We start from the raw sequence: 71861 nt of genomic DNA, 5'->3' as shown, positions 1-71861 counted from the left end.
GGCTCCTCTCTCCTGGCATGAACAGTGATGCAGCTACCACCCGGGGATGCACAGAACTTTATGGACAGGAGCATCTCTGCAGCGGGCTAGAGCAGAGAAAAGGGTTAACAAGAACATTCGGTTGCACTTAAGCACACCTGCATAGGAGCACAGACGGGAAGTTTAAATCATATTGCTATTGTGCTATCACGTGCTCTTACAGTTCCCACAGGACTGTACAACAGATACCAGGAGTTGTGCATCAAGGAACACCTGACTGAAGTTTTCTGCACTCTGGAAGTAACAAGCATGGGAAGGTTCCAAAACAGACCTCAAATTCCATTCATCAGCAGAAAAGAGACAAGCGTCAATTTACTGCAGAGTCCAAACAAGTGAAATCTGTTTCAGAGCATAATTTAAAATCAAGTTCAATCACACTCAAACTATTTCTCACCTAGACTTAAGAGTTTATTGTATTAGATGTAAACCAGGCCTGCAGGAGAGGGCATTTAAGAAACGTTTTTGCTGGATTTTATAGTCAGATTGTCCATAAGCACCAATTACAACAATGCTCACCCCTGGAACTACCAACCTGTCAGTTTCCTCAGTTCAGCTCTTAAGTGCAACATTTAATCTCAGCCCTCACTTCAAATCCTGTAATTAAAATATTTATTAGCATGTAAGCATGTAATTTATACATCCACTCATCACCTACTCCTGAACTGCTGTTTAACTACCCTGCTGGAAAACAAAGCACTGTTCTGGGCGTTTTCAGCACAGTGACCAGTTCCAGATTAATGTGCAGTGCTGTCAGATCAAACCACCTACACACTTAAAAACCTGGGTCATGAAATGATAGCATTATACAACCTAAGTTCTCTTGACATTTCCCAGGCAATTAAAACACCAGTTTCTCCATGATTCGCAGTAGCTTAAGGGGCAGGATTAAACATGTTCTCAATACAAGAACAGCAATATCAATTGCAAAACCTAGACTTCAGGATACAACAATTCACCACTTTCCAATCGTCTCACAAATCTCATTTCCCCATTACTACACCTTCAGTGTTAGTGCCAATTCCGGCCAAGGACAAGCTCCTACAAGGCACACGAGGAAAGGAAAGTTGGCAAAACCTTACCTAGAAAGTGAAGTAAAAAAACACAAACCAAAAGAAAAGACACATGGAAAACGCATTCCGCTCTACATTTTCTGTTTTACTCCCCACACTAAGATGTTATTATTGAAATGGACTAGGAGACTGATTTACTGCAAAGATACCCCTCTAGCACAGCCATGACATCACAATCTGGCCAGCTGTATCCACAAACTGCCTCTTAGTTCAGAAACTCAGGGGGTCACAGCACCCCCAACCACAAAGGCTTCAATTAATCGCACTCAGCATTTGTATTCCAAATATGGTATCAAAAATGACAGGAAGTACCAACTCAAAAGGGAAACCAAAGGCTATACACTGCTTAGTACTTTGTTCACCTTGTAAAAGACCTAAGTAAAGAGTAGGTTTGATCATCTTATTCACATTTCCAACACTGTTCCAAAGGACATGTCATGTTTATCATTGGGTACATGCAGGCTTTGGGTCACCTGTTGAGAGCTCATGACTTTCACTGGGAGGGCATTCTTCCTGGAGCTATCAAGAAAGCCTTACACATGCCTGGAGAAATTCCTCATCTTCCAAGAAAAGCAACTTCTTGTTTCAATGAAAGCAATTGCTTCAAGTCTCTCAACCACATTATGACAACAAACAACAAAATAGTAATGCCACTTAAATCCACATGTAAACTCAGGATGCAAGAAAAAATGTTTCTTGTGTAAAACTAAAACCGCAAAACTGTACATCAGTAATAGGCACAAGAATGACTACTACCAGAAATGGAGACAAACAAGAACACGACTGTGAAATGCTGTGGATGGTATCAAGTATAACTCCTTGCCGGTACTCCTCAATCCATGTTCGGATGAGACGTGCCACTTACAAAGGACTGAAACTCTGAATGGAAATCAAGACCCACGAAGGCATGATCAATTAAGTAAGGCTGTTTATGGCTTTAAATGGAATGTGTACCAAGAGACTCTGTGGGACCAGGAGTGAAAATGCTGATGTAAAACCAATCAGTACAGTTATTTAGTCAAGTTATTAAATGACTTAACATATTCCCCATCTGAAAAAAAAAAAGAACATTACCCTGGATTGCTTACACCAGCCACTGAATTATTCAGAGAACAACCAAAACTTTTCAATCCAACATTTAAACTGCAGGTTAAAGTATTTTGTAGAGGTGGGATGATGCCACATCACATTTAAAAAAAACATCATAACACACAAGGGCCTATCACCACCATTTAATATTGCCAAAGTAAACAGTAAGCCTGTACAAATTCAAATTGACAGAATGAGTCAAATCAAAAGGAATGCACTTGGAACAAAAAGGTGGAACATGCTACAGTTAACAATGGCACTGGTTATTGAGGAATTGTACAAGATCAAGGCATGCTGTTGGCCCAGAAACCATTACAATGTAAAATTCATACAAAATTGTTAAAAAAAACATCATGATTACTCAGTATATTCCAAGCTGAAATTCATTTTAAGTTAAAACACTCCACTGCGACACTACTGCACAGCACTCCATAATACAGCATTTTAGGTTTACTCCCCCATTTTTAAAATACGATTCTTAAAATTTGTTACAGTTTATGGAGATGTATTTTAACATGGTGTTCTATTAAATTGAAGGCAGCACATCTATGATACTGGAGTGAAAGTTTTACAAATATGCAGTCCTCACATTGCTAGGAAATACAAAGTTGAAAATTAAACAGTGGGAAGTATTGATTTCAATGCCCTGGAAAATGGTAAAAAAAGGTTTAAAATATCAAACAGTGAATACTAAGTAATCCATGCAATTTTAATAAGGCAGAAGAGAAGCCTCATGACAGAGCTGCAACATTTCTTAATGCATACGGTTAAGTTGTAATGTAGAAATCAGTCCAAACCATTTTTAAAATCTCATGAGCACTTAAAACTTTGCCTGAAAATGCAACTCTAATGAAATGTGGACAAGACTCAAAAACATAAAAACAGTTAGTAGCAAGTGGTCCCTTTTGGCAGAGTAAAACTATCTCACCATCAGTGTTCGTTCTCAACATCAGAATCAATTAATGTTTTTTCCTCAACAGTCCGAAATTAACAACGCTGCCTAGGTGAACGGTGTGCTTATTCTCATTATAAACTACTTCCCACACATTAAGTGGACAGAAACATGCAAAGAGCATCCAGAACATCCAAAGTTGCTCCAAGGAGGTTTAAACAAGATTATTCATTACCCACAAATACACTGTGCTGCTACAGAAGAGCTTCCAATACTTTACAGGGGACTTATGGCACAAAATGATCTAATTCATTTGGTGAATCAATGGCACAAGATGCCAAAGGGATGATCACATTTCTTAAGTGAGCAGATGAACAGTGATGAAAGTGCACAGACACTGGAATGGACTTGATAAATGAACTAATCATGTAGTGTTAACAGTGCAAGAGGACATGGCATCTAGAAGGAACAGTTGAAATTATGAACAAGTGAAGGCTAATTGGAACAGTGGTCTGAATATATATATATATAAAACCTAGCGAATGCTGTTTAAAAAATTATTTTCTAACAGTCTACAATATGGTTTGAACCAAATCTCACAGGAGAAAATCCATTTTGGTCACTGTGCATAGGAAAGTGGTTCTCTCTGGCTCAACACTGCAAGTTTAAATGGGCAAAATAAGCCATTTGAACGGAGATTTCTACAACTCCGCTCAAAGGATAGACTTCTTTAAATACTCTCCATCCCTTTGCTAACTACACAGCTAAACTCCTTAGGAAATGTGTCACTTTTTATCCTCGTGTTTTGAAGGAGAAAAAAAACTGTGTGGAATGGTGAAGTCCCGAAGTTCAGAGGAAGATAACATTTTATTTACAGTTTATTCCAATCTGCTTTAACCTCAAATGTTAAGAGTTAAAATAAATCCAAAATGCAGAATTTGGCATTTAAGAATACAAGGATTCTGCATGCAGCATGTCAGTTTCCATTTGGTCCTTCTGTGAGCCTGCAGCTGTCCTTTGCAGATAAAAACAGTGATCATTCTTCAATTTACATGCTTCACTCTGAAGAAACTGTAAATAAAAACAAAAGACAGTTCAATTACAGAGAAAAGGGCAGATAGTCAATAATGCATACTTTGTATTAGCAGTGAAAACAGAATTCCTTTTACACTCTAAATGGAACATTTAAGTTTCAGGTGAGAGCTTTATCATCTTTAAAGGAAAAGGGCAAAACAGGGGAATTTCAAATAGTCCTGTTCGGAACAGCTGTGTGGGAATTGCTAACCATATTTTCGTATCTTGACTTAATCAGATCCTCAACCCAAAATGACTGGGGAACAACTGCACAATTCCATCTTAAGGCTCCGCTGCAAATGCATTTTCAGGCCTGAGCTTTCCAAGTTTCGGGAAGACGGACTGCAGTTTCTGAACTCTTATAATTAGATAATCAGACTTCTTGTCCTTGGTTTCAGATAAGGGTATTTCCGTGTATAAGTGTGTATTAATGAACAGCATGCTTAAGCAGCCAACAAATTCCAACCTGTAAGATGTGTCGGCAGTCTCAGTAGAGACCACACTCTTTCAGGTTGTTTTTGATGATGACATCCGTCACTGCGTCAAACACAAACTGCACATTTTTCGTATCCGTGGCGCAGGTGAAGTGTGTGTAAATCTCCTTGGTGTCCTTCCGTCTGTTGAGATCTTCAAACTGGCACTGAATGTACGCTGCAGCTTCTTCGTACGTGTTGGAACCTGAAAAGAAGTGGAAAGTAAGGTGAGGCAACCGCCACACCTGAAAACACGACAACTGACACCACGTACACACACACAAACACAAGATTCTTCACTCCCCAGCCGTCTGAGCTTCACATTTTCACTGTTCTGGAAGGTTACTTTAAAATTACAGATACTAGGTGCTTTTTCTCTATACTTTTGTACTTCAAATTTAAATATATTATGCAGGATTTGTCTTCCTTTGATTATTCATCTTTTCTGGAAGCCTTTTTCTCATCTGGAAACAGAACAGAAATAAGTCCAGGAAGGATTAACACAAGTACTTTTGCAGTCTAAATATAACTAAGATGGGAGGCTTGGCACAGAACCACCAGCTTCCTATATCAGCATGGTAGGAAAGACTGAAGATTCTCATCTCAGAGTCAGAAAGCACATCATTTAAATGCAGCTCTGAATAAACGCCTCAGGGTATGGAAGATTATACAAAACAGACTGTGCCATTAACCGCATAGTATGTTTTTTAGGATGATCAACAGCTCATAGAACCAAAATAAAATTAGCAGTAAAATAAGTCAAGAGCAGGATGCAATTTAATGAGTTTAAAGATGAACGCTGTTGAGAATCGCACTGTCCTGCCTTCTGAAATCAAATGAACATTCCTGCACTCAGTAAGAGACTGCCTACATTTGCTAACTGTGGCACATAGTGGAGAACTAAGACTGTAGATTTTTTACATAAAGAGTGCATTATATATGTGTACAACAGCACATTATTACGAAGGATCACGTGGTAAATATTAGTGCTAGACGCATTACAGCATTGAAACAACTGATAAACCAGAACGCAATACCAGGCAGGAAGACGACTGGTAATTAACCAAAGCAAATTGAACTTCAACATTCTACACACTGCTCAAAAATAGTAATGAGGCAGCAAAGAATAAGTCATTCACCCTTTAGAACAGAAAATGACTACAGCTTTATGTAATTCAAAATCCCAGGAAAACAGAACATCTCAATTTAGCGTACATGATGCTTTCAGGCTCACAAATACAACAAGCTCATTAGAATTTAATTTCCACACCTGAATGACAAAAGCTTTTATAACCTTTCCACTTAAGCTTTCCCATTATATAATCATTTTTTGTTTTCACTGTGAAATTTGACCACTCCGACAACTGCTCATGTAATTAAACTAATAACCCCCAGAGACCACACGCTATGATCGGTGCAGCTCAGGGCTTGTGTTGTCCCCTCACTTCACAGGCATGCTGATTTATCCCTGCAAGATATAGCCTCGACGGAGCAGCAGTCCGGCCAACCTGGAAACAGTCAATATTGACTTGACAATGAATGGACGTGCAGAAGAGTGAGGTTTATACCCTGGGCATAGAAGCGCTGTAGTGAAATTGCACAATTCCACCAGTTTAGAATTCACTCATTTCTATGTAACAACCCGCAGATAATTAATGATGTAATGAATTAACGTTAATGATCACGGGACTTAATCACACCCACCTGAATACTCAGGGTAACAGATGGTGAGGGGGCTCCTCTTGATCTTCTCCTCAAACAGGTCTTTCTTGTTGAGGAACAGGATAATAGATGTGTCCGTGAACCACTTATTGTTGCAAATACTGTCAAACAGCTTCATGCTCTCATGCATGCGGTTCTGAAAGAAGCACAAATCACAATAAGGCACTACAAAAAAGAAGGAATATTCAAGATAGGCATGTCCACAGGTTACAAATAAGGAAAAATAAAGCCTACTTAATCAGTTCCTTACCGACTATCTTCATTGAATTAAAATCTCCATACTGGTAAACGATTTAAAGAGCCTTCACATTCACAAGATTTCACCTGGTTTTGATTTGCTAGATTGTTGAACATCAAGCAACAAACAAATCAACCTATGGACTTCTACTTTCAAGACAGCTTTCAGAAAGCAATGTTAAAAATCTGAAAACAAATGCAGAGCTGTTGAACTGTGTAGTTAAATATTGGAAGTATAGAAGAAGCTACCCAGCCATATTGTTGAAACTAGTTTCCTTCAAGAAACAGCTTGATGTCTTCTTGGTGTAAATAAGCTATTAACCACAAAAAGGGACAGAAGGGTTACAGGAGTCTTCTCTTGTTTGTAAGCTTTCATATGAGAACCCCTTTTCACATTTTTGCAATCCTTCTCACCATCTCTTCATCCTCTGCGAGAACGAGGTCATAGTCGCTGAGCGCCACACAAAATATTATGGCTGTAACACCTTCAAAGCAGTGAATCCACTTCTTTCGCTCTGATCGCTGACCACCCACATCAAACATCCTGAGAAAAGAACAAGACACCATTCCACTAAATGCTGCACGTGTATCTAATAAAAAGAACCTGAACAGGCATTAAAGGGGTGGGCATTAAATAAGATGCATTTGTAATTAAAAAAGCACCAAAAGAACAAAACTATTTTACTTCATTCTTATACAACTTGTCTTTTCCAAACTATTACCTTAAAATGTCAGATTTTTCTAAGTCACAGGCAAGCTCAAGCTCAGAGCTTTAGCAGTTATTACCTCTGACATGTATGCACAATTTTTTAAGATCATAATGCCAAAAGTGTTTCACTTAAATCAACACTGAGGAAAGCATAACAGCATAAGAACGTGCAGTGGAAAGCGATTTTAAACTAATACCAAGATATTCAGTTCTAGCCTAACAACCACATACATTCTGCCTTAAATCCTAGGGAATGTCCTCAAGGCACTGCTTTCGTCTGTTTAAACTCATGTCCTAGACCAATTCTAAATATTTACTTTAAACACAAAACAAACCCATTTTGTTTATCCTTTTGAGAGATGCATGCTTCACACCTATTCCATCCACTACGGAACACAGAACACTAGCAGAAACCCTGGGCTGGTAATCAAGGCATATTGGGGGAACCATGGGGACAAAGTAAAAGGTTTTTCACAACTTATTTGCTCTTCAATATTCAGATCTGCTGTAGTGTGACGCTTCCTGTCGCTAACATTCCTTTACAAACGACACTGTGGCTTTCTCTTTAAGATCAGGGCATTCGAGAGGTTAGCTGTGCTGGATGCACAAGAACACAAGGCATTAATCAAGGCACTGCCAAGGTTCTGTGGACGGCATGTTCTGTTTTTAACTCCTTAACTGAAGACGTTTTCTTAGCGTTTGTTCTACTATGTGCCTGCTGGTGTCGCACCAAAGCTGGGACAGTTGTTGCCATCACAGCATTTTTCAGCCCTGGTTTAGTCAGGAGAAAAATTGCATGAACATTTAATCAAGGCATTAAATTCCTTTCTCTCCTCGGTGTCCTAAGGCTTAATCCATAATAACCTCTACTCACCTCAAAGAGAATTCATTCTGAAAATACCTATTACAGGGCATCAGGATCAGTCCTTTCAATTTACAAAGACTAAAAGGCCCCGATATTTTGAATATTTCATTACCCTCATACAAAATATGACTCAATTACTCACTTGAAATAGAGGTCCTTGAAGGTGAAGTGAGTCTCCACTATGCCGGTGGTCTTCACCCGGGTACGGAGCACATCTTGCTGTGTTGGGATGTAGTTTGGCTGCGATATCCTGTCCAGGTCATTGAGGTAACTGCAAGTGTGGCCAACATGACTGGGTAAGACTTGAACCCTTGATTCTTTCATGAGATAAAAACTGCCCCAGTGTAAATTACAAGCCAAGAAAGGTCCAGCTCAAATGTTATTACACCAAGGGACATGAAAATGAAAGCACTTTTGCAAAATCATTAATGAACACAATCTAGTTAACGTAATAACATAATATAATGAATTTCATGAACAGGTGAAGAGATATTGGAAAGCCTGAGCTAGATTAAGCATCTCAGTGATAAAACCGGGAAACCTTTAGTAAGTGAAAGGGAAATAACTGTTGTATTAAAATTTTACCCATGCGCTCATTACAAGCCCTGGGTCAGCAAGAAAGATGTAAATTGCATTACATAGCAGCACAGAAGAGGAACTAAATCACTTAAAACTGCTAAGGCCAAACAGGAATTCATCAATTATACTTAAAAGAAACAAAAATCCTTTATGTAGATATTTTACAAAATTCTTCCAGCAAGTACTCAAGTCCAGGATTGTACCTGCTTACAGAAGCTTTCTAGCCATATTGCTAAAAGGTACACCCAGGCTTCCTTTAAGAAGTGGTTGGCTTGAAACTTGAAATACTTCCTAGCAACTAAATGGCCATATCTCATTTCTGTTACTAAGAAAAGCCAGTGGTGTACATTAAGGAGAAAAATTGCTGAGGTCAAGTTTACATACATCAGATAAGTACTATTTTTCTGAAATCTCCAATTTTCTGGTAAGGCTAACCACACTGAACTTGCACACTTCTGATTCAATTTTCCTGACTTAAAAAAAAAGAAATACCCTTTGACAGCAATATATGAGAAATAAAGGAACAAAAGGGCAGTTCAGTTCACAGTCTTAAACAATAAGGATAAATATGAACTAGAAGCTCTATAAAGGAAGGTGTTTTTATCCTTTAACTTTAAAGTTCCCTTTGGACACAAGGTCCTAAAGCATGTTTCAAAAACTCTAGATTTTTGCAAGTGTCCCACTGTTCATTGTGAATACATTTTTGCAAGCAGTAGGGCAGCATTAGTTCCAAACATTTTGCTGTATAGGAGGGAGAGCTTGTAATCAATTTAAAAAAATTAAAGCTAAAAAAGTTCTGTGCAACCTAAATTTAGAAATTATGCCAAAATTATACATCACAAACCAGCACAAAAAACATTGGAACTTCTACAATTTCACACTCAGCATTTTGCCCACATGGCAGAGAAGAACCAGATGCTTACTGCCTCACCCTGATATGCCACATGGAGAGCATCCCCTGCAAGCGCCAAGCTCTGAGCCTCAAAACTGCACCGTTTAGAACAGGCTATACAGGACACTGCTCTCAACTTGCCAGCTGCCAAGGTCAAATATTAACTGCAAGCTGCTTAGAGACGATCACTGCCTGAACAAGTCAAGACTGAGGAAGCAGTGGTTCAGCAACTATGATGTGAGAAACTCCCCTCCTACCCCCTGTCACATACTTCGCCAATAGGGACAATACCGCTCGGAGAGAACGGTGTAAATTAACAATGTTAATGAAGCCCACGGACAAAGGAGAGGATCTCTTACTATGAGGCAGAGTCATTGAGCTGATATTCTCTGGATCTGCTGAAACAGGTCTGGACACCACCATCCTTCCATAGTCTCCTGATCACACCAGCCAGCTCCGCAGTCATTATCCCCTCCTCCGCTGTTCCTGCCAGCACAAACAACTGACGGGCATCGTCCTGAAATAAACATACAATGTTTACATACAAAGCTTCTCTCCTTGTCCGTGTGTCTGTGTGCCTCATGGAGAGCAAGTTTCTTCCTAATGCAAGAAATTGTATATGGCTTATGTGCTTCAGCCACAGATAACAGGGGTTAACTGTGCGTTAGAAAAGGAACAAGTAATAGGTTTATTCCATGCTGAAAAAAACAAAAGAGAAAACAACGTTTCAGCTGTGGAGCCTTCTTCAGGTGTCGCACCACACCTGAAGAAGGCTCCACGGCCGAAACGTGTTTTCTCTCTTCTTTTTTTCAGCATGGAGTAAACCTATCACTTGTTCCTTTGCAGCCTACGCATGCTGACGCAGCTACCCACCTGAACTATTAGAAAAGGAAAAGCAGTAACCTCCCCAGAGAATTCACAAAAATATGCATTTACAGTAAAAACATGTAAGCAAAGAAACCTCACCTAAATAAACCAAAACATCTTAGCATGGGTTTAATGTATGACCAGAACACAGCACACTCCACTAGATCAAACACCAAGAAGCCAAAGCCTACAGCAGTTCAATAAAAGGGAGTGCTGAAAGCCCAAACTGAGCAGCAGGTCAAGAGTAGAAAAAGGTCCTGATGGCACGTCCCTGTGCCTCCTCAAAACAGAAGTTAAGAAAAACAAAAAAGCTTTGCTTTCAAATTTATTCTTTAGAAAACAGTGAAGACCTGGTCACATTAGTTCTAAGTCTGGGCTCTTTTAGACTAAAAACCGCCGATTCTGAAAACAAAAATCAGCATTTGTTCAGAAACGTATACAAAACCATGAAAACAGTCTAATTCTACAATGGAAAGTGCTGAAAACCTCACTTTCAGATAAATAGCTGCATCTGGTGCGATTCTAATTAAGAATTCAAAAGCTCTGCTGTCAACACAAAATAAGAATAAACTCATACTTCCATGCATTTAAATGGCTACTCAGTCTTCCGAAAACAAGCCCGGTACACTAAAAACAGTTTTGTACAGAATCAGAAATACAAAAGATTAGATTGTACCCAGTGAATGTAAAGCCATTCAACAATACTGCATAGCTAATTGGACGCAATATTTTCAGAACACAATACTAGCACTTGGATGAAAACTACACAACCTACATGGCCCAAGAGATTTTTCTCTGTTCCCTGCAAGGAAAGAAAGGCTCATAAGCATGCATATCACAATTTGAGATGAATAAAATATCACACTGCAGCCTGACCCAGATCAAAGGGGCTGAAAAGGCAGCTTTTCAGAGTTTCTCTTTATTCACTGATCTGAAGAAAGTGCCTCTGCTCAGCAGGCATAGTGTATAGAAAGGATAGCACAAACTGGCAGACCTGTCCAGCTTTCATTCAAGTAAGCCTTCCAGTGGCAAAATGTAAACAAAGCCTGCTGGTCCCCACGGACTCCTTCCTCATCTGATTGTAAGGCCCACATCTGCAAAGGCTGTGCAGAGTGAGGAAGAGCTGGACTAGTACCAGTTCAGATTCCCAGAGTACATATGCAGAACACACCAGGCCTTTGAAAAGTACATATTAAACTAAGATGTATCCCAGCTAGAAAACAAGGCATGTGGCAACGACTAGGAACATCTAATTTTTTTTATCAAATGGCTCAGAAACTACTATTAGGCACCATTAAATGTATTATTTATATTTTGAACCTGAAAATTACCAGGTGCATAAATTGACCCCCCCTCCCCTTGTAGCCCAAGCTCCAGGAGCAAGTGTCTCTTCAAGCACTTCCCCCCTCACTCTACTAGAAGTCATCTACTTCCGTTACTGCAATGACCAATGCCTTCTGAGCTAGAAAATCCCCTGGGATTTTCCCCTCTGTTTTTAGTTCTTCTGCCTACCATGGCAGGAATGCTTGAGATTTCATATCCACCAGTTTGTAACATGTAAACGCATTAAGATCTAACTGAGCAGAAGCAATCCTAACATTTCTCTTTTCATATGCAATTCACTTTGTGTGTGTTAATTTGTGAACCATGGGAAGATTTTAAATATCTTCCCTTCCATTTTAAATCACTCTACTACTCATTACCAGAAATATCTGCCCCTTTGCCATCATGACATACAGGCCATGAATGTTGTTGTACAGTACAACCTGCACTGATATGCTCAACACATCAACCACCAAACTGCAATTAGTTACGTCATGCTGAGTCTTATTAACTCATTAAGATGGAATAGTCCTCATCACCACACTTACCGCTCTAGCAGGGTCTCCGAAGTCGATCTTTAGCCTCCCCATGGCTCTGATTATGGCAATGATAGACTGGATGGTGTTGCTGTACACAACCACTTTGTATTGCTTGCACTCCTCCTCCGAATAACCATCCTCGTGAATAATTCTGAGGAACAGAGTTATGATGAGCAAGCCACATTGTCACAACATTATATCTTTATTACTGTCTTCCCTGAGGAAACTGGGAGATGTGCGGACATGTTCTTTAAGAACACTTAACTCACCCAGGTCTTTTTAAAACAGTGACACTACCACAGGATGTTTAGCTTTTAAGAATTTTTTAGGAGAGGCAGAATACTTTAACAAGACTGTGTTTGGACAGTTTTACAGTGCATTCAAACTATATGCATATTTACACAATATAAAGCTTTTAGTTAATTAACTTACTTCATCTGCTTTACTATTGTGCTTTTCCCAGACTCTCCAGCTCCTGTAAACAAGAAAAAAAAGTCAATCTTGGAAGAAACAGGTTTTAATGGAAATACAACAGTCACATGAAAAGTGTTTGAGTTGCCATTCTGTCTTTTATACCAAATACACCAATAGTCACATCCTGAAGAACCACACCAATCCAAGAAGGGACCTGGATGCTGCCAAGGAACGTTTTGAACTCAAGCAGCACCAACATCCATATTCTCTTCAAATTAAGCGAAGGTTATGCTGAAGAACAGCAGCAAAAAAAAGTCGTTTCTAGACATGTTTGTCCAAGTGCCTCATTATCAACCTGCCTCATGCCAGTACAACCATACTCAGATCAGCACTTTAAGGTCACAGGCTCACTTTTGGCAAGTTCACCTAAAGGTGCCACATTGCCTAAAAGCTAAATAAACACTGAACAAAAATAGAGGTTTTATTTCAAAACAAACCAAACTGCTCAACTTCATTTTCTTTTTTTTCTCTTAAAAGGAAAAATCTTTTTGCAGCAAGGAAAAAAGTGGACATCCTACTGTAAATATACCGTAAAACTCAAATGTTTATTTGAAAGTTTGCTTCATTCTATCAAGATGACTTTTTTCTAAAGTAAAAAAAACAGATGGCAGCACATCCAGGTCAGCATATAGACTTGACAGATGTGCGCCATTAGAGTTTTTCCAAAGCTGAAGTGTTTTTTGGGTGGGTGAGGGATTGGGTCTGCACTCCGTCAGCAGATTGTGCCTCAGCTGTCCCTCTTTCAAGAGCATATTTCATCATGCGCACCCAAGGACATGAAAACAAATCGGAAAATAGACCTATGGCTCAATCTTAGAACGTGCTGCAGTAAATGTAAAAAAACATAACCATTGAAAAAATACAGACTGCAAGGTGATGGCTGTACCTTTGGCATCAAGGGACTTTACAATAAAACAAAAGAGGGGTATATACAAATAAAGTAAATTAAACAAATCTTCTCGTCAGCTTATACTTTAAAAAGTAATACAGACTGGGAGATCATTCCATTCATTGTCAAAACAGTGTAAAACCTGAAGCAGACAAGTCACAGCATTTACTTTGCTATACTGTACATTTCAATTTGATTTTAAAAGCATATACACCTGTACCGTTGATATTAAAATCAGTTTTCCATTCTCATGGAATAGACTACTGCACACATAGGTCTGCGGTGAGATGCCCAGAAAAGTCCCCTGACATCCCCAGCAAGATGCTTCAGGTCTGACTGCACTACGGCAGCAAAGTACCAAACCCTCAGGTGAGCTTCTGACAGCAGAGGGACAGATTCATCCCACTACCTTGCCAAGGATCAATTAGTCCCCCCGTTTCCAAAACAAATCCAATTGTCAATGTTATCAGTGTTACACACTTCAATCAACAAATCAATACTCTGTGTTAAACCAATTAAGTTGTGCTTGCCTTTATACTTTTGGTGGATATTCCGTGATACTTTAGGCATAAATGTTGCTTTCTTGCCCAGAGCCCTAGTACAAAATACTTTAAAGAGCAGAATTTGTTAGAAATAATGGCTCAAAGATGCTGCCAAGATGACTGATCAATGTTATTGAAGATGCAAGAGGACACCCCAGGGCAGCTCATGCAGGCCCTGATGCCATGAACTATGAATGTCTATACAAAGCGGAACGAATAACAAAAGGAACTTTTTAGCATTTACTGACAGTATGTGTGTTAGTGCTTCTGAGGTACCTGATTTATGTACTGAGCCACTGTCACAGATCCAGTACAGCAACAGTCCAGTTCAAAAATGACAAAGCCAAAAAGAAATGCAACATTTTCTGGAATGAGAATACTATAGTTATAGCTTATGTACTTTCACAAAAAGTTGTAAATTTGTTTTAAGCCCTCTGACCAGCAATACAGCTTGAGCAGTGAGGCATTGCAACTTGCCAATCACACAAAAGCTCGTGAGATCCACTTTTACCCAATGAGGTCTAGGTGGAACAATGCCTGATCAGGTCCTTTAAAAAGGCCTTAATTCAAAGCTTATGGCACTGCAAGAAAAAGGCCACATTTAGTCAGTTGTCTGTGCATTCTATAATGCCTGGAATGCCACCAGGAGCAAAGGAGAGAGCACTCTATTTTTCCTAGATCTATCACAAAAGACTCCCAGAGTCAAACATTCATGGCCACAAAAATGATTTCAACATTCTGTACAATTTGAAGGCAAATGCTACAATTCACAAACCACATACGGCTTAAGCAAACTGAAAATATGCAAATACAGTAAAACCTTGCTTAACACAGGGGATGTATTCCAGAGAAACTTGCTGTGTGGAATCAATGCTAGCAGAGGCAATTACAGCATTGGTTCAATGGTGAGGTTCCCAGGAGTGCCATTTCTAGCATTTGAGCAAAGTAGGAAGGCTTCACTGGGTTATTGTTAGCTGCAGTGCTGATATTTTGACCACAGAATGTAATTAACAATCCATTTTAGATAGGAGGAAATTTATTTCTGAATAGTTACAGTAGAAATACATCAAATTTGGCTTTGGCTCTGATTAAACATTCAGTCAAAGCTTATGTAGATTAACACAAGCTCTGACAAAGTCCGCCTTCACTTCAACTTCACTACAGTGGGAGACTGATGGGGGGGACCTACATCTGCCAGAATGTGCCAGGTTTTGGCTCACAGGAATATTAACAGGCAAGATCACAATAGACGTCTGCATGTAGAGAAGCAGGAGATGGATTAGAGGAGGCTCAGGCTGCACTGTAAACATACACATCCTGCCACTCTCGCTGGTTGACTATACCTCCCAGTGCATACGCTCAGCCTGGCATGGCCTGTCTCAATATTAGACATTCTGCTTTTTTACAGGTATATTTGGTGTAAATTAAGTGCCAGGACAAAGTACTAGAGCAAGCCAGCGCTAAATGAATTATTATAGTACCACAAGACACTTACACACAGCGATACCACACATGGGACTCAGATTCTTCTTCACTTGGATAGGAAGCTTTCACAGAACCCCAAACAGGCAGAGAGAGGAAAAGACAGCTGAGAAACACGAGGTTTAAACGTGGGTACAGGTAGAGTACTACCCAAATGAAATAAAAATGAGAAAATAACGAGATGAGGTCCTAATTTGGTCTATAGAGTATGGTCAAGTTCATGTCATCCACCTCCCAGACCTATGCAGATTAGGGTTGACTGGCTGTTCTAAACTATTCCTTTACCATGTGGGAAGGGAGGGATTTTTCCACAGTACAGCCTATGACTGCCGAACAACGGAAACCAAACTGCGAGCTGGATGGGGTGAAAGGCCTCCTTTTATCTTATTGTTCCAATGTGTTTAATTAGCCATTACCACACTCTCCATGCCAAAAGGCTGATACAGTGGGAGCACCACCGCAGTGGATTCTCTAAGTGATAGAAACAGGAGGACAATAAAGTTCAAGCACAAAAGCAAAGCTGTTATGGCAATTTAAGACCAAAAAGGCTGAGGGGCACTGCTGCTTCAAGTGACACAACAAGATCAAACATGAAAGCCATTACTGCAGCAGGGGCCTGGAAATTCACCAGCTGGTTCAAACACTTGAAGTGTTTCACACCGGTTGTCCCAGAGCAGAGTGTACCAAAGAAGGTTCTTGTTCTGCCACTTCCTAACCAGAAATGAAAAACGTAATGAGAAAATGCCTAGAAACCACTATTTTAAATGTGCAAGCTTATGTTATCAGTTTATAGAATAAAGTATCTATATTTCCACATTAAAACACCATGATCCTTACCACGAATACTTGCTTTGGAAGAAAAATGCACAATCAGGAACATAGGATTAACCACAAACACTACAGCTTTTGTTCTACTGTTTCCCACACACTCCCTTCAATCAGGGAGAGAAAAAGATCAAGGTCTACTTCAAGAGCTTTCTACCGCAAAGGCTGTGAAGGAAGGAAAAGAGTCAATAAGGATAAATAAGCTCTTCTTCTAAGAGTTGGAGCTGACATTCCGTCTTAAAAAAACTGCTCACATAAGTATTAAAACAATTCTAAGACGTGAAAGACACAAACATCATGCTACTCAGATTTACAGCACATCGCTTGCTGATAAGACTGACAATCTGGGAGTCTCGAAAAAAGATCAAATACAATGACCACCCCTTCTTTCTTCAGAAACCCTGAAGCAGTATGTGAAGGGGTTATTATTAGAGCCAGCTGTTTGGAACAGCACAGCCACAATAATGGAATCAGCGACCATGCACATATTAATGCTGATGGAGCTGGCTGTCTCAAGGGTCTAGTGCTAGCCCTTTGTGGCTTGGCTAACAGTTGAATTCATTCGAAAAACAAAACTAAATCCCCAATAGACTAGGGGCATAAGCGGCAAGTGGCTAAACTCGGAGGTTCTATAGATGTGGTCTTCTGTAGTTTTATTATGGAAAATGTACGGGGATCAATCTTTTAGAAATGTCAAGTATATTTCTTTTTTGAGGAATATAAAATTACATTCGCATCCACTCGTGTAGAATAATCCTTTTGGTATTTGATCACCCCCCTAGCTCACTTAATTGTATGTGCCATGCATGTGATGGCATGAATGGAAAAGTACCACCTCATTCTGTCAGCTCAGTTTAACTAATAATTCCTGTTTTTTACACTACTCTTACTTTATACAGTAAGTGGGAGAACAAACATCCTTTCAAGCAAAACTGAATTTTTTATTTTATTCCCAAATGGCTACCTCAGAATCCCCTGTAGCGCTGAAAGACAGTGGCCCCATGGCTCAGAAAAGCAGCGCTCCAAAGAACACAATGGGCAGAACAGTGCAGCTGCTCCAGTGTGAGAACTGCTGTCGTCAGGGGCGGATTAGAGAACACAAAGAGAGGAACCAGGCATCCAGGATTGTAGGAGACATGGAGACAATACAATTAGTCTACTGACAAAAAATCTAAATAGGAAACTTGTAACCAAGAAAAACAGATGATGGGTTCAAGCCTTTTGGAATCAAGTCCCTCACCAGTTTGAACTGTACTAGGGTTTTGCCAAGAGTATTTTGCTGTTAACAACTGAATAAATCCTTTGGCATGTATGAGAAACCCAAGATTACATATACGTTTCAGTCATGACTTCCCAAATCTATTTTAGGTAAAACAAAACAGCAAGTACTGAGGTTTCCAGCTATGCAAAGTTTTGTGGCTTGCAAGATCTGCTTTTTTATCTAAATGAAACCCCATCCTATGGCTGACACTAACCCATAGTGTAGCAGCATCTGGAGCTCAGGTTCTCAGCCAGCTGCTTTCAGAATACTGCCAGCAGGGCAAGTAGATGCTAGAGGTTTTAAAGCATGCAGCATCTCTACAACAGGGCATGCCCAAATCAAAGACATCACGTAATTAACCTTTTTGGAACCTCCATCATTCAAGTTTAAAACGCTCATCAGAATAAACCTTCTTTGGAAATGGTGTTTTTTATTGGAATGGTCTATTTCAACTTCTTCCCCACAATTCCTGACAGAAGACCTTCACTCTTCCAGTCTTTAATATTCAAAATATAGTTCAGTGACTCAAATTCAGTATTCTCTGCAATCAGAAGAAGGCAGATGAAGTTCAATGAGCACTACCTAGCACAAAGTGGTGTTTTAGATTGGGAGAGCATTGATGCTGTCTCATCTGCAAACTTGCCTACAGAGTTTATGTAACTTGAATTAATGCCCATCACCTTCACTTTATTTGTGCTTATAATACTTTCTTCCTGAAATAAAACCCAAGGGGGGTTTAATGATGCAATACAATTGTGTTGTAATAAAAGGTTCACTCTGAGGTTCAATATTTAAGACTTGCATGCCTGTAAGCTTTATACGAGGCATGGACATTATGAGGTTTTCCAAAGCTCCAAATTGTGACATACTGGCTATTTAAGCACAGTACTCAGGAAAGGAAACAGATCAGACAATGCACTGCTTGAAACATTAACACTTGCACTCAAAAGAAAAATGTTTGCATACTGGATGATTTGTGCAGACTAATGCTGCACTAAAACTAACACCATTTTAGCTTCCAGCAGACTTCTACTGAAATTGACATTTCTGTTCTACTACACAGATCACTATCACCGTTTCACCAGAAAGGTCCCTGTGAACTATCTTCAAAATCACAGCAAAGCAAAATTCAGTCAGCACATACCTGTATCTATAAAAGTAAATCCAAGGATTACATCAGGTATGGGTTTTTATACACAAACGATGGCAAGGAAGGGTCAACATCACTGGGTTTCCCCAAAAGGAACCTTTACAACAGCCCTATAGCAAGCCATAAGTTCATGAATCCTCTAAATCTCACCTGCCACATCTTCTGTATTCCCAATTACAATTTACTTTGTTGTTAGAAAAAAAGAATTCTACCAAGACTGCACCCAGGACTGAGCAATCTCCTGCACAATGTCATCCCTTTGGCCCCGTTTGTAGACTTGATAGAGTCCGATATGTACATACACAGCAACCACATTTCTCTTTGGCAGTCTGAAGACTCATATAGGACAGGACTTTTGTTACCCAGCATTTCTTTGCTCTATAGCGCTTGGTTTAACTATAAATTTTAAAATGGCTTCTTTTTCATTCCTTGAGTTGCATTAAACTACTATGGGATCCACCACTTGTCATTAATGGCCACACTGTAGAGAGAGTGGACTCCCAAGTTTCTTATCATAAGAAAGAAGTTTTCTTATCATACCACTCACTGAAGCAGGAAGTTACCACCAGCCTCATCATGAAGAAAGCCCATCAAAAGTTGTACTCCCTCTGAGTCCATCAGGAAGCAATAACACTTCTATAGAACTGTGATTTCGAGTGTGGTCACCTTCTCGATAACAGTGTGGTACAACAATACAACTGTCCAGGAGAGGAAAAGCTGGAAAGAGTCATGCACACAGCCTCCAAGATCACTGAACGCGATTTTCCCTCTGCTGCCTCTATTTACGACAGCCGCATCAAACGGAAAGCTTAGAAGATGCCCACAGACCCCTTCCATCCTGCCAACTCCTTTTGTAAACTTCTCCCTTCGGGGAGAATACGTTCCAAAGCATCAAATGTAATAGTGCTCGCTTCTGAAATAGCACCTATTTAGACGTAAGGTACCTTAATATATTGTATGTATAAGTGTGTTTTTTTTTTTGCTTTTACCCAACCTTCACTAGAGAAAAATACAATCAGCTTTGCTGACATGGCAATAAAGTACTGAATTGAAGAAAGACTGGATGGGACACAACAGCATACGCTACTGAAAGACTGCAAACCGCTACTTTCTCATCTGTCCTCTTGTACTGGTAACAGGAAAAGTACAGTCTCTTGCACCACAAGCATGGTAAAAGCCCAGAGAGCAATCAGGAAAGGACCACCAGAAGCTTGCAGCAACAGCCTGCTGAGAGCGGAGAGTGCCAGACAGGCAGCTCATGCATGATGCAGAGGGAACAAGTCTCCAGCTCCAGCAGATCTTTCATGACCATTAGGAAGAAAGCCACCAAGCGCTTTCAAAAGTACAGGGATTAAGCAATTTAAAACTAATTAAGTCTCTTACATTAGCTTTCGCTGATCTTTGTAGGTAATGTGCTAGAAAGGCCTAACTTGATAAAATACCAAAAAGCAATGAAAGGAGGGGAAATAGTTATCTTAATTTATTTCCCCCCCTCTTTTCTATATAATAACTACTGTAAGGCTGCAGAACAGAGGTCTAGACATGTTTTGTTACACTTCGACAACATATCTAGAGTGCCTTATACTCCTATAAGCCCAGGTACAGTACACTAGGGAGAAAGTATTATGAATCAGAATGTATTTTTACTGCAGAGGACTGTTTCCAAAGACTACACACTTCAGTGTCTACAGGCGTTCTGTATTGCAGGTCTCCGAGTGTCAAAATTCAAAGTTTTCCATAAAGCTTTGATCTAATCTGAGAAGCTGCCAATGCCACAGGTTCTCCCGATACAGCAGCCATGCAAATGCAGTATACTGTATCTGTTTGCACTGGCACCAGGCCTGAAATAAAACAAATTAGAGCACACTGAAAGACGCTCTATCAGCTAGCATGACCACAAAGTGGAATGTTAATGACATCATAGGACACAGAGACCACTGGTGGTTCGACAATTCCCCTCAGCTTGACACTCACGTAACAGTAATAATGGTTGAATGTTTTCCAAGGCTTTATCAGAAAGCTGCTCCTTCTGGGAGTCTGACAGCTCTGCAGAACAGCATCAGGGGAACAACACAAGAGCTGAGTCCACTTTAAAGAGCTTGAGTGAAATGCTCAACTACCAGGACAGCCATATCCCCCTAAGCCTGCATTTTAATAATTAACAGAAGCGGATTGGGTGATCTAGTAACTTCATTTTATCTTTTAATCCAGAAGAGGTTCTGAAGCCTATTAAAGTCACACTACTGTTGCTTTATAGTGCCTGTCAAGCTGTGGGCAGTTGGGTGTCCTAAAAAAAACTGGGTTTCGCTTCCCAACAGCTGTACAAACGCCGGGTAAAGTGCTTACAGAGCGAAGGCAAATTGATTTACTGTCAACAACGCCGGCTGTGTGAACTGAATATAAAAGCATGGCTCTCCCATCTACTGTAGTTTCACTCCATCTTTTTTTCTAAGTCTCAGTTTTCTGTTTGTGTTATTTCGTTGTGTGGGGCAGTAAAGAAACGTATGGTCAATAAGCAGCACCAGAGACTTGGACCTCTTCCCCGTGCCGAGGAATGTTTTAAAGCCCAGTTCGCTATGAAGACGGAAGGCTTTCATTACCGTCCTGAGTTCACATTCCACCACACCACGAGTCTCACAGACCTGGAACTGCCTCTGAAACTCGCTGAGGGGATAACTCGCTAGACTGTCTTACCGTGATCAAAAGTTCAAACAATGACCGAGCAAACACGTTCTGATTTGAAATCACATACAAGACAGAGCATCTTAAATGACCAGCTATTGCGCATTACGCTCTCCGGGCAGTTAAAAACAAGCCTCGTTTTATAAAATATGGAAAATCAGTTTCTATATTTTCTGGATGCTAGTGACATTCAAAGGACAGTCTGAACAGAGTTTGGCAAGAAGACATTTAAATGTCACGACAGAGGAGGCAGGGTGGACCGCAGGGGTCAGCGCGGACACGGTCACTCGGCAGACCTGTGCCGCCCGTGAAACATTTTCTCCAACTTTTCTCTAACCCTCCGTTCCCAGCGCTGCTCCGCGGAAGCAGATGAGAGACAACGGAGCACTCTTCCACAAGCACAAGTTCAGATAACAGCCCCGAGATCGGCAACGGAGACCGAGCGGGGACGCGATCTGTCCGAGACAGAGACGAGCGATCACGGCCACCGATTCCCCCTGCCCGGGTTTCCAAGACCGGTCATTCGGAGACGGGCTTACCCAGCAGGAGCAACTTCACCTCCCGGGCGGCCTTCTCCCCGTCCTCCCGCAAGTTGCGGTCGATCATCTTGCTCCTCTCCACCGCGGCTTTGTCCTCGGCGCTGAGCGTGCACCCCATCTCCGTAGCCCCAGATTCCCAAGACCCCAAAAAATTAGCGAGTGACGGGGGAGGGGGGTGGGAAAACACTCTCTCCCAAGACAACGGCTGAGGGATTGCCGGGCTTGGACAGAAAAAAGATTAATGAAGAGCAGTCGGAGGGTGGGGTGGGGGGTAAAAAGGCGTTGGTCACCGACTCTCTCACATGGGAAAGCAAGCAGCGAATGTTACAAAACCGAGATGAAAACAGACGAACACCCTAATGACGGTAACTCGAGTCCCGAAATAAAATAACGGGCAAAATTAAAGGCCTGATCCCGTGATGTCCTCGCATACCTTCAGTGTTTCGCCGAGAAGCAGGCGTTGCCCTCTCCAATGCTTTCACACGCTGAGCATTGGCTAAAAAGAAAAAAAACTCAAAAACAAAATCGGAAAATAAAATGCAGCCCTCCCGATAACACGAGAAACTAACAGCGTTATAGTATCTTCCTTCTGATTAAAAAACAGTAATCCATCGGTGTCTCACACTTTTCTCCCTTATTAAATTAATGTTTTAAATTACTGGTGTGGCTGTCTCGCGCCGTTTCCGTTGCTCGTCGGGGAGAGAGAGAGAGGAAAAAAAATCAAATTGTATGCAAATGAGGGCAGTCACTGCACGGGAAGCGGAAATGAGCGAGCGGGGCGCAGGGGTGATGGGAAATGTAGTTTGTAGGGATATGCCAATAGTCGCTGAAAACCGCACAATATTCTAAAAAAAAAAAATGTACATTCCTCGGAAAACGTCTTAATCTTAATTAAGAAAGTCATTCAAAAATTTTAGATTAAAAAAATCACAAAGCTGCCTCATACCAATTAAGTTAATCTTCAATCGTTTGCCTAATTTAGGTATTGCAGTGAATTTATAAAGAAGTGTTGCAAAAGCAGGGTTAGCACAACACCAGTAGACGATTTGGAAAGTATACTGCGGTAGAAAATTACTCTTATCATATACCTAGTCTTTTAATACACTACGGATTTCTGATATTAACTTTTTATGAAATACCTTCTTTTACTGCGCCACCGTTTAAAAGCAAGACATTTCCTTCCCATTTCAGAGGAAATCTTAAAATGCTGGACAAAAATTTAAAAAAATCCTTTATTTCTTCTGTATTTCTTTTGTCTGGTTTCTGATTTCCTATAATTCTCCTTGGGGCGATGCTAAAATGCTTAACGCACGTTGAAAATGACATGGTTGGATTTGTCTCTGCTTTCTTTAAATCATTTTCATCTTAATTTTTCCCCCCCCACTTTTAACACAATACTCTGCTCCTATGATTACTACTGCCGCCAACACTAATACCATAATAGTGTTAGTCGATTCTACATTTGTTTAAACGTATCAATGAACACTTTTCGTCTTCTTGTTCCTGCGACTCTGTATTCTGCCAGAATCCCTCGGTGCGAATTCGTCTGAAGTACTGGAGCGCCGTCTTGTGGACCGACGGAGAAAGCGCAGAGGAGCTCTCGGGCCAGTGATTAAATATAGCATGAGTGTACTGATCAGATACACTCATACACACACACAAAACCATTCTGACCGTATATTATCAGCTTGTTGTTAACAGTTACTCTTAACGTGCCTATACCCGTTTATCTACTGTTAATATTTTTAACTTCCTGCATTTTACCTAGTTTTCCCTCTATGCGCGTCATGAATGTTCTGCAGAAGATCGTGGGATACTTTAATAAACGTATACTCTTTGGTGTGCTCTTTCCTCTTCCTGATCAAACACCCCGCACTGCCCTATGTCAATCTGGACCTGTGCTTCCTCTGAACCGCATCCCTCCGCACATATCCAATGAAACCACGCCACTCCTCCCGCCTTGCAGTTTTTATAGGTGCGTCTTAATGAGCATTCAGTTAAGTCTCGTAGCCGGGGGCAGCGGAATAGTTAGTGACCAATTAAAGCAATGCATTAAGAAATTGAATGGTCTGGAATGTAATCCCAGAGTCCCCTTTGTTACTGCACTAACGACATATACTCCTTGTTTTAGAACAAGGGTCTCACAGTCATTTCCTGGAGGGTCTTCTGGATTACAGAGTTGGTCCAATTAATTAATTAGCCGCGTAATTGTCATACCTTTAACCAAGGTCCGAGGTGAAATATAGCTAACTGTACCTTTAATGAAGAGAATGTCTTGTGCAATCACCTGTTAAAAGACCCACAGAATATATGACATATGTCAGATTTAGAAAATAATTGGGTAATGGTTTAATTGGGTGTTCGGGTTAGATCAACAACCAGAAGAAAAGAGGCCCTCCACGATCTGGATCGGAGAGCCCGCTCTAGAGTATTGCCTCTGTAGTTTTCTTTTCAAAGAGGTTGAAACATATCAGTTGCACGCGTGCTTTGTTATTTCAATCTGTTTATGAATCCAGAGAGAGGTTTGACGCGTGGGGTCCTTCCTCTTTCTCAATGATGTCCCATCATTTAAAAATCGGTCAGGGGGGAGCGGAAACGACACGAAAATGTCCTTTGTGTGTCGTTTACCTACAGTGTGTGAATTAGGTACGCTGGTGAAAACTCTAGCCTCCGGCAAAACTACAGCGCAGATGGGGCAGTTAAAGACACGGGCTGAGGCCGGCCGGTGTGAAGGGCGCGTTCAAGGCGCCGGGATGGAAGATGAGGCTGCGCCCACAACCGGATCAAAACCCACGGCGTGAGTCAAGCGGAACGGTTCAAGGAGGAGGCCCGGAACGTCCTTAAACGCTGCCGAGCTAAACTGGAGAGGTGGGAGTGGCTGGAGGTACAGTAGCTGTCTTTTAACACAGAGCTCCTCCTTCAACTAGCTCCCGCTCCCCCCCCCCTTCTTCTCCTGAAAATAAAAATGTCATTGAGGACGGGTTGTCATGGAAACCGCGGATCGCAGAGAACCCGAAGGCATGTGGAATGGTGCCGCTGCGTTTCCGAGAAGGGGGTCGACCTCCACACACAGCATGGATGGAGAACACACGAGGAAAAGTGTTCGGCACCCCAGCGCCACAGTAACACATCGAGAGGCGTGCAAGAGGTCGAACAGGGAGCTCTGGGCTGAATGTGTTAATTAACCTGCTCAGGTGCTGGAATCCAAAGACATGCAATAGAATGTATAAAGTCACGCCACCTTCTCCACTTGCTTATAGTGATTTTTGTGATTCTTGTGAGTTTTGTGAGCTCGCAGAAAAGACATTTCCTTGCCAGCAACTACTGCTGCATGCTGTATTGTTGTGTATTTGATAAATAAACTTTGATTTGATTTGATTTATAGAATGTCTCAGCACAACTAGGACTCATCAAAAATAAAGTGCAGTACGCAACAACACTCACTATAATGTCCACCTGTGATCAACAGGACCTAGCTAATAGACCCGTAGAGAAGTGTGAGTGATTACTGGAAAAGGCTGTAAAGATTTGATGAGCATTTTCACCCTCTGCAGCTGCTGTGCAAGCCATCAGCCTAGCTACACACTACAGGGTAAAGCACACAGGGGCTGAAAGAACCAGTCGTCACCTGGTCCTGCAGCTGGATTGCGCTGACTAGAACTTGAAGAACCGGAACGTGTATCCCAGTCACAGCTGCTGCTGCCCACTCGGCACATTAGCAATAGCACTGCTGTGCATTTAGCCCTGCTTAAAGCCCCTTCTCTGCCCCCCCCAGGAGAATCAGCCCATTAATGCACTGTGAGTGAGAGTGACCCCATCTTCAGTTCACCTCGGGGTATTCCCATTCCCTCTTATCTCTCCGGAGACTTCCAGCGCTCGCTTTGGAGCGTTTGAATGTCGTTGTGGTGGTAATGGGGCCCTGGGCCCTGGGAGAGCGCAGGTCCACAGCAGTCAGGAGGGAGAGCTGAGCGGCAGGAGGAAGGATGAGATCTTCTCCCTTTGGCAGATGTTAATGTAAAACATCTGGAGAGCCAATTACAGATCCCTCTATTCCTTTCAATAAGGTATTTATTCAGAAGAACACTCTGTTTTCACACTACCCTTGCTCTCTGGGATCACTTAAGGCTTAGCAGTGTTTTGACCCCATTTTGCCTGAATTTATCTTCTTCCTTCCTATGGCAATTTCCCTGTTTTTAGTGTGGTTAATTACAATGTAGCTATGGAAAAGCTGGGAACTGCCAGCTCATCACAGTGCATTCGTGTACATATACTGCACATATCGTGATATACTGTGTATCCTTCACAAATTCTGTTACTGGGCGCATGCGGACATCCTGCATGATTCTGGGACCAGTCTTCTTAAGAACACAAGAGCAGGTTCAATCATGACCAGGCTTTTGGGCCCATCCGGTCCGTTTGCTACTTAGTAGTTGATTGTTCCAAGCTTCTCATCCAGCTGTTTCTTGAAATAAGTCAGGGTATTGGCTTCAACAACATTGCTAAGTAGCTTGTTCCACACTCCCACCACCCTTTGTGGAAAGAAGTGCCTCCTGTCCTCTTTAAAATTCACTTCCATGTAGTTTCCACTTGTTTCCTCTTTTTCACGTTTCATTGCTTAATCTGGAGAAATACACTGAGATTGCTTTGTCAGTACCTTTGAATGGTTAGTGTTCTCGGTTCAAGACTAAAAACTTTCAGCTCTTTCTGCCTGCCACTATTGGTATTTCCTTTAAGTCCCAAATATTAGCATGTGATGCAATTAGAACATAGGATCCATCCACCCATTTTCTAACTGCTTCATCCAGTTCAGGGTCACAGAGGAGCCAGAGCCTATCCTGGCAAGCAAAGGGCACCCTAGTTTTAAATTCTCCACTTTTAACTCTATATCCTTGTAGGTTTGCACAGGGATCACAAATGCTTTATTAATTGATTTCAATGACACTTTTTACCCTAGAGTAAAATGATCACAACTGTACATTACAAGAGCAATAACTAGAGTCACTAACCTATGGAGATACCTCACAGTCTATAGAAATATGAAATCCCTCTGAAAGCAAGAACACAAAACATGAGCAAGGGCAGGTTCAGAGCAAGAGCACAGAGCACAGAACACACAAGGGCATGCACCGATCAAGAAGCTCTGGCGGAATGAAAGAGAAATGAATCATATTCATGGTCACTTAACAATTCACATGGAATTACAGCAGGACGGTTCTTTGTTAGCACAGATCAGGTGTGGCAGCAGTGACTGACTGCTGATCGCTGGATTGTAGACCATCATGCTTCTGCTGAAAGGATCCCCTCTGTCTGTAGCATCATTGAAGGGAAGTCCTGCACAATATTTGTAAGGGACCCTAACGAATTCTGGCCTCCAAATTCCACACACTGTCTCTATTCTACCTGAAAAGCACCAGCCTAATTACAGAAACCTATTTTTTCAGTGAACAGAGCTGCCATTTCCTTTGGCCCTCGACTCCCCACCCACCACCCATCGCCGACTTGAACGCCTGCATCCCGCTGTATTTGTGAAGTTGAAACGCAGCAGAAAGGTCAGGCTTCTGAAGTCGCCGCTGCCTCCCCTTCTTCCCAGAGCCCCAGGGTGCCTCTTTGTAACGGGGGACATCAAAGCGGTGAGTCAGAGAGCAGACGCCAGCCTTCCTGCGCTGGAGCGAGAGAGGGGCTGGGAGAAGTGCAACCCAGTGGATGATCAGGGGAATTATCTGCATCTACACCTGGGTGGCCATTAAGTCTTGTTATGCAAGCAGAGCAAGCGGGCATGTAAAAGTCAAATTGGAACAAAAACAATTCAATATTTCTTAAACCCAAGGTTACTCACAGTCCTGTGCCATGGCATGATCTTTAGATTTTCATACCGTTAGCTTATTAGGTTCTTTGTCTGCAATAAGGTTCGTGCATGTTTCACACGCAAGGTGCAGTCAAGTGCTGCAGTGTGAAAGATGCTAGACAGGTGTAAATTGTATTATAAGATCAGGTCTAAATATACACTCTAACCCTGTTTTATTGCACTTAAACACGTTTGGATTCTTGACAGTGCAGGTGCTCCACTGCTTTTTGATTTTTCATTTATGCAACCGCTGTCAGAAAGCCAATCAGTCGTTATAAGAGCCACAGGAAACTGGAGCTTCTCCGAGAAGCACTGGGCACAAGGTAGGCATGCACCCTGGTTACACCATCCCTGGGGGGTGGGAGAAAAACTGAGGACCTGCAGGAAGCCCAAGTGAACATGGAGTGACCGTGCAAATTCCTCACACAGATGTGCTTTAGCCTGAAACTGAACCCAGGACCCAAGAGCAGTGAAGCTCCAGTGCTAACAGCCACACTACTGTACCACCCCTCAACATGATTTGAATTTAATCAGACCCAATTTCTTTTTCAAATACTGTTTTAGATTGCTGCAGTGCAGATCCTGACCCCCATTTTCTTCCCCCATAAAATCTGCTCCCGTTACAAAAATACTCACAAGAAACTGTAGCTCTCACCTCTCGTTGTTTATGGCCCAGGTGGTATCCTCTTAAGAAAGCCATCCTCACGGTGGTTTACAAAAACAGGGCGAATACTTGCATGGTGTGTGAAACTGTAAACAAGCCAACAGCAAGCAGAAAAACAGCCCACAGAAAACAGCAAATTTTCAGCAGGAGCTGGTCACTTTGACCAGGGAATGGGATACTGGGCAGCACCTGTGCCTGATGAATCAGTGTCCAGTGCTCTGAATCCAGCAACATTAATGGCAGCCACCTAGCTGAGTCATCCCTAGAGTTCTCTTAGAAATAGATTCCTGACACAAAAAAATCATTCTTGGGAACAAGCCACTTTAGGACAGCGAATCCTCCCAGAGGCACTGCAGGGTTTTGGTATGAGTGAGTCCAGTCTGTAAAATAACAGATTAAACCCAATAATAGACAGAAATTTCTTAAATTTCTTTAAGCCTGTTCAAGTAATTAAGGAAGAAATTGTGATAATGCCTAGATTTCTGCAGAGAAACCAATGGTTTCCAGTCACATACAGGACTGGACTTTTACAGTTTCCAACTAACGCTCCTAATCATGTCAGAAATAATTTTTTTTCATTGTGATTGAGAAGCTCTGCTCTTCTGTGCTTTCCCCATCCAACAGATCTTGTCCTGGAGAGAATGCAGGGCCTCCAAGCTTCCTAGGGGCCTCCCTGCAAGGCTAAAGAGCACATTAGTGTTGACCAATTAAGCCCCCGATCAGTCCAATTATGTCAGCGAAAGCTGTGTCTAACCGAAAAGCAGAAGATTCTGCAGGCCTGGGATTTGACTCTCGTCTCTGTGAAGCTAAGCAGCTGGAAAACAGCTTTTGAATATAGAGCCTTTTGATCCCAGAAACCCAGCAGGAGCTGAATTTTTTATGGTAGAACATAAAAATGTAACAGTTACAAATGGGAAGAAGCTATTTGGCCCATTTGGTAGTTAGTAGCTTATTGATACAAAGATCTCATTCAGCTGATCTCTGAAAGAAGGATATCAGTTTCATCAGCATGCCTGGGTAGCTTGTTCGGGACTCCCACAATCCTTTGCATAAACACCTGTGCTCTCTGGTTCATATTTCAAGGTTTATTCTGAAGAGGTTTGCTTCACTTGCCATTTGAGGGTTTTGATTACTTGTGTGAGGTCCCCTCTTTTATAGATTAAAGGCACTAAGAGATTAAGCTTGTTTGTTTCAGGCTCATATGCAATCTGTACGCAAACCAATATGTCAGCTCCGATCGATGCTTCTCACCCCTTACTCCCGATTTAATCCCACGCTGACACTTCCAGCGGAGGGGCGTTGCTGGGCTGCACCCCATGCAGTGAAAACAGTTCTCCCCCCAAACTTTTTTTTCTGTTGTCACCACAGAAAGTCACAACGTTTGAAGTTGTCACTGAAAGTGAAAACCACGAAACCCCAAGCAAGGGCTGATATCAAAATAACGATTCTGCCCTGGGATAAAACCATGTGGCCCCAGAAAAGATGGAATTACAGTTTGAAGGAAGTTTTCTAATCCGCCGGGCTGTGATTGAAAACGTCAACAGAAGCAGGTCCGGTTGTGACACTAGGTCTTTCCTGTGATGCAGCGGTGCACGGTGTGACCTACCAGTGCACAAATCACTACCAATTGTCCCGAGACGTTTGAATCAAGTTCCTGGCCTTTCCTGGTTTAGCGTCTCAACAAGGGGTGAAAACGAATCCCAGAGGCGGGATGCGCTGAAAAGAGGCTCATCTCCGGCTGCACTGACTGGGAGAGGAATTCCGTCTCTATGGCGGCAAACCCAGCCTGTGCCACAGGAGAAAACTCCCGGCTCAGCCCGTGACCTGCCCCCACATCCCCGGAAATTTCCATCCTCTGACCAAGGGCGCCTGTGCTGCTAGACAGGTGATACAAAGTCAGGAATTTAATGCAGCCCAGATAAATCATTTATGAAGCAAGCTAGAAGCACTGAAGACCTTGAGAGAAAAACTGTGTTGAGGGAGAAACTGAACTTGACACGTTGTGTATTAATAATTGTAAGGGAAGGGCAGGCCCTCTGGCATTACAAATGTTTTTTTTTTCCCAAGCATATGTGGGAGAGGGGAAGGTCTTTAAAATTAACACAATTTATTGACACTTTCTAGTTAAAGTGCAGCATGGCGCGTGCACGCTGTGCCTTCGCCATCTTCCTGGTTGTCCTAGAGCTGGTGGGCTGCACTTTGCCTCGATTCCTCACCCTCTGTGTCACTCCTGACAACAGCTCCCTCATCCCTTGACATCACAGGGTGCAAAAACTGCAGTTTGCTCCCATCGAAGGAGTATAGAAGAACTCAGCGCCAACTGCTGAAAACAGAAGGTCTGGATTAATCTGTCCCCTCCAGCTGTATGTTAGGTTCATAAGCAGTCTGCTGACAGCACAGCTGTGCTTTGTGGGCTCTAACCTCAGCCACGAAAAGATTAACTAGAGGACATAAAGATTCTTGGTATGGTGATGCACAGAGCAAAATGCAAGTTAAAATGCATTTTATGTATATATTTTCAGGTTTGAGTTACACTACAGTATATGCCTTTAAACTTTTTAGTTTGGTGTCTCAGGTCTACATAAATGCAACTGTGTGATCTGTTCTCTCTTCTGTGGGATTGTTGGCCTCTACATTTGCTTCACTTGCTACCTAGGATTTTATCATTCCCACACATACCCATCCCTGAAATTCAGAGAACGGGTGATAAATGTCTTGATAGGAAAAGGGTTGTGGGAGAGTGGAACAAGCTGCTCAGCCATGTTGTTAAAGCCAATACATCACTTCTTTCAAGAATGGCTGGGTTAGATACTGGGATCAATGAGCTACTCCAAGCCAACCTAGAGGTTGAAGCTGCATGGAGCACTGGTCAAACAGCAGGCCTCGGAAACAGACAGACAGCACAGGTCCAACAGCAGGCCTGGGAAATAAACAGCACCGGTCCAACAGCAGGCCAGGGAAACAGACAACACTGGTCCAACAGCAGGCATTGGAAACAGACAGAGAGCACCAGTCCAACAGCAGGCCCGGGAAACAGACAGAGAGCACCAGTCCAACAGCAGGCCCGGGAAACACAGACAGCACCGTTCCAACAGCAGGCCAGAGAAACACAGACAGCACCGTTCCAACAGCAGGCCAGGGAAACAGACAGCACCGGTCCAACAGCAGGCCAGGGAAACAGACGGCACCGGTCCAACAGCAGGCCAGGGAAACAGACAGAGAGCACTGGTCCAACAGCAGGCCTGGGAAACAGACAGAGAGCACTGGTCCAACAGCAGGCCTGGGAAACACACAGTCATGTGTGAACTCTGTACATATGAAATATATGTATTGGAATGCTGTGGAAAAAAACAGTAAAGCACAGCAGTGAGGCACATGGATATTGTGGTAAAAACACTGTGAGGCAAAAACAAAAACAAGGAAAGGCAAAGTTTAGCACAAGAATTGAAAACAACTATGGAAAAAAACTGCAGAAGTACAGTACTGGCTGTTAGCTCAGCAAGAGAAGAGCTTAGCCACGCCGCTGTGAGCCAGGGCTGCTCCAGCCCAAGAGCAGAGACAGGGATCATCTCCTTCCGGCTCTTCCGTGAGCCAGGTGTCTGTAACCTTAAGGTTTGGCAACAACCACTGGCCTTCAGGAGGTTTTCAGCCCCCTGCAGGGTTAATTCAGTTTTGTCACCCTGGTCACACGAGGGGGGAACCTTCCTCAGAGATGGGTGGGCTACGATAGAGGAGCCTGAGCTACAATGCTGATATGGCCGTAGCTCGAGGACACATGTCAGCATGATCCTTAAAAAAAATAACCTCTCCAAATCTTGTCAGTGACCATATATCAGAACCGGCTGTGTTACACATGCAGGTGCTCACACGCCAGTGGTTTACACCTTTTTTGGTCTGACCAGTAAAACGATAGGAGACATCCAAGGAAAACCAGGATGCTGCTCTTAATGGTGTTGGTGGACCAGTAGGTGGTGCTCTTCCCTCTGGACCAGAATTTTGATCCAGTGCTCCAGTATGGTGACACGGTGTTGTAGGAAGTTCCATCCTGCAGATGAGACCTTAAACTGAGGTCCTGATTACTTGGGCCGTTAAAGACCTTCTGACACTGCTTGTAAGGGCAAGGGTGTTAACTTCAGTCTCCTGGCTAAATTCTCCTCTGGGCTGCACAGATTGGCTTCTCTATGTGCTTTCTAATAGGTGACTAGTACCTCAGACCAGGTTTAGTTCTGCCTCTATGCTAAGTGTAGCCATAATAAGTCTGAAGTGCTTATGAGAAAACAAAGATGTTCATGCAGCACACTGTGAATTATTTTGGTTTACTGCCCGAATGATCTCTGGCAGGATGGCCATGGTGGCTTTATCGCTCTGGATGGCACGAACATCATAGAGCTCTGTCTCAGTTGGCATTTGATAAAGGCAGAGAGGACCCAGGTGAAGCCCTGAGTCCTGAGCCTCAGGGTGAATAATAGTCCATTATTCAGCCTGGACTATTCTTGGTCTTTATATTATACCCAGTGAAAAACAAATGCAGTTTTTATGCCTCCCCTGCAAATTCAACAGTTTCCAAGCAAAAATGAATTTTAACCACTAAAGCAGGTGATGCATTCATTTAAACAGAGATCATTGAAATATCCCAACACCCTCTAGCGCCTAAGGACAACATTAGTTTATTCCTGGATTAACTGAACCAATTAAATTAATTTATCAATCAAAATATTTCAGAGGGGCATTTAGATTAAATGGTTACTGGAATCGTAGAGAAGGATTCCAGTCTGAATCAGATCTCATCTGGTACTGGAGAACAATTATTTTTAACTCATTCTTTCATCTGATTTCCTAGTCTTCCCACACTCTGGAGTGGAGAAAGCTCTCTGTGCAGGAGGCAGGATGCCTCATGAGAACACTCAGATGCTCGAGGGCGAGGTGCTGTGACGTCCCAGTGACGTGCTCAGCGGAGTGAAAGCGCACAGCGCCTGTCACAACTCTTTTGCTTTCTGAAGCAACGGCTGTCCTCGAATATTATTCTAGCATGGAGACCGTCAGGAAGAACATTTGCTTGTTGGGGGGGGGTTGTCCAGCAGCAGTTGTTTTTTGGAAATCCCTCCCAAAATTCCAAATTTTGCCAAAATATTTAGCGAATATTTAGAAATACCATCAGTCTTTTCTCAGAATTGAGACAGATGCTAATACGAAGTCTTGGCATCTTCAGCTTTTAATTAGTAATAATGTCTGTGTATGAATTTGAGCTATTTTCAAGCCTTCATGAATAAGTCAAGAAGCGCGTGGAAGATACAAGTGGCTGATGCAGCCTTCTGCTTGGCAGTGGGCGCAGTTTCCCTGTCACCCCCAGCCCTCTACTCCGGCTTCCTCTCCAGGTCTGCAGAACTGGGGGCTGGGTACCGTGGGAAACTGCGGTAGACTGCTGTGGTGCTTGAGTGCTTCAGCCCCAGCTTTTCTATACATCACTTGAACACACTGTTACACTAGGCCCGCGCGGCTCAACCTGGGCACCAGGATTCCATGCCATCACAGGGCTTCTTCCCCTCTAGTAAGTGAAGGACTGGATTGATCTTTAATTGCTAAATTAACCCAGCGGCGGCAGATCACTTCAATAATTAAGGATTAGCTGGACCAATGACTTGCCATGGCCTGGAGTTGAGGGGCCAAAGCTGACCTCTCTAGAGGACAATTTATTTTTCCAGCCACACACTGGTCCCCTACCCTTAGGTAACTCTGTGATCAGCTGTGATGACAAAGGAAGGAAAGTGGAGTGTGAAACGCACACGACGAGTTGTGTGAAAGTATGACATCCCCCTGCAGGTTCCCCCAGCGGACAGGCCTGAAACGGGACAGCACAGTGGGAGAGAACTCCTCCAGCCTCTCCTAGAAAGCCTGCCTTCCCACCCTTGTCTTCGTCTTATATTCACTTTTACAAACATCACCCACAAACTCAAATGATTTTTCTCATTCTTAACGTGTTTGAGCACAAATGAAACAAATCTATCAAAATTTAACTTTGTGCTGCAGCCATCAGCATCTTCTTAAAAAGATGCTTTTTATCCCTGTGGTTTCATGCAGCTAAATCAGCTGAACCGATTTTGATGGTCACTATAATGAGTCCCCATAATCGCAGGGGGGCACAAGGTTCTCTAATAACCCAGACTGGGCAGCAGCAGTATGGGGGGGGCGGCGGGGGGTCATGTTTCCGTGACAACGGCAACAACACTCGCACTATCTGTGTGGAAGAAAGGCCTGGCAATCTACTTCTGTATCTTGCCATGAAAACTCTATGGATAATTACAGTGGAACTGTCCATAGGGTCGCCAGGAGTCGACACCGACTCGACGGCACTCATCCCATCCCATCCCATAATGAGTCCCATTTCAACAACAGTCTAAAATGTACACAAAGCAGAACTGCCTCCTTATCTCTTATTTATGATATATAAACACACAAACATCAGAAGTATAAGCAGATGAGATGTGGGCACACAGTGATCGTGACCTATAGCTCGTGGTCCTAATGGGGGCTAAAAGGAAACTACAAACAGAGCTCCTCAGTCTCAGTTCGATTGCAGCCAATCAACCAGCAGGCAGAAGAACATAAACTGTAATAAAATTAATTAAAAACACATGCAGTATCATAGTAATGAAAAAATTATATCTGATTAGATCTGATCTGAACAAAGAGGATATTTTGCTTGGGAAAGCCACCCAAATGAACTTCATTACTGAAGGGTACAGCAGCAGTGCTCCATCTTTGAACCTGTAACCCTTTAGAGGAGAGTCTGGATCCCTGACTGCTATTTCACTCTGCTGCCTGACCGGTTGCACCCTCCTATAAATCTTTACAATAATAATTCCTTATACGTATATAGGGATTTTCTGGACACTCCACTCAAAACGCTTTACAGGCAATGAGGTCTCTCCTCCACCACCATTAATGTGCAGCCCCACCTGGATGATACAATGGCAGTCAAAGTGCACCAGTACGCTCACTACACATCACCTATTAGTGGGGAGGAGAGCAGAGTGATGAGGCCAGTTCATAGCTGGGGATACTATATTCCCTGCACATCTTGGATCCTTCATTAAATCAGATACTGCATTTGAAGACATTCTTGTGACTAGAAGATGGTCACATACTCCCGGAGCTCCATTTAAAGGACCTTAAACCTTAATGACAATAGTATTAAGCAAAAAACAGTTTAAAAAAACTCCCAAAACCTCACTTACCGATTTTTTATTTTTTTTTTGCTTCACAAGATAAATAAATATGCTTCCTATGTTTAATCAAATTTCATGTTTCAAATAATATATTTCTCAAGACTGAAGACTTGACACGTTGGGGGAAGAATCGTCTCTAAATAAACGCGATGAGTTGGGTGTCAAAATGCTGACAGTACCATTGGTGCCCCCTGTGTGTCCAGACAGGTGAGGACAGGGACCTGCTGGGACCTGTACAACTAATAGGACATGTGGTCTCATGACAGGTTAGTAACACAAAGACAAAGGCATTTTGTTTGAAGGAAGAATACAACATTAGAACAGTAAAACAAAAGCCAGAATATGAATGAATAGGACTATTTAAATTTCTTTGAACAAAAATACATGATTTTGACCTTGCACTATTTAGTGAGCCATAGCAAAAAAATTAGTTATGTTTTTTCCATTTTTAACCAGATGCTTAGTACCTTAAAACAAAGCACACCCCCCAAAAAAACACAGACAAAAAGTATATCATCTGTAAAAGAGGTAACAGGTCAGACTGTAGGCCATAAAGCCAAAGATTCTCTGCATTTTACCACACACTAAAGCTAACTTGGATTGTCAGGTGCAAAAAAAATATCATTTAAAAAAGGGAAGATTTCTCTGTTTTCTTTTTTTAAAAAAGGGAATGTAAGATTTTACTTTAAAATAATGCCCATTGCTAGACACACCTTCAGAAAGTAGAACCAAGAAAAAGAACAGAATTTACAATCTTTGCGGACTCCAAAGCCATAAAACAGACAACTAAAATACACAATGTGGGCTTCAGAACAGAGCAGGCTGGGAAAGGTCATGTTGCTGGGTCCCAGCAACCCAGCTTGAGGAGGGATTCTGCTCCTTGAAAAGCCCCTTTCAGACCAGAATTGGGAATACCCGACTTAAAACAGAGGAGCAGGCCCACGGTCATCCCACACCAAACTGAGGTTCCTCAAAGGCATTATTAAACTCCCCCCCATGCCCCATCCAGACCCCGCCCCCCTCTCCTCTCCCCCCTCTCCCCCACAAACCTGACACACACCAGGAAACAATAACCAGAACGAAAGAGAAACACGCAAAATCAAAATGCACCATCATCGGTCATCGGCTACAACACCTCGGCCTTGGGAGACGGCACTGGTCTTATGCAGTTGTCCGATATGGTAAGGTCACTGTTGAGATGGTGCTGCTCTAGGAACTCCGAGGTCTCCTCCACGATTTGGCCTGGTATCCGAAAATCGATGGCCGCCTGCTGCTGCTGCAGCGTGGAGTGGCACTGGTCCCGCTTGGGGCTGGAGGTGGTGTGGGAGTGGCGGGCCTCGAGGTTGCACCCGGTGCCCTGCAGGAACTGCAGGAAGTTCTCCTCGATGGAGCCCTCCTGGCTGGGCAGGCGGAGGTCCTCCTCCGTGGCGTGCTTGAAGAAGCAGGTGAGGTGCTTCCCCAGCTCCTCCCGGATCTGCCGGTTCAGGCAGCCGTAGAAGAAGGGGTTGGAGGTGAAGCAGAAGTAGCCGATCCAGGTGACGATGCTCTCCAGCTGGGCGGCGGAGGCAGGCTGGGCGGCCGCCAGGACGGAGTACAAGTGGAAGGAGAAGTAAGGCAGCCAGCAGAAAAGGAACTGCCCCCCGACTGCCACCAGCACCATGGCAGCCTTGCCCCCTCCAAAAGCCCGCTGCGGGGTGGTCCGCGGAGCACCGGAGCTGGTGACCATGGTGGAGCGGCTGCTGAGGGACTCCGACCTCTGCCGGGGCGTGTCCATCCAGGTGGGCAGGGGCCCATGGTGCATGGCGGCCACCCGGGCCACTTTGAACATGCTGCAGTACACCACCAGGATGATGAGGACCGGGCAGAGGAAGTAGAAGAGTGTGAAAAAAATGACAAAGACCTTGCGGTTGGAGCCCCCGCCCGTCCAGTGAAGGGAGCAGTGTCTGGGTCCGGAGACCGGGCCCCCTCCTCCGCCATCTTGGAAGGGGCTGACCTCTTGGGAGGCCCAGCCCAGCATGGGCACGACGGACATGATGATGGCTTTGATCCAGACGCAGACCAGCACGGACGCCACCAGGCCCACCGTCATCTTGACCTCGTAGCGCATGGGGTGGACGATGTAGTAGTAGCGCTCGATGTTGATGGCTGATATGGACAGGATGGAGGCGCTGATGAAACAGATGCTCAGGAAGAGGTAGCCGCGGCACAGCGCCTCGCTGAAGAACCCCCGGTCGGACAGCATGCCCAGAGGCATCAGGATCAGGGCGGCCAGGAGATCCACCAGACACAAGTGGAACACGAAGGCGAATTTCCGCAGCTGGGGTGTCTTTGCGATCACTGCCATGACCGCCATGTTGCCGACGACAGCCAGCAGGTCGACGAGGAGCATGAAGAAGAGCGCTACGGACTGGGACACCACGTTGCCTTCGGCGGGGACCAAGCTGGCGTTGCTGGGGTGCACGAGGAGGCGCTGGGAGTTCTGGAAGAGCAGGTCGGTCTGGGAGGTGTTCCTCGAGGCCCAAGGGGTGCTGGATGCTGTAGGCTCCATCGGTGACAGAAACGAAGGGACCAAACACTGAGGCTCACTGGCCCATCACCCATCCTCCTTCCAGCCAGAGACGAGGCCCGGAGCCGCACTGGGGGTCTCAGCCAGAGAGGGCAGCCGAGTAAGGCTCGGTAGAGTGGGGCGAGGCAGCAGGGGGGACTGGCAGGGCGGTACAGGTTCAGCACATGGAGAGCTAGAGATCCTGACTTCTCAGACAGGGCTGCTGGCCAGTCTCTCATAGACACAGATTAGCCCGTGAGCCATAGAAGACCCTGGAAACCTCACAGCTGGGGATCAGTCAGTCGTATCCTCCGTCTTCTTCTCTACCTCATTGTTTCCAAACATATCACACCCTTCTTTGCTGGCTCATTTTCTTCCGGGTTGAAACTCACCTAGAAAAGAACAAAAAACAAGCAGTTGTACACATCAAATCTTCATCTTGGGAAATCCATTGCATTGGCACTGCAATGGGTTTATAGCGTTCATTTTTAACAACATGACATGCTGACGACACCATGGGAAATAGCGTTTGAAAAAAAGAATTTTTATTTTACTTGTTTGTGCAGAAAACACTATATAATAGCTCCGCTTGGTACTATGGTGTCCACCCAATTTAAAATTCTAAGGCATGTGTTATCTTTCCTGTCTCTGATAGTGTAGGATGCATCTGGATCAGATGAAGTCTCTCCCTCTATGGCAGTTTTCTGCAATGGGCTTCTGTCAGCCCCTTTAGAGCCAGAGGTGGCCTTGGAATCTTCAGCCTAATAGACAGGTAGAGCAGCAAAGGACTTCAGCCCCAGAACAGAGCAACACACACACAACCCTGTTAGCACATCCCAGCCTCCTGCATGTTCTGTTGCACTAATGCACTCTCTGACTTGAAGAAAAAAAAAGCAAAAGAAAATTTGTTAATTTCTCACACCTGGTAACAGAGCACATGTGAGAGCACAGTTTCTGAGGGGGTGCATGTCATGTGCAAACGGAAACATGGCTCCCTCTTGTCATCTCCACACTCCTGCTTTGCTCGGTTCTCATTCTCACTTTCTGAGTCCCTGAGCTGAGACATCCAAGGGAAGATGGATACAGCCTGCAGGCTCACAGTGTCCAGGCGTGGCAAGCAGGGTGTCCCCCATGGCAGTGCATGGCCAATCCTGCAGCACTGCCAGAACAATGGAGCTCAGCCGGTGCTCTGAGACAATGCCCAGACGGCATGCGATACCCAGGAGGGAAGTCCCCGAGCCTGCACACTACAGAGCAGCTGCAGCTCAGGACGACATCACGGACACTGAATCAAGTCACCAAGGACCAACAAGAAGATGGCCTCGGCCATGATGACACGTCACCACAAGCACATAGATCTGCACAGCGTGAGGCAGTGCCAGACTGAAGGTAATAACCAGTGTCAGGCTGGCTTGGCAGAGCTGTGCTCATCAGAATCACTGATGGCTGCTATTACTACTGCACGTGGGATCTGTAGAGCTAGGATCAGCAATAGGACACCTTTAGCCAGTTCCTTTAGGAAGCAGTGCTACTTTGATAACGTGATGATGAAGCTAACGATGATGATGATGCGATTATCAGCAGGAGGCAAGGCTACATAGTGGTACTGTATTTAGCCAGGTCATTCCAGCAATAGCCTCTAATCAACAAGGAAATATACATAGTGCTGTTTTTGATAAGCTAGCCTATACATCTTTTTGATGTTTTATTACCTCTTTTCCCAAACACTGCAAGGTTGCACATGTATTCAACAAGGTCAGCTTCAAGACAAAACAATATTATTTACATTCCAGGAGTTGGCAGCAACATTAGCCCCTCACAGCCTGATCTTGTCATTTCTCAGCAGCTCAGAAAGGCCAGGCCCGATCAGTACTGGGATGGGAGACTTCCAGTGAAAAGCAGGTGCTGCCATAAGATGTTTTGTTGGACCAGTAGGAGGTGCTCCTCCTGCTGGACCAGAATTCCCTATGCAATATCCCACTATAGTAACATGGGACACTCTGTTGTAGGAAGTGCCGTCCCTTCGATGAGACATTAAATTGAGGTCCTCACTGCTGGGTCATTAAAGATCCTACAGCACTGCTCTTCAGGGTAGGAGTGTTAACCCAGGAGTCCTGCCTAATTTCTAAAAGTTAGAAAATTATAACTGATAGCTAGAAGCAGTTTCCATTCATCACACAAACATTTTACCAGTCAGTTTGATGTACCAGTATCTTCACTTTTCACGTTTTTATTCACGTGGGTTTATAACTTGTACTTACAACTCCACTCCTCAAAACATAGAAAAAATAAGGGGTGTGCACAAGACAAATAATGTACTGCACGCTGGCCAAAGTGCCAAGTTAAATAAGAGGCTGTCTCAATGAAGCTGAGCCTTGTGCTTCCCCGATCAGTAACGAGCAGGAAATAAACCCTCAGAGAACTGTCCTTACAGAAAAAAATAATGTGCGCACACACACACGCAGGCCTGTCTTGCTTTTTGTGGGCACATCCCATCGACTCTTATTCTATTTTTATTTACTATTCCAGTCTCCACTCACCCAGAGCTCCACAGGGGTTAAAACAGACCCAAAACAAACAGCCCTGGCTCTTGCAGATTTAAAGATTTAAAGGAAGATGTCATCTGGTTTATAAAACACAGCCGTTCACATCTCAGGGACGGCCCCACATCACCCGAACAGCAGAAGTCACCGGCTCTGTGGGGCATTTTCTCAGATTGTGGTCGCATAGGTAGTAAAGCACACCCCCCCTCCCCCCCGCCTGCACCCTTCAACACTGAACACACACACAGTTCCATCAGCCCTACACGCATGAACTTCAAACTTCAATCGCACGCCACAGGGCCACCCTGCTGGGCTTGGAAGCACAGTCCTGCAAAATTCCAGTGAGGGAAAGGTGGTGCTATTTTTACCAGCCTGCCTCCTCCCCACCCCCTCTTATTCCTCTGCACCCTGGCCCCATGTGTGCTGTGGTTTTATTCCACCCCTGGGGCCGAGGAAGGTGATGGAGAGGAAGGGCTTCAAAGCTGTCCAGGCAGAAATCCTCTGCACGTGCACGACAGGAGCTGACCGCACTCCCTCAGCACAACAGCAGGGTCCCCCGATTCTGGATCCCTAGGGGTCCTCCCCTCTCAGGAAGGCTGGGCTCCAGAGCCCACATCCTGTTTGACCCCAGCTGAGTGGCAGTGTGGCCTGGGCTGCGGCAGCACCAGGGTGAAGAACAGAACAGGCACGCCACAGAAATAATACCTGACATTTCCACCAACAGTGTGGTCAGCTTTCAGCAAAGGTTTCGTCCCTTCTGCACTGAAAAGGAGAATCACTCTGTCGCTAACAGACACAGGGAACCCCCCTGCAAGCTACAGATTGACCCAGAATGCCAGGGCTCATGCTCTTTCTTCTAGTCCTCCAACCTGTCACGCACCCCGAAAACCAGTCACCTTTGACCCCCAAATCCCACCATGTCTGGGTCTGCACCTCCTGTCCCAGGCAGCAGCCACCAGGTACCCCCCTCACAACACAGCACTCTGAGGACAGGACATAGCTTTCCAAAACCACGACTCTTCGTGTCACCCCCCCCAGAACACATCTTTTTGTGTGTTGGGGGGGGGGGGAGATTTTTCTCTAATTTTTCTCTATCCAACTATCTCTTCAACCACCACCATCCCACCTCTCCTCCTCTTCCTGTCCTTTCTGGTGTGACAGCTGGAATCAGTAGCAGACCCACAAAGCCTCACTGCCTGCAAAGGAAAAGAAAACCTGACCAAAATCTATTTTTTGGTACATCAGAGGAACAGCTGTGAGATTGCCCCCGTCTTGGTGATGCTGGACTCAATAATGGGTGTCCCCCTCTATCTCTCCCTCTCCCTCTCCAGATTTCCGGCTGCACAGCTGCACAACCTGCCTGGCTCGATTTAGCCCACCGAGCGGATCTCACCTCGACAGCCACGGCTCCTGTCTTCCCCCCTCGCGCCAGGATGGCTGGTGTGCTGCAGGTGCAGCTGGAGACAGGTCCCTCCACTGGAGCCTGTGCACAGACACTGCAGTGAGGGAAAGAAGGCACACAGGCAGGCGGCAGCACCCGCCGCTCGTGCTGCCCTGGGTCCTAGTGGCCCACAGCCTCGAGTCCCCATTTTCTCTCCCTCTCAGTTCCCAATTAGCCTCACTGGCACGGTGTTCTACGGGCTTTGGCAGAGCACTGACACGCGTCGCCCTGGTGTGATTGCAAAACGCATGGTAGAATTACAAGCAAATAATAAAAATATGTTGCCATCAACCTGACTTCACTCTCATGTGACCATGTCACAGCACAGCGAACCGTTCCCCCTCGAGAAAGCTTTTTCTAAAGGTTCGCACTGTTGTTCGGAAGGCAGGAGCTGGTTAGCCCCGGTGACACGCCTGCCTCCTGCCTGCTCCTCCCTCTGAGACAGTACCCGCCCTGGGACCCCCTGTTCCCCGACTCCCTGCTGTCCGTGTATCCAATCCCAGGGACCAGGGCATCATTGTAGAAATTAACATGAAGTGATTTAATACAGAGAACCAGAAACCCATTCACTTACACAAAGGGTTGTGGGTGCCTGGTACATGCTACCTAGTGCAATCTTTAAGATGACATCCTTTAACCGTTAGAAAGCAGACCCTTGGATCAATAGCCCACTACCAACCAAATAAACCAATAGCCAAGCATTCAGAACCTCAGCTGACCATCTCATCTGAAGGGAGGCACCTCTTACAGCACCTGTAGTGTTCTCCGTCACCATGCTGGGGCATCGCTTTGGAAATTCTGGTGCTGAGAGAACAGCGCCACCTACTGTTCCCCAGCAACACTTACAGCTGCAACCTGGTTTTCCTTACAGGACACCCATCCCAGTACTGCCTGGGACACGGCAATAATAATAGATTTTGTAATAGCATTATAGACATGCTTTTCATGGCATCACTGTAACTTATTTCTATTACTCAAATGCACAACTGAAATACATGGTTTTGTCTTTTCTGAGCATCGTCCTTGGAATCACAAAGCCCTGCTAATATACGTATTTATTTCTAAGGACACCTTTCTGAGGTTTGACCTATTTTTATTTCCTTTTTGTTTAACAGTTTAGTGTGCAGGATTGCACTCTGCGGTTACTGTGATAACAGGTGCCAGGGTCAGGCGCAGCCAAGAGCCCAGAGCCCTGGAGTCAATGTGCTGGAAGTGGAAGAAACAGCTGTTCCCAAGAGAGGAAAGGAATCCGGTGTCAGATCCCACCTTGGTTACTACCTGACACGATTTCCATGCAGTCCCTTGTCACTGATAAAACTCTACTGCTCCCGTACTGGAAGTGCAGAGCACATCTGACACTGACCAGGGCTGCGTCTCCTCTGCCCACTCTCTCCCGGTAATTGGAGTTTCGCTCCTGCCCTGGGGTGACCTCCAGTCTTTCAGGATGCCAGGGGAGTAATCATTGGCTCTGGGGGGTCTGTGACCTCATAGGCAGCACTTTCGCAGGCGGGGAGGTGTTGTGGGGGGGGGTGGCAGGGAGCTGCCCAGGCCAAGACTTGAAAAAAAATCTATCAATACTAGAAAGGGGCTTTTTACACAAAGGGATGTAGGGGTGTGGAACAAGCTGCTCAGCCATATTGTTAAAGCCAATTCCCTCCCTGGGTTCTTTCAAGAAACTCAATGGGTTTCTGGGATCAAAAAGCTCCAACCACCATACAAGCTAGATGGGCTGAAAGACCCCGTCTTGTTTGTAACCATTCTTATATTTTGTCCTCTCTCATCCCTTAAACTCTATTGATTCCTCACAGATTAAAGAAAGGAAATTTGATATTTTATGGGAAGCTATACATCCTTTAAAGTTTCTTGGCTTTTTTAGAGAACTCAAGAAGCTATATCTCCAATGTGATAAAAACGTTGGGGAAAAATACCTGTTTGCCCCCTGATGGTTTACTGCACAGCCTCCTAGACCCATGTGAGTCATATCATGTATTTATTGTGCTGACATTTTTGTCCAAAACTTACATTTGTACCTGAATGCAGCACCAGACTCAGGGGTACAGCAACAGCACCTCACCTGGGAAGTGAACCCACAACTTTCCAGTACCCTGTCTGGGCCCTGCCCCCTGCTCTGTACTGCAGCCCGTACACTGCAGGTGGATCTTACCCAGGGGCTGGTTGGGAGGGGCTCATGGTGGCAAAGAGTGTTTATTTTCTGCCAAACAAACCTCTTGGCCAAAGCAGGCCTGCTGGACCCCGTGGAACAGCTCCTCTGCCCACTGACACAGCTCACAGAGAGAGCAGCCAGCTTGTAAGGAACCAGGGAGAGCTGGGCAGAGTTAAAGAAGACTACATTATAGAACAAGGTGTTCCAAACAGCACTTCCTACCTGTCTCAAAGGCCATCATTCTCATGTAGCCAGGCTTGGATTCAATTAAAACTTCAGCCTCTTCTACCACTTAGAAATTACAGTCTCAGAACCTGATGCCAACAGCAGCTTTTTATTTAGCTTCAGCTCAGTGAAAACCCTTCTTTCCCTAATGGCTAATGGTGTTTGGAGAACTGAAATAAGTTTAGAGCTAACCTGTGTCTTAAATATGACACATGAAGTAATCTGCGAGCATGTACAAAGAACACAGAAACTTCCTTTATGATGTTGCAATATTTCAACAGAGCAGTAGGTGATTATTTCACCAGGCTAAAAAATGCACCTGTAACCACTGAGATGTCCTCTGCATTAGGCAGTGCTGTACCCAGATGCCACCCGTGTGCAAGATCTTGTGCTTAGCTTGTCTGGTGTCTTTTCTATCCTTTACTTTCAGTCAGATCCCTGGAGAAAAAAATGAGTTTCAGGGAACAGGATATGAAGATTAAAAAATAACACCTGCGCTGCAATCTTTGTCATCAATGCCAGTATCTAAGAGTGAATGTGTGTTAGCATATGTGCTCGAGTGAGCATGTGGGTGGATGTCAGTAGCCGTGTGTATGCACGTGCGAGAGTTCATGCATGTGTGTTAGTGTAAATGTGTATGAGTGTTAGTGCACATGCATGTGTGTTAGTGTAAATGGGTATGAGTGTTAGTGCACATGCATGTGTGTTAGTGTGTACATGCTAGAATGAGTGTTAGTGTGCATGCATGTGTGTTAGTATGTGCATGCTAGTATAAGTGGGTGAATGAGTGTTAGTATGCATGCGTGTGTCTGTGTTAGTGTGTGTAAACAAGTGCTAGTGTGTATGAGTGTTAGTGCATGTATGTTTTAGTATTGTAAGACTGTGAATGAGAGTGTGTGTGGGTGAATGAGGGTTAGTGCGCGCCTGTGTGTCAGGATGAGATGTTTGAATCATGACAGAAATAGCAGATTCCACACTATGCAGCTGCACCAATCCAGGACGCTTAAAAAACAATTGTTTCCATGACAACTGATAAAATAGTCTCTTCCCACTCAGAAATAGCACAGCGCAAACCCTCACTCGTCAGAACCCAATAATAACCTGATATAAATAAAAAGAATCTCAGAAAACAGTCACCACCCCCCCCCCCCCCAAACACTAACTCTACCCCACCATCCAGCCTGCGTTTATCAGCAATGAAAGCAAGACAAAATTGAGCAGATTTTTTTGCCAAGCACAATGAATTGCCCTCTGTGCTGCTTTCCAAACCAATTTCCAACAAAAGCCTAAGAGTCGCTAAATCCGTTATTGAGTATTACCTGAATTCTGCACCCCATCTCAGCCACAGAATCACAGGGGCAACAGGGATAAACACAACATTTATTCAAGGTTTTTCAAAAGCAACGCCACAACACACATTTCTATCTTTGGTTAAATCAAAAGCAAATAAAAAAGTATTTTTCAGTTGTTTTGCACTGCCAATCATAAATTTCATGATGAAATGAAAAAGATATCTAAAAGATGATCTCCTTGTTTGCTTTAAAAAATGTGAACATAAGGGAACATCAGATGAAACTGCTGTCATTTTTTGCCCAGTGTCTCCACAGATTTCACTGTTCCTGGACCTGTAACTGCAGACCCGTAATAGCCATTCACCCACACGCACCCTCTCACAAACCCACACACACCCTCTCACACCGTCACTCACCCACACACACCCTCTCACAAACCCACACACACCCTCTCACACCGTCACTCACCCACACACACCCTCTCACAAACCCACACGCACCCTCTCACACCGTCACTCACCCACCTTCACCCCCTCACACCGTCACTCACCCACACACCCTCTCACACCGTCACTCACCCACACACCCTCTCACACCGTCACTCACCCACACACCGTCACTCACCCACACTCACCCTCACTCACACTCACTCACCCACCTTCACCCACACTCACCGTCACTCACTCACACACACCCTCTCACACCGTCACTCACCCACACACACCCTCACTCACCGTCACTCACCCACACACACCCTCACCCTCTCACACCGTCACTCACCCACACTCTCACACTGTCACTCACCCACACTCACCCTCTCACACCGTCACTCACCCTCTCACACCATCACTCACCCACACTAACCCTCTCACACCGTCACTCACCCTCTCACTCCCACATTCACTTACACACACCCTCACTCACCCTCTCACACCGTCACTCACCCACACTCACCCTCTCACTCCCACACTCACCCACACACACCCTCACTCACCGTCACTCACCCACACACACCCCCACCCTCTCACACCGTCACTCACTCACACTCACCCTCTCACTACGTCACTCACCCACACTCACCCTCTCACTCCCACACTCACCCACACACACCCTCACTCACCGTCACTCACCCACACACACCCTCACCCTCTCACACCATCACTCACCCACACACACCCTCTCACACCGTCACTCACCCTCTCACTCCCACATTCACTCACACACACCCTCACTCACCCTCTCACAAACCCACACTCACCCTCTCAGTCACCCACACTCACCCTCTCACACCATCACTCACCCATACTCATCCTCACACCCACATTCACCCACACACAGCCTCACTCACCATCACTCATCCACATACACCCCCACTCACCCTCTCACACCGTCACTCACCCTGACACAGCTTCACACACCATCACTCGCCTTCACTGACCCTCACTCACCTTCTCACACACCCCCACTCACCCTCTCACAGCTTCACTCACCCTCATACACTGTCACTCACCCTCTCACAGCTTAACTCCAAGTGCTGACCCTCTAAGTCTTGTCCTGTTGTGCCTGTAAACTGTGAACCTGTGGGATGAAGAGAGCCACAGGAATGCAATTAAAGAGCTGCACTGTATTTTCTAAGACCGAATTATAGTAATTCTGCAGTTTTACAGAGCACCATGTGACAATAACACAAACACAGAACAATGCGTAAGAAACTTTCTTCTGTTTTCTACTGTAGCTGAGGGATTTAAATGTTTTGAATACCTTTTATTATTGTTAGTTTACTTTCTAAGATTAAGAAGCTAACTGTGGTCTTACAAAAAAGTCCCACTGGTGGATAAGACTGTCTTGAATTTACATGGTCTCAGCAACCCACTTTTCACCTCCAGTTTCCCCAGCAGCAAAAGCTGTCTGGTGGATTTTCATCAGTAGGGGGAGCTCACTCACCTTTGTATGCAGCTAACAGCCAGAAAGCTCTCAAAGAACAAGATGATGGACAGAATTAGAATTTTAATAAAGACTTAAAGTTAGCATCTGATATATTTTTCAATTTATTCTATTTGTATTTCAACAGACAAATTAACACTTCAAAAGGTGTAATTTCGGCAGAACCTAATAGCTATCACGGCTGTTGCAAGACACTCTGTGCAATCCAGTCAGGGACATAAATAATGTGTGCTTGTATCCTAGTTTTTTTTTACTAATTAATATTTTTATTCATTACTGTCCTTGACTCTTTAAAAGCTAGTACCAGCCAAGAAAAATTCAAAGCATTTCTGTCTCCATTGTCACCAGCAAGAAAGGAGTTTGAAAAGGGAAGAAAGGAAGAGAAAAGCTGGCGCAGTTTGGGAAGGAAAGAGAGCAAGAGGAAGAACAGCTGTCTGTCAGTCTCGCCGCTGTGAAGAAGACACGGCAGGCCTGTGCCCCTGCGGTCTTCATCACTCTCAGATCAGAACAGGACAGCACCGCAGTGAAGGGGGGACAGGTTTATCTGAATGAGGCTGCTGAGAGCACTTGGCCGGGACAGTTTTAGGGGAATAAGGGGCAGAGGTATCAGAGGCAGCTGCCCCTCATGAGAGCAGCTGAAAAGCATAGCATACTTTCAGTGGACGACCAGAAGACCTGCGTTAAAGGAGATCCCGGCTTCATCTTTCTGATACAGACTCCGGGGAAAAGCTCTACATCAGCTCCCACTCAGCATCCAGGGGAGGAGTCGGAGCTGGGCTTTTTCACGGCTACAGTATGTGTCACCATATTGTAAAACCCTTCAATCTCTGGCAAAGGCCTCATCTCACCAGTTCAGGGGCAGCTCCCATCAGACTCAAAGAGGCCTGATCCCAGACCTGACCCGAAACACTCATAACAGCCACAATGTCACAGTTTCTCTTCAGGTGTCCTGCTTTTCAGAGGGAGCCCTGTGGGTGGCGCTGTGCTCAGACTTCAGCCGCACCTGCACACAGCCCACCTTCCGTAAGATGGCAGAACGCAAAATCGGCAAAATATAAAAAAAGACAGAATCGTTCTCGTAAACACAGCCCACCACCTTCAAAAAGCAGCATCATCAGCTTCTGGAGAAGCCAGTGTGCTTCTGAGGAACAAAACAGCGTAATACAACAATTTTTAAGGATGGTTATAGACCCTCGCCTGCCTGCACCTGGAACCTGTCCCAAAGGCACAGTCACCAGACCAAAGAGGGCTGAAGAAGAATGAAAAATGTCCATTTTAACAACTGTCACCCGAGAGCTAAACAAGAAAGTTGTCCATCTTGTCCTGTTTTGTTGTGCTGGTCCTTTCTTTCCCTCTGCAGTACCATGAGAGAGGGCTGTTGCGTGGTCTCCAGTCTCTGTGAGAGAACATGGGGGACTCGCAGACCTCCTGCCAGCCAGCAGACGATGCAGATAGATTTGTCACCTCGGCTGCCCAGCTCTGCCAGCACCAGGGGCCCAGCTGGCGGGAGGGCAGGGAAGCTGGAGCACATGGCACTGCGTGTGTGTCTGAGGGAGAGCTGACTGTGCTCCTAGACACTTGCAGGAATGACCAGGCCGCCTGAGCCGAGCTCCCGGCGGCTCTTATTGCCCACATACTGAAAGAAAAAAGACAGTTGAGCTGCAGGTAACCCAGGTGCAAGGACAGCAATGGTACCGCGCGGCGGCTTGGGATCTGCACTTCATGCCCTGTGATTCACAGCATGACTAAGGAAGACTAACACTGGCTGAAGACAGACTGAGAAGCCTGGGGGAGAGAAGGGTGGTTGTTTAGTCACTTTGTTTTTTAAATCAGCTGGCTTCCATTTACTAGCTGGGTTTCAACAAAACCCAGACTAGTTTAGAATACTTATATATGATATTTAGAACCAACTTATGTCCCTACAATCTCTGCAAGTGGTTTAGTTGGCAGTTCATACTTGAATGCACATTTTGCATTTTTAGAACAGGGCTCAGCACAGATAATGTGCCTTTAGGAGTTCCTCCACTCCCCCTGGGTGTTTCAAGACTGTTCATATCCCACACACTGAGGGAGCAGCTTTGAAGCTGGTTTGGGCAGGTCTGGGCTGTGCAGGATGAGGCCTTTGTTCTCTGTTCACAGTCCCCCTGTGACAGTATCCACACAGCAGCCCTGATTCACACACTGCGCCTTGATCCAGCGGTGCAGGCTCTTTCCATACTGAGGCTGGGCTTCCCAAACCCGTCAGTGACTCATGAGCAGTGCCTGGGACATCCTCCACACTCTTCCTTCTGGTGCTGTATCACAAAAGGTTCAAAGCAAGTTCTTGTCAGGTGCATTGCAAATAACTCACTGTCACTGATGAGTATTAAGTGTCAGCTGCTCATTAAGACACTGATTTCTTAACCATAAGTACTGTGAGAGGAAGAACTTCTACACAGGGAAACCAACACGCAGACTCTTCCCAGTCAGTCAGTGATAAGCCATTTTACTGAGCCCAGCCCCATTAACAGGATAATGAGCTCTCCCCACTTGACTGTCCATAATGCTTCACATTAGGCTCAAGTTCTTTAAAATGTCAATAAAGAATCTACAGATATGCCATAGTATCTATACTACATACGAACCCTAACCACAGCCTGACCTCACAGCACTACTAATTGTCTACAGAAGCTTTATAAATTTTCAGTAAGACCGCAATTTGTAGGAAATTGATTAATTTCTCCCCCAGAGCCACCTGGAATGCCTGCTAACTCCAGCCCTGCCTGGTGCGTGAAGCCAAGTTACCAGATATGGCCGTGTTCTATTTTAATGCTGCAGGGCTCTGCGTCTGTCTGTATAAATAAATAAGGCACGGCTGCTCGCAGCACGTCTCCGGGGCTCTGTGACTCATCACAAGACCGAACTCGAACCCCGGAGTGGTGTCATCTCGCCCGCCGCTGGCACGCCCGTGATGCCGGGCACGAGCGCGCGGTCTGCTTGGCGCGCAGGAGCTGGAGCGGAGCCCACGGCGTGCATTATTAATGGGCATGGAAAACCAGGCACCCCTGTTTACAAGCTCCGATGCGCGCCGGTGTGCTCTGCAGCTCTGCCCCAGCGAGGCACGCCGTGGCGGGCTCACACAGACAGGCGACGCAGGCGGCAAACATACTGCATCTGCCAGCTTTCACAGGGGAACGGGCAAGTACACCCCCCCCCCACACACACACACACTCACGCAAAAGCCCCACACAAAAGCATGCGCAAGCCCACACACCGGCATGCCGAATCGCCACCACACGTACGCACAGCTCACCCACACAAGAGACTGCCCCTGGGGCAGATTTTCGAGAGGCACATTGCCACAGCCACTGGGCGCTGCTGCAGTGCTGGAGTCCCTCCCGCCCCGGCCTGGGACCTACAGCCCTGCGCCGTTCTCCCCTCTTCCCTGCTCCAACCTCCCAGCTCTCCGGTCTCACAGGAGCACGGCCTCCATCTGCAGGAGGAATCAGGCTTCTAGAAGAGAGCCCTACACCAGCACCAAGACTAGGGCTCGAACCCATGTCTGTGTGTCCGTGTCGTCACTGTCCCCATCCAGGCATCTTGAGGACATTAAGAGAATATGGCCCAGGGCCTTGTAGGGCTCAAAGGCTCTAAAAGACCTCTCTTCTGGTCATGGTCAAGACCTCCCAGCAGGACCAGCTTGGAAGGATTTCCAGACGATGGCCTCAAAAGTCTTCTTATCAATTTAATTTAGAATACTTATCATTACATGTTTAAATTATTTTTATTCATCTTATTTGAAAAAGGCATAAATAAGGGTGATATAGAATGAACTGCCAATTCGTTTGACCGGTAAAGGTGTTGAAGAATATCACCACAAGGGGGCAACCTTTCTCAGTTTTAATGAGAGAACGAGTTTGAGCATAAACCCAAGCAATAAAAAAGCTAAACGTTTCTTTTTTAAAAAAAAGAAAATGACTGCAGCCTTGGGGTTTTCTGTATATAATTCATTAAACGGCGCCTCAATAAAAGACTAGTCCCAACCCTTCCCCATGGAGAGCGTCCCATTTAGCGATAAGGACTGGACATGACCGGTCGGGCAGAAACAGCCATTTTGTGGGATTTGCCCGGCTTAATTGAAGCACAGTGTTATTTTAAATGTTATAAAAATTACATATAATGCATTCTGTAAAAATAATTTGGGTACCCGAATCTGGTTTTATAAATCAGAGGCTCTAGGCCTAAATTTTATTGTGCCCCATTAGAAAACCGGGCGGCTCTTACATTTTTATTGTGCCGCATTAATTGGCATAGGAGAGAAACAAAACGTAGAAACCTCCAGCTTTTGTCAACTAAACAGCATTTCGTTGTCATAAAGAGTAGAGCAGACGCCGGTCTGGGGTTTAGTTCGGCGGGTCGAGACCCGTGCGTGAGAAGCTCAGAACTGACGTTCTTAACGCTGCCCAGCAGCGCGTCTCCATCAGTTTAACGCGTAGTGAAGCCATAAAATTAAAATGATCACCTTTCGGTGACAAGTCTCTGATGTCATTTCGCGTAGTTATTTCTGAGACCCGTTCTAAATATAGCATTCAGAACGTGAGTCAGACAACAACAGCGAGCCGTCTTTCCGCTTGGTTGTTTTCAACACCGATTTCGCGGATGATACAGCTTGTGTTGCCGGAGACTGTCAGTTACGGCGACATTCTGTCAGGTTGTAGCAGCCTGACAAAAGTGCCGGAGAAACAGAACCGGCTCACTGAACCCTTGGACCCGTAGGACGGGCTGCTGCACATCTCACCTCCCTTCTTCGCTTCACAAGCTCAGTTCAAGCCCACGATGTTCCGGGTTTTGTCCCCTCCTCCCCCGGGCGCACAGTGACACAGCTGGTCTAACTGTTTAATGAATTGCTCGCTTTGATACTGTGCTTCTAACCAGGCCCCCAGGTGTGTTATAGGTAACCGAGCATTTCATGAAGTGAATGTTTAGAGTAACCAGTTGTAAAAAGTGTATTTTCTTGTTGCAAAGGAAACAAATTAGGTTAATTGTTTAATTGACCATGCAGACTGAAACAAAAACACGAGGTTAGTTTTCACACTTCAGGTTTAGAAAGTGCAAATTACCAAAGAAATGAGGCAGGTTTGGAAATGGAAAATGATGATACCATTACTTTCCCTTAAAGTGTTAAGTTGAGTTGAGTTTATTTGCAGGTAGTAGGAAAACATTTTGCGATGCAGCAGGAACTTTAAAGATGGTCCTGCTGCCTTCTCAAGCAGCAGCTGCAGTTTGGACACCTGAGAGAGACAGAGAGGAGGGCTGTCCTGCGGCACGAGAAACAAGCCGTGTCCTCCACTCGTCACAGATAGGCGGATGAGGAAACCCGCAAGTCCGGGTGGACGGGCACAAGCACACCTGTCAGAGCAGGACAAGGGAGCCCTCCTCTCGTCCCAGAGAGCTGCTCTGCCCAGTAAGTCACGGCCCGAGTGGCTGCTCCACCACCGCACGGGCTGCCTGCAGCTGACATATGGATTCCAGGAAAAACACGCATCTGCATTAAAATGTGGGTCAGGGACACGGAGTGAGAGAGAGCTGATTTCAGGTCTGTTTTTTTCAGATTCTGTTTTCTGACTTTGTTTACTCTGATGCAGCTTTGCTGGTCCACTTCCACCTTTCCCAAGCCCCAGCGTGCTCAGAGAAGCCCGTGGACCAGTTGGAGAGGGAGCAAGTCGGAGGGGGTCACCGGCACTGACAAATTTTATCCACCTGTTCCGAAAGGTTCCCGTGTTCCTTGGGGGTGGTGAAGCCAGATGCAGACTGTGAAAAAGCACATTTGCAGCTGACATGCAGTACAATAATGGGAGAACTGCCCAAATGACATCAAAACCTTTCATGGCGATGAAGGGGCATCAGGCTGTTTTTATCTCAGCAACCTATAGCCCCCCCTTCCTCTGGGACAAACAAGGAGCCTCTTGGGCATTCTGCTGTCCTTGCAGCGTGGAAGAGATTCTGTGCAGGTCGTCTGGGGAAACTGAATCAGGAATGCAGCAGTCTCACCAGCCACCTGCTAACCAAGACAGGGTTAGAGGTTCCACCAGTAGCACTCCCTGCTCTGAAATATGCCTCCCAACGCAGTGCTGTATGACTGTGGCAGATGATGCCGACATTAATTTGCAGGATCCCCAGCAATGCAGGCAGTGCGTCTCTGCTGGCATTATTTTGCACCAACAAAGAAGAATTGAGGACCAAATAATATACAGTACAGACAGCTCTGCAGCTGAGGTTAAGGGCTCTTCTTTTAATAGCAGGCGGCTCTCATTTGTATTCCGCAAGATGAATATGCACTGAGCGGGGATTACAGTGTGGTACAGTAAGAAAGGCTCGTTAAGAATTAAAAAACAAAACAAGAGCCAGACTGAAGACGCCCCCCGGTGTCGCCACCGCGGCTCGTAACTAAGAGCCTCAGCTGCAGTCTGGCCCTGCACAGGGACGCCCCCCTGGGCCAGCGTCCCCTCCAGCAGAGGCCCCTGCTCACAGACACAGAGCTACCACAGACAGGACAGGCAGAGCCCTGCGAGAGCAGCTACCCAGTAGTCTGGCAGCAGAAACAGCAGCTAGGCAGGAGTCGCCGTGGGTGCAGACAGTCCAAGACACAGGGCCAAGAAAGGAACTCAGTGGTGCTGCTGGGAATGAATGCAGGGCAGATGGGCAGAAGAGGGGGGGGTTGATTTCTAGCTTTGTAAACCCAAGGAAGCAAATACCAAAGACTCCTGGATTTCATCAAAAGAAAATCAATAGCTCTCCACCCTGCCCTGCCCTGGCCTGGCTCCATCTTTCCCAACCTAACTCTGCCCAGGCAGGCACAACAGCCATTGAAATGGAAGTCAAGTCAGTAACCCGTTTGCTTGACAGAAGTCTGTTTCTTCTCTTACACAGCGTTTCGCATCTGAAAAACAGTTCTCACCAGGGTCGAGACAAACAGTTGTTGACATCATTATACAAGCATAAAAAGCATAGCGCACGTGTACTGGTGTGCACGTATTTGTGAAAGTGAACGAATAAACAGCTAAACAGCTGCATCAAAACACCACACAGATGGCAGAGCAGACTAACACACCTGCTGCTGGAAGCTCAGCCTTGTGCCTCACATGTGAAAGACCAGTGTTTACAAGATAAGCTACACCATTTCTCTGGCATCCGGGGGGATGTTGTTTTCGGCACAGTAGGGTGGGATTCTGGCAGCATCGTCGCGTGAAACCTGGAGCTGCCCCAGTGTTCGGCCCACAGGGGCCCAGGGCTCAGGAGGAGGAGAAGTTAATCACTCATCCACCAACAAACACTGCCTGCTTACGTTAAAGCACAGAAAACCTTCTTTAAGCAAACATCCGACAACACTGTCTTACTGCAGATCACTGGAGTGGAGGAACGGGAGTAAACAACTAACAGTAAAAGGCGAGCCATGTCCTCCTGGAGCAGGCTACAATCTGCTCTTCATGTCTCAGAGAGGCGTGGCTCCCTCTGCTGCCTGCTGGTAAAGGATTAAAAACAAAGAGGGCCATTGTCTGAAAAATTAAATCCTCCTGTTTTGATCCTTTGGAAGGTTCAAGGGCATGACAGTGCAGCATTGCAATGGGAACATCTTTAACAGGACAAGGACATGTTCCAGGTGTTCACCAAAATAAAACTGCCAGTCCAAGACAGTCCTAAGGCTCAAAACCGTGCTCTTTAATCACAGGGCAGTGAGGAGACACCACAAATCCAGACAAGAGCCTAGCTCCTTTTTTGAGCTCCTGACTTAACTTCTTCACAAAGTGAAGTACTTAACATACTGGCTAGCTAAACGGCTTAGCAGCTTCTAAACAGTTTGGTCTCTCACCATGACTTTTCTCAAACCTTTTAAAAATCTTAAGCAATTCTTTGTCCACAGAGCTCACAATATCATCAGGTCCACAGCTAGTACTTCTCCCTCTGGCAAGTTGCGCGCAGAGTGTCTGCCTTCTGTCCTCCAGCTAGCAGATTCACTAACTGACTGAGCCAGAAAGCCTCCACTTCCTGCTTTATAAACTGTTGACAGACCAATTGCCTTCCAGCATCTGGTCAGGTGACTGAGAGCAGCGGCGCATCGCCTCAGTGGTTTCTGGGGAACGTGGTCGAGATGAGGGTGTGCTCTAAAAACAACCACCACAAAACAAGTAAAAAGTTTTCCACATTAAAAGCATACCCTCATATGTCCAATCCAGACAATACCATCCAATGTCAGGATTTTCCTTCCACCTCACCTAGCTACAGCTAACTCTCACCTAGCCCTCCTTCCCATATTTATGACTCTTTAATCCTTCTAGGGCCTCAACTGAATGATACTTAGACATTAGACTAACAGGGTTGAAAGATGCTTTGATGAAAATCAAAGCATCAGAATATAATAATACCTATTAACATGCCTCAAAGCTGTGAAAGCACAATCACTTTTTGCCTACGGACACCAGGGTTTGCCCTTGATTTCACAGACCTCTCCCCCAGCTCATCAAGTCCTTCCCTGTCTGATTTCTCCGGCTTTCCTTCAGTTGCTTGATCTGCTTTCTCATCCAGTGGGACTCCTTTCCTGTGGAGCTCAGTATTTAGTCTGTCTTACCAAGGCCGGACGTGCCAGCTGCCCATGTGACTCCCCCAATGATGTGCACCCAGCATCTCTCAGACATCACAGGACAGAGAAGGACACGCTCGCATAGAATGGCTTTTCTTCAGCCTGATGCCACTCTGTGCCACTGTACCTTCCTCCTTGCAGATCTTTGCTGGTTCAGCACTTGTGTTTCCTGCAGCACGTTCTGTACAGGACAGGGAACCACAGAGCAGCAGTGTCAACGAGACAGAGAGTAAGACATGGAAAAGCAAATATGATTTAAGACAGTTTTTAGGGGGTTTGATTTGTCTTCACTATATCACTTTTTAATGGGATTAAGCAACAGCAGAACATTTTCAAAGTACATTTGCAGATGAATAAAGATTTTACAGCCTTGGCATTTATGATGGGGTGCAAAAACAACCCAGTGTAAGGTTATTGTTATTATTATTTAAATAAAGATGGCCACGAGGAATTCTAAAAGAGCATCAGCTTTAATTACACTGTTCAGTCAGGAAGAGATCATTGCAGTGCATTTCTCATTTCCCTGACAGCCAGCAGGGAGGTGTGACACAGATTCTGTATTGTGGAATGCAGTCATAATGCAGAGGAACCATCATTTATTTAAAAACACCAAACCAGTTTTGGAATTCAAATGAACCACAAGGAAATGATAATGTCTGGGTTCTGGTGTTAGAAAGCACCTTCTAAAATAAGATAAATGTGGTGTTCAAGTCGGAGTGCTTTCTCCTTCCAAGTCCTTGGCATTCTAAATAAAGATGGCTTGGTTTTGTGCTGCCAGTTCTCCCATTCAGATGTACCTGAGAAAAATCACCAACAAGTGAACTGCTGTTCTGGAAACTACTGAAATCTGTTCATGAGATATTTAACCTGCTTGTTCTTGGTAATGATCACAGCAACCTGGAGCTCGTCCCAGAGGTATAGGGCAGGGGTTTCCAATCCCGGTCCCAGAGGTCCTCATGTCTGCTAGGTTTTGTTCCAGCCCAGCTCTCATTTACACAATTCAACACCTCACTGGCTTAATTACAGAATTAATTTGAACTGCTGGGGTTTTTATAAGTAGCTTTTGTAAGATTTCGTAAGTAACGTTGACATTAACATAAGTAAAATTCCCATATGTTGAACAGAAAAAAAATGACAATATTCCAATAGGGCTGCTTCTTAGTTCAATTAAGTGATGTGATTCTTTAATTAAGTGATTAATTGAACTAAGTGACTTAAAGAACGTCAATCAAGTAATTAACCAAGGGTGAAATGAAAGCCAGCAGGAGTGTGAGCCTCCAGGACATGGACTGGGAGCCCCTGGCAAGGTGGGACTGAACCCAGCATGGGACACCGTCCCAATGCAGGGCGGACAATGTACAGGGACTGGTTACCTAGCAAGCGGGTCTCTGGACAGAAGGTGTCCCAGTCCAGAATCATACCAGGGATCTGTGGGTCAGCAATGCCAACAGCCACGAAACTGACCCACACCAAAGAACAAAACAAAATGATAAACAAGCCTACACCAATTAACATTTTAATGAAAGAGAAGAAAGGGTTCCAGTGCAGCACACTTGCACATCTGCAGTTTCTGCTGCCATTAGGCAACAGGCAGAAATGATGTTGCCCAGACCTAGCATTAAATTCCTGACCTCCTTTTTTTTTAAAACAAGAGACAAGAGAAGAAAAAAAACACCCTGAATTAAAGCGATTTATTTTGTAACATCCTCTTGGAAAAGGAGTCAGGGCACATGGTAGACAAGAACAACACTTTGCTCTGCCTTGTCCAGGCAAGACAAGACCGTCTCTTACAAGAGAGCCCTTCTGTGTTAGAGTCGAGAAGAGTGAAGAGGAGCTGATTAGAGTCCAATTAAGAATAGCAGCTCATTACAGCACACTTGCCATGGTCCTGTGAATATAGACTGATTAAATTCTGTTCTGCCAGCGCCGACATTCGTTGCTCTCTCCCTCTTCGGCTCGCAAGCCTCTCTGCCCTGAGAGGGAGGGAGCAGAGAGGAGAGCCGCGACAGGGCAGCTGGCAGGCAGGCCCATTAATATTCCAGTCCCCACCCGACACATCAGAGCCAAGCAGGAGCTCGTTAACCTGCAGTCAGTGGTCCATAAGCTGCTGGTCTGACTCTGAGCAGCCATCTCCTCGGCAGGCAATGGGATTCAGATGGCCTGACCCATCAGCCTAAACGTTTTACAATTGGCCATGCTTTTGTTTTGCTGGGGCAGGAAGGAGTGGAGCTTCCTAAATGAGAAGGTATAAGAAGAGGAGCAGCAGGTGGGACAAGAAGACACCAGCAGCCAGTCCAGATTGGTGGATATGTAATTACAAACTGCTGCCCGCCCGTTCCCCCCTCATGTTGCCCCCTTTAGAACATCCCCTCGGCCTGTTGTCAAGGTTCGCTCTGGGATGGGTTTGGACCTGTGTGCTGTGTTCTTTACGGCACCATCCCCGTTCCCCACCGGATTCAGCGCCTGTCCAGGACCTGGCAGTGTCCTGGAAGGGCTACAGTCGCTGGCAGACTCAGAAAAATCATGCTTCATACTCACTGTTAATAAATTCACTTGTCAGGGGCTTCTGCCCAAGAGCCACAGAAGGTATTTCTTCTCACTCATAAATCATAGCCAGGGTCCAGACTGTCTCTGGAAAAAGTTCCCCCGCGCACACATTTTTCTCCCAGCATTCCTGACAGAGTAAGTAGCTAACTAGCACGCGACCGAGCCGAGCTATGGAGAATTGTGGTTACTGTGCATGATAACTACAGTTATCGTTTTCATTTGTAATGTGTTTCGGCACTAATTGCCCATGGTAGCCAATTAAAGCATGCTAATGATGCAGATGCAGTGGAGAGGTGCACTGGCATGTCTGAATGCCAGCCAAGCAGAGAACACATAGACAGCGCGTTGTTTTCGGGTTATGGACTGGTTCTGCACCCTGGGGCAGAGAGGTTTACATTCTCAGAGGCACACATTGTGCAGTAATAAGTGCTTGGACAAGGAAGCCCGAGTCCAGCACATTTAATAAAATCAGCAGCACCACGGGAGTTGGGAACATAACCTGCTCCAAATAATCCACAAACTAGCTCAATTAGGCCATTTTGAGGCGAAGGCAAACTGAAATGAAAACCTGCAAGTACTGTGGTCCTGCTGGGCTGGAGCAGGGCTGGACACTGTGCAGGTACGGCAGTCCTGCTGGGCTGGAGCTGGGCTGGATGCTCTGAAGGTACAGCGGTCCTGCTGGGCTGGATGTCCTGCAGGTACAGCAGTTCTGCTGGGCTGGATGTTCTGCAGATACGGCGGTCCTGCTGGGCTGGACGTCCTGCAGGTATGGAAGTCCTGCTTGGCTGGACGTCCTGCAGGTACAGTGGTCCTGCTGGGCTGGACGTCTTTTCATGCTGCGGTGACAGGATGCTGTGGGAAACAGACACTGGTCTTGAGGTTTGAGCTGAAAGAATGTGATTCAGAAATGGGGGAGGGCTCTTTCCCTGGAATTTAAAGTGAAAACTGAAAATTGAAAGAGAAGACAAGCGAGAGGAGGAGCTGCTGACCCTGAATGCAAACTCGGGAAGGCAATAATAAAACATAAAAAAGCACTTGTTAGACACCACCTACCTCCTCCTTCCAGTAAGCGCAGTGAGTGCTGTCTATTTACGGGAAAGCACAGCTCAGGAAACCTGGCCCTGAGCAATGGTGAGCAACAAATGGAAATTGGAGGTAAATCAGATTCCACAACGCCTGACAAGCTCCACTGCTCGTCTTCAGCTGCACGCGTCCAGGCACTCCTGGGCGTCACGCTGCCAGCCTGACAGAGGAGCAGAAACAGGGCCATGTCTGTCCCCAGGAGTGCTCCCTTCCCACCTCCCTGCCCCCAAAAAGCAAGTGCACACAAAAATATCAGGTCATCTCTCGTCTTCCTTGCCCACCGGGTGTTGTTGCATCCGCTTGGGAAAAAGCAGCAATATCTGTGCAAAATAATCCAATGTGCTGTAGTGCCAAGGCTTTTAACCTGACCTGTCACTTGATACATTAGTACATTTGTGTAAGAAGATAATTACAGAAGATGTGGAATACTATACTTTCAGCTGACTCTTTTCTCTAAATTGACTTACAAGGGTCACAATTATCTGATCTTCCTGTCACTTACACATGTTGGGACCCATTCCAAAACTGGTCTTGCTGGAGCGGCTAGATCTGTATCCAGGTATCTCTGATCATGCTCAGGCTAATAATAAGCCAAACGCTGACCCTAAAGTGAATACTAGTCCTAACACTGACCATACTCCTGAAGCCAAAACTAGCATAGCCCTAACCCCTAACCTTAGCCCTAGAACTACCCCAACCCCCCTAACCCAACTCAAAGTCTATAGAAACAGATTATTACTGCCTCCGGAAAACCACTGATTTTTAAGCAGCTTTATTAAAGTGAAAGATGGTTTCACCTCTGTCTGTATCTGTAAATTAGATTGTAGAACCTGATTTCTGGTTCCATTTTGAAGGTAATCTGAGACCAGTGGCTTTGCTGGGCAACTCTGAATCCACTTAATCCCCCTCTGACACCAGACTTAGAGCACATCAGGCACAATGAAGCATTAAAGAAAGTGATACTGAGGTGGTCTGCGCAGTGAGTGAATTTTAATGCTGCCCATCTCTCATAAAGAGATCCTAAAGTGGCTGTTAGTAGCTATAACATATCGATCACTGGGGATGAGTAAGAACCCACATGAGCTCAAACACTCCAAGGGCCTTTTCCTTGCTTCCCTCCTGCCCAGTGTAACCTGTGGTCTGTGTTTTCATTACAAACAGATCAGGAGGAGGACCGTGGAGCTGCACACCCTCCAGCTCCTGCATCAAGAGCTGCTGAAGCCCCATCGGCCAGGAGCTTGAAGTGGCAGGCGCATTAAATCAATTTTTCACTCAGGTGCGTGCCGACGGAGAAACAGACAACAGGCCTCAGGCTGAGGAAAATCACAGCTCTGTATTAAATAATCCTGGCACGGCAGACGTGTTAGGGATATTAGACACACGATAAACTTCCACGGGGCCTGATGGAAAGGAGATCTTATCTGTAGCCATGTACAGCAACAGCAATCCTGCGGTCAGTCAGGACAGGGGCTGTGTCCACTGACCGAAAACATAGCACCCATCCATAGAAGAGGTGACAAAATCTAACCAAGTAATTACAGACCAACACGTTTTGTATCTTGCTTCTACCCCATTTCAAGTTTTTAAGACAATAATTAGAAACGAAATAGAGAATCCCCTGGAAAGAAATGGGATTCTGAAGGATAGCCAACATTACAAGCAGCATGTTAGGATTTTGAAATGGCAGTTTTTGCTTATCTTATTGGGGGCCCTTGGACACGGGGCACTAGTGATGAATACAGGGTAGATGATCTGGTATATTTCGATTTCCAGATGCCTTTTGACTCATAAACCATTAATTCTCACAAAGAAGAGTGTGAGAATTGAAGGAAATGTTTTTAGGCAGAGGAGGGGTTAACGGAAGAAAAGTAGCGAGAACAGAGAAGCGTGAACGCTCTATTTGAAGTGATGTAGTTTGCTGATCTCACAGAGCAGCAGCCTTGGACGTTTCCGTGTCAACCCCCTGGTAAGTAAGAAGACAGATACAGAGTGGACCGACCCAAACGGAGCCCACCGGGTTGAGGTGACTTCGACTGCTACTCTAACTTGAGGTACAGCACCGTTGGCATAGGCCAGAAGTCAAAGTACCTTTCAAGCACTGAATAATTCAATCCCAGATGCCACCTTAATGCCAGTTACACAGGGGTTGACATGGCAGATTTCCCTGACGCTCAGGGTGGATCTGTTACAGTACAGTACCGCAGGGAACTGTGTCAGGACCGCCGCTCTTCCTAATTTATATTGCTCAGGGGTGTGCTGGAGGGCCAGAGCCCAGCTCTCAGCAACCCAAATCGATCAAAAAGCAAACAGCTATGTTTGGATATATAGTAAAAAGCGTAGCAGATCAAGCAATGTTACGTCAAAACTATTCATTCACTAGTAAGAACTCAGTTAGAATATTGCGCACACATTTGGACATCATGTTACAAAAACACATTGCCACTTTTGAATCAATGCAAAGAAGAATGAGGAACAGTATACTGTATTCCTGGGCTTAAAGGATTGTCCTACATTTACAGGATAATAGAACTGAACCCTAACAGCCTTGAGCAGAGAAGAAAACAAGTCGAGAGATTATTTGATTATTTAGCATTGTACTGTATGAGTTAATCGGATGGATTAGCATTGGTGTCTATTCTCACGTTTTGCTTTGTAAATGCTACAGTTGTCCGTTGTGTTCTTCGTGGCTAAGTACCTGTGGAGGCAATCTGAAATCGGTCAGGGTGGTCTGCTGAATACATTATTCCTTAGCTGTGATTTATTTTCCTGCTATCCTCCCTCTGGCTGTTCTGTTAGCCACTGTGAGTCCCGTCAGTACGGTAGTGTGCAGGAAGGCCGCGTGTTTCCCCCAGAGCCCCGATCCACATAAAAACCGCTATTAGGCAGAGTCCCTGAGATGGGCCCAACCAGGCCCATCCCCCAGACAGAGAGGTTTAATTATAATCAGCTCTCGCTCATAATTACACCTGGAGATGTAACTTGATAAGGACGTCCGCTTGCATCAGAGAATTATTGGGCTCAGGTGAATTTAGAAGAACACCATCAAATTATTATTTAATTCTTAACTACTTGTCTCTGAAGTAAGTGATTTATTTCCTGCCCACATTGCAATGCTCTTGATATAGCGCATTGCTCCACAACTTTCCAAGGGCAAATGTTCAGTAAGTGCCTGATACTATGGTCATTACATAAAATAACTGGGATACAGCACCATTTCCTTTCAGAAAAAAATATTATTTTACCTCTGAAAACATGTACCCTCAGTGAACTTCACCCAGTCTGAGCATCGGCTGTAGTATATCATTATAAAAGCAGAGCTACCTCTAGCAAATGATCTTATATACAAAGTAAACCATAGTGAACTGTGGTTAACCTAGGCAGATGCTGTGGGAATTATAAGCATGGTACAACTACAGGAAAATGGCAACATACATTTTCATGAACACATTCATGGTCCACATCGCTCCTCAGCCCAGGACTCACTCTCTCAACAGATCAGCAGATGAGTCATTCAGGAAAACAAAGAAAAAACTCAACAGAGTGGAACCACTAGTGTGATTCTCCAGAAAAACTAAAAGCTGAGCATTCTGGAACACAGGCTGTCGATCAGGATTGTTTCACACGTCAACTGCAGAAAGAACAACTGTCCTTGTGTGTCACACTCATCACGTGTATACAGGGGTGCTCTAACATGCCATCTGGCAAGTCACATACCAGTAACCAGTAACTGTGGAGAATATCTATAAATAAGACATCTGTACTGATATCTGTAATATCAGATAACATACAGAGACATACAGACTCCTCATGTTACCTTAAACAGAAAGCAGCCAAAAGACGGAAACAATTGAAACGCTAAAGATCAAAGTAAAAGAAATTGAACTGTGATTTCTTAATGCAGCATAGCCAGCTCATCTCCTGGAATCTCAGTACAGTATCTGCTGCAGCCACTGGAGTAGAAATGCCAGGTCCCTTCATTCCGGACAGCTGCTCACAGCTCGTGGGAGAGGCAACGTGAAACTCCTGTTGTTGGACTAGGCACACCACCCAGCACTGGTGTAAAGCCCACAGGCCTGTGTGAAAAAGATCAGGTGCTCTTTGCATGCATTACTGATCATGTTCAGTAAGCCCTATTAAAGCCCCTTGGAGCCCAAGGAACTGCTCTCTAAAACTGTCTGGTTTCCAAAGCAATAAGTGAGGGGAGCAATCACACTCCTGTGTTCACACCTCCACCTGTGTGTGACAATCACTGCTGTAGCACACCTGCCACAGACATCTGGTCGATCTGTTTACTAACACTGCTGCAGTTCTGTAGTTAAATCAGGTCTTCATAACTCTGTGCACTGAGCTGTACAAGGAAGTGGGCATCCCAATCCCCATTCCCGCAGTGGAATACAGTGTGTGCATATCCTCAGGCTAAAGCTATTTTAATGTAAATTAGGCTGGGAAGTACAAAGCAAGACAGGACAGAGCTATAAAAACAGAATAGCAGTTCCTTTTTATAAGAACAGCCATGAAAGAAACATGCCTGAGAAGTATTCCCATGGCACATCATGGTAGCAACGCAGCCTAGTGCAGCAAAACACAGAGAGGAAATCACAGCACAGCTATGGTATTGACAGACTGTTTAAAAAGAAATAATAAAACTGCAAAAATACTCCAGACTATTGACTCCAGACACCTGTGTGTGTTTGTGTGTGTGTGCGCACACCTGTGTGTGTGTGTATGTGTGTCCATGCATGTATGTGTGAGTGTGGGAGCCCTGTGATGAATTGGCCAGGGTCCAGGGTGAGATCCTGCCTTGAGTTTTGTGCTTTCTTGTTACGTTACATTAAATTTTATATTCCACACTTACCAATAATAAGCAGCTTTCTGACAGTGGATGGAGGGCTAAACCTTCATAAGGATTCACTTGCCATTCCCTAGTGCACAGAAAGCAGCTTCACCAGGCTACCCCAGATCAGGGCGAGGACAGAGGACTGCAGCCCCAACGCTGGGCAGGTTCCGTCTTGCCAGAGGGATTGCCAGAAGCCATCGTGCTGCTCAAGGCTTTGAGCTCTGGCTCAGGGCCACACTTCAGCTGACTAAGGAGAGCTGTTTTCTAAACTTACACCTTCAGGAATTTTCAAAAACACTTTTTTTCTGCCTGATATCATTATTCAAACAACACCAGTGACTCCAGCTCACAGCGATGTCACGGCTTCATTACTCACTGGAATGTGTTAATTGCCCGTTAATGTCGTAAGAGGAAAACTCAGCTTTTACTGGTGAAGTTACATGAGGTACCCAAGTGAATCAGTATGAGCAGGGTGCCTGCTGTCACATTTCTACTCTCTGTTCGGCCCAGTTCAGATCAACACTGTCCCAGCGTTCCGCCCTCCTGGCCCAGATGAAAGGTCATGACCCCAGAGGCAGGGCTCTGATTCGAGGGCTCCCTGCAGGCTGGACACCCAGGGACTGTCTCTGCACAAAGCAAAATGAGCTTGCGCCTGAAACAGGTCATTCTGGATGCATATGTGTTAGAGCCTAAGTCACAATCATCCTTGGACCCCAGACATTTCAAACAAGCACCTTTGACACACAGACCAAATGTGTCAGGGCAAAACGCCCAAAAACACTCAAGCAACAAGCAGGGCCTGAAAGAGAGGCTCGTGCTAGGGCTGGTAGTTATGGTTTGTAAGGTTCGTCATAGCTCTGAAGGGATTTATGGAAAACTGGAAATGTTTATGGAAAATGGGAGGCATTTCCTGTAGTATGGCTGGGCACCTTATTCCCCACTTAATTTACTTTTGAGGAGCCTTTCCCAGCTTTTCCTGTCTTAGTTACCTGGGCAAATACATTCATAATGTATATATATTTGAACTGGGAGGAAGAGTTCGGCCTCCTAGCCTATGGAAATCAAGCAATTCCTGGAAAATCAGAAAGTTGAATGATCCAAGAACCAAGTTATTCCTTCACAAAAAAAGTGGTGGGGACCTTTAAGAATCACTGAAGGAAAGGAACGGGCACTCCAACACACCAAAGCCAAAAACAGCGTCTGAGAAGCGATCGCCTCACTCAACCCCCCACCGCCCACCCCGTGCACCCTCGTGCTTTTAAAAAACAAGCGTAGCGAAGGTGCATGTAATAAAAAGGAAGCACAAAGGGTCACAGGTCAGCGCTTGACATTTTGTACATTTTCTGAGTGACATTTACAGAGAGCCTTGTGGGACTGCGCTGAAGCTGGAGATAGGAGGGCTGGGCTCCTCGGTAAGTAGCACACATCCAGGCTTCCGGCGTCTAGTCTAAAGGGCAACAACTCACCCAGGAGCAGAGCAGGAGCCGCAGGAAGGTTTGCTCTCTCTTGCTCCTTAGGGTTTGTTAAATTCCATCTGTTCACACAGCCAAATTACCCATCCTGGTCTCTCCTGCCTGACTTTCAGAGGGGTAAAATTTCAGCTACACATGTTAAAGTGTTACAAAGCTGGCAGTCTGTAACAGTTATATAAATATATCCATCCATTTGCAATAACCACATAATCCAGTCCAGGGCAGTGGTCCGTCAGAGCCTAACCTGGCAGAAAATGGGTATCATGACCAGTTCTTCGCAGGGCAGTGGACAGTTTTGGGGTTTCAATGAACCCAGCCAGCATGTCTTTGGACTGTGGGGGGAAACCAGAGCAACATGTCTATGCAAAATCCACACCGGAGGGCCAAAGAGCTGTGAGGCGGCAATGCTAACTTCCACATTAACGTGCTGCCCAAAATAAGGCCAACTAACCTGAATCTCCCAACCCTCTCTTGTGTTTTAATGAACATTAACAGATGGAAAATAAATCCAGGGACTTGCTTGGCTATGCCCAGATCAGAGAACAGATGACGCTCACAAAATGAAATGTCAAACATTTATACCTTTAGGAGGCAATGACATTTTTTTTAACTATCTGCAGCTTATTGTTATGTTACTAAAATATGTCACAACATCCCTGGCACTTTTCAAAACCATTCCGAATTTTATGATTATGTTTATAGAGGAACATGAACCTTCTTAATCCTGTTAAGGTACAGTCCCGGCTCCAGCTGATGGGCCCTTCTAGACCCCAAAGAGTATGGAGCAGGGCCTGGGGAGATGGAACAGTATCTTATATCCTGATGACAATCCTCTTGTACAAGAGTTGGAGATATGGGTTTCCGTTTCCTCCGAGTCAGAAACATCCTCGGCCTCGCTATCTGAAATACTAATTAATTCTGGACTGGAAAGATGTAATTAGCCACTAGCATATGCCATGCAGTTAATTATAAAGATCAGAATCCCTGAATGTCAGGCAGCCCAGATGTTCCCTTTCATTCAAATGGAGACGGTGACCCAGATGACTTGGTACAGGGAGCCTCCTCCAGGAGAGAGACATTGTACGGACAAGAAAGAGCCAGCACGCAGCAGTGCTGGCACAGCACGACCCAAACGGGAAACACCACCAATCGAGGGAAAGACAACAGCGCTGTTTGTACCGAGCTGTTTTCTCAAGACTTCTAAAAGCCAGCTTTGTAAATGACATGGTATTTTTGGGTTTGAAAACCTCCTTTAAACTGAAAGTGACAAACGTATGATATAAATAAATTAATAATGAGCAAATAAAACAGAGATGTTGAGGTTTTGTATAGGCCTGTTTAAAATGCCACACACACTACAAGTTTGCACATTTTCCCCTGGGGTCCAGCTAATCCCAGAATTCCAGTTTTGGTTCCCCTTTTATAATCTAAACTTTTTTGATCTATTTACTTCTGACTCATTTGCCCGGAGCATCTGAAGCACTGACAAGCCAAACAGACAGAATCCCATCAAAAAAGCAAGCTCTGTCGCCATGGTCACACCATTCCCACACAAGCCCTGTCGCCATTGTCACACCTGTCAACAGGGGCACACCTGTCCCATGCCAGTGTTGTCACCAGGGGTACACCAGTCCAACACCAGTGCTGTCGCCGTGGTCACACCTTTCCCACACCAGCCCTGTCGCCATGGTCACACCTTTCCCGCACCAGCCCTGTCAACAGGGGCACACCTGTCCCACAACAGTACTGTCACCAGGGGTACACCAGTCCAACACCAGTGCCGTCGTCAAGGGCACACCTGTCCCACATCAGGGTTGCCACCATGGTCACACCTATCCCACACCAGTGCTGTCAACAGGGGCACACCTGTCCCACACCAGTGCTGTTGCCATAGCCACACCTCTCCCACACCTGCTCTGCTGCTATGGTCACACCTGTCACACACCAGGGCTGTCAACAGCGGCACACCTGTCCCACACCAGCCACCAGCCCTGTCACCAAGGTCACACCTGTCCCACATCAACCCTGTTGCCATGGTCACACCTGTCCCACACCAGCCCTGTCGCCATGGTCATACCTGTCCCATACCAACGCTGTCAACAGGGGCACACCTGTCCCACGCCAGTGCTGTCACCAGGGGTACACCAGTCCAACACCAGTGCTGTCACCATGGTCACACTTGTCCCACACCAGTGCTGTTGCCAGGGGCACACCAGTCCCAAATCAGCCCTGTCGTCAAGGGCACACCTGTCCCACATAAGGGCTGTTGCCATGGTCACACCTCTCCCACACCTGCCCTGTTGCTATGGTCACACTTGTCACACACCAGCACTGTTGCCAGGGGCACACCTGTCTCACACACGGCACATTTGTTGGCCTGGATACGCCGATTTTTAAGGTGGAGGATGTGGACATAGGTTGTGGTTTGCTAAACAGCACACTATTTGGGCTGTTTGGTGCAAGTGCAGGGAAATCCAAATATACCACAACTAAACACCACGACAAAAGCGTTTCACTAAGCATCTTAGCGAAGTCCCTAACATAGACAAGCAGCAAAACTGCTTACTGGTGCTCTAACAATTCACATAACGGAGTCTCTCAGACGCTGACAAAACTGCCAAAGACGTTTGACAACGCTGCCAAAGATCTCAAATCCTACATTCTACAAAACTCACAAGTTTCTTACTTCCACAGTCATCCCTTCTCCCTCTGTTGAATGTGCACACAGAGGAATCTGCCTTCTGTCCTCCAGACAGCAAACATCATTCTACTAACCACTCTCCTTTATAGCACCAACACCCACCTTCACCAGTGTCCTGTGGAATGGACGGTGCTAAACAAAGGAGAGCAGCTCAGAATTTCACACGTGAGATTTTCCATTTGTGGGCCAGCTGGTCTTTTGGGAGCTGGAGAAACTTAGCCAGAGCTGGTGTGTGCCAGTGGGCGGCGTGCCCCCACTCTCCCCTCGTCATGAGTGCCTGACAGAGATGGGAGGCTGTGTGAAGTCAGGGCTCCCTCCAGACTGCAACTTGGAAAGATGGCCAGAGCCACCTGCCAGAGCTCTGAACCTAGCAGCAGTGCTGAGAGACCCCGACCTTCAGTGTGTCAGGAGGAGCCCCTGCGGGCTTCAGAGTTCCTGTTTCTGCTCCCTGTGCTCTATCCCCACATTCAATCCCCTTCTTTCCATTCTCCTCCCCTCATCTTAAAGCCACTCTGCTCTCTCCTCTCCTTCCCCCTGCCTGACACGGAGAACAGCAATGTTCGTTCTCACAGCCTGAACTGCGTCTGTCGTTCCTGTCAAGTCACGCTGGCTGCTCTCGGCATCAGGGTCAGGCCATACAATCACGGCTGCACTCCGAGCTCTCTTAAAAGCAGCTGCCTCTGTCTCCACAGTCAGTCTCTCACTAATCTAGCCTTTTTGTGAACCTGAAGATTTCTCATTTCACCCTGATTTGTGGCACTTAAGCGGGGAAGTGGCTGCGGTCCATTAGGCTGCTGTTTTTTTCCTCTTACCAGCGGGAGCGCTGGAGCATAGTGTCACATGGCCCTGCCGCTGCGATACAGAAAGGCCAGCAGGCAGCAGGCACAGAGCGAGCAGTGGGAGACAGATGGGATCCTCAGCAGATGCTCCTCACATCACAACGGCGAGTGAGGAACACCGCTCTCCCCCTGCAGAAGTGCCTCCTGCTGGGGATCGTAAATGTTAAAAATTATTATTAAAAATAAATGTTTGTAACTACAGCATTACCAGTAGTCAGCACTGTGAATGTCCCCTCACCTGTGCCCTTCCTTGAGATCTCCTGTAGCTGTCAGACTGGGGTCCTTACTGTCCCAATGGTAACACTGTTTACTCCACAGTGGTACACGAACTGGATGGGCAGCTAGCAGGCAGGCAGTCCGCTCACAGAGGGAATAGGGCCTGCCACCCCATACAAAAAGCACAGAGCCCCATGGGAAAAGCACATGTGTTTTAGCAAACAGGCTCTTCGCAAGGACAGAGATTTCAGAACTTCCTGTCAAGACAAACCTCTCGCCATAAACACCGCACCGCTGGTGAAAACCAAAAGAAAAAAAACACTTACCGATCGGTGTTGCTATATCTCTGTTGCTCCTACTCCTGCGCAACTATAGAGACCCTCTGGCACTGAGAGAGGATTTGTAAAGCTGCCCGTTCAACTGAAGTTTCAGTGGCTGCTCTGGAATGAGCATGAGAATGGTAAAAAAAAACTAGAGGGCACGTGCATCTCTTCTAGCCCTTTTAGTAGGTAGTAGCTCAATCCAAGGATCTGATCCAGCCCTTTCTTTGAAGAACCAAGGTTGCTGGCTTCAATAACCTGTCTGGGTAGCCTGTCCCACACTCCCACTATCCTCTGTGTAAAAAAGTGCCTCTTGTCCTTGGTTTTAAACGTACGTCCACATAGTTTCCACTTGCGCCCTCTTTTTTTGAGGAACTTGTTCCCCCTCATGATCTTTTCTGTTCAAGTCTGAAAGGGTCCAGTCTCCTCAGAAGTCAGTGCAGGACACTTCTTTCAGCCCTGGAATGTAGCGGCTCTTTATCTATCAATCAACAGATTACAGAGCATCAGTATCTTTTCTGGAACGAAGTAAGCAACGAGGCCTTACTAGCGCGTGATACAAGTCTTATATTGAAATATCAGGACCTGTGAAAGAGGTGGGGGGTGGCATCATCAGCATGCTGGCTGTAACCCCCCTCTCATCTGCAGCACAGCAAGGCCTCCAAATAATTTAAGACTATGCCGTTACATAATCCTGGACTCGCTGGTTATTATCTAACAGCTTTCAACCAAAGCCAAGGTCCTCTGAGTTCTCACAAATTGTTTTTAACCTCGAAATGACTTAATTCAATGCAGATAGATGCTCTCTAATTCTTCTCCGACCCCAGGCAAGAGAACCATCTGCACTCTCCGGGCGAGAAGGGAGGTTAGAATAAGAAGATTGGGGAATATTTATTCAGCTTTCCTCATTTAACCTGAGGCGACCCACAAAGCCCTTTTTTCCTAAAGATTAGTTTTTGAGGGGATTTTATTCCTCACATTGCATCTTGTGTTATGCAATCAGTAATTTCTCTTTGACACGGCTAGCTCAGGCTCCTGGCCCGAGACAATGGACAAGCTCCAGGAGGGTTCCTGGGGACAAGAACAAGGGACAGCCATCAGATCTAACAGAAAGACCTCAGAGAAA

General features: G+C 45.3%; 3 protein-coding genes and 1 long non-coding RNA gene across 5 annotated transcripts in view; 1 reads left to right on the top strand and 3 right to left on the bottom strand.

Annotated features, from left to right (window-relative positions):
- gnat2 (guanine nucleotide binding protein (G protein), alpha transducing activity polypeptide 2) overlaps positions 1–851 on the top strand; it is a 17486-nt gene extending 16635 nt beyond the window's left edge. The window contains exon 9 of the mRNA XM_088920819.1: positions 1–851. This exon is cut by the window's left edge and continues 889 nt beyond it. The gene's annotated coding sequence lies outside the window, so the exon portion shown is untranslated.
- A 1475-nt stretch (positions 852–2326) lies between these two features.
- gnai3 (guanine nucleotide binding protein (G protein), alpha inhibiting activity polypeptide 3) lies at positions 2327–22939 on the bottom strand. Its single transcript, XM_088920295.1, has 9 exons — positions 22215–22939; positions 12803–12845; positions 12380–12521; positions 10001–10158; positions 8313–8441; positions 7011–7140; positions 6342–6495; positions 4631–4842; positions 2327–4161 (listed from the first exon to the last, which is right to left on the bottom strand). Exons 1-8 carry the CDS (start codon positions 22330–22332, stop codon positions 4652–4654), a joined length of 1065 nt encoding a protein of 354 aa, XP_088776421.1. The 5' UTR covers positions 22333–22939; the 3' UTR covers positions 2327–4161; positions 4631–4651.
- A 13013-nt stretch (positions 22940–35952) lies between these two features.
- Positions 35953–47686, bottom strand: gpr61 (G protein-coupled receptor 61). 2 transcript variants are annotated; one of them, XM_088921019.1, is made up of 2 exons: positions 47670–47686; positions 35953–38886 (listed from the first exon to the last, which is right to left on the bottom strand). In XM_088921019.1, exon 2 carries the CDS (start codon positions 38495–38497, stop codon positions 37076–37078), a length of 1422 nt encoding a protein of 473 aa, XP_088777145.1. In that variant the 5' UTR covers positions 38498–38886; positions 47670–47686; the 3' UTR covers positions 35953–37075. The 2 variants fall into 2 exon arrangements, with proteins under 2 accessions (XP_088777145.1, XP_088777146.1); XM_088921020.1 differs by lacking the exon at positions 47670–47686 and adding an exon at positions 45187–45213.
- An 8590-nt stretch (positions 47687–56276) lies between these two features.
- On the bottom strand, positions 56277–61026 carry LOC148831041 (uncharacterized). The gene is made up of 2 exons (XR_016091359.1): positions 59836–61026; positions 56277–56901 (listed from the first exon to the last, which is right to left on the bottom strand). It is a non-coding gene; the product is annotated as an uncharacterized LOC148831041 (long non-coding RNA).
- Between the last annotated feature and the right edge of the window lie 10835 nt (positions 61027–71861).

This window comes from Atractosteus spatula, chromosome 7 (genome assembly GCF_055471065.1).
Source record: "Atractosteus spatula isolate fAtrSpa1 chromosome 7, fAtrSpa1.hap1, whole genome shotgun sequence".
In the NCBI taxonomy this organism is placed as follows: Eukaryota; Metazoa; Chordata; class Actinopteri; order Semionotiformes; family Lepisosteidae; genus Atractosteus; species Atractosteus spatula.
The sequence above is the reverse complement of the archived record's forward strand: the minus strand, read 5'-3'. Positions and strand labels throughout refer to the sequence as shown.

Coding starts and splice junctions, on each gene's coding strand:
- gnai3 (XM_088920295.1), bottom strand. CDS start 22,332: ATGGGGTGCACGCTCAGCGCCGAGGACAAAGCCGCGGTGGAGAGGAGC. Junction 12,846..22,214: donor GGTGAAGTTGCTCCTGCTGG/GTAAGCCCGTCT, acceptor TCTTGTTTACAG/GAGCTGGAGAGTCTGGGAAA. Junction 6,496..7,010: donor TCGCAGAGGATGAAGAGATG/GTGAGAAGGATT, acceptor TGCTTCTTTCAG/AACCGCATGCATGAGAGCAT.
- gpr61 (XM_088921019.1), bottom strand. CDS start 38,497: ATGGAGCCTACAGCATCCAGCACCCCTTGGGCCTCGAGGAACACCTCC.